Below are 72,089 nucleotides of genomic sequence, written 5' to 3' on the forward strand. Positions count from 1 at the left end.
ACACTGGGAGCGCTGTATTGCTGTGCCAGGGGGTTATTTTGAAGATGATAGTGTGTAAACATGAATAATTAAATATTACTGTAAACAGAGCTAGTCTCGAAACTTTTTGATACCACCTCGTAGACTTGCATGTATATATACTAACACACTGCAAGAGTAAAAGTGTCCTGAGTGCAGTAGGTCAGGTTTGGTCTGTTTTTGCTTTCCTCAGTCATATCATTTGCATGAGTGCCTACAGACAGAGGCTCATCATCACTTATCGAGTGGTACAAATCCATCCTGTTGAACGTTCTGGGCAACAAAGGGCAAACCCACTCCGTCTCGCATTAACCCTGGCTTAAGGGCCGGCGCTGGCTTTCATGGCGCGCCTCTGTTCTTTAGCGAGCCAAGGCCTCAAGGTTTAGAGGACAATAGAAAAATCGACAAGGGAATGTCTGACCTATTGAACCATAAAACGTTTTATAAACGTTTGCCTCTGCATGTATGGATAAAAATTCTTAGAGTTAGAGGTTTAAAGCATAAGCAGTCCAGAGCAAAATATAAAGTTAGTGCCTGTTTTCCACCCCCATAACCCAAAAACAGTTTTTTATTATTTTTATCCATATTATCCATTAGTGCACTGCTGGGGTTTGAGCACAAGGTCAGTCAGGGTTAAAGGCCTTGCTCTAAGAACCTAACAATGGCAGCCTGTTGGTACTGGTGCTTGAACCTCCAACCTTCTGATAAATAACCCAGAACCTTAACCAGTGTCTATTAAATATAGATTCCTCTATCCTAAAGAGTTGCATGTGTTGTGAAATGGCAAGAAATAATAATTAATTAAAAATGACCCATGTTTTGTTTTGATGAATCATACAGTATACAGTTAAGGTGTTAAATGTCTCACTTATTGTTAACTGAATATACTGATTATACTTAAAAAATAGGTTTTATTTAAACCTCAACTGGCATAATAGAGCTGAATAATATTTAAAAAGTTTTTCTTGACATGGCAAGGGCATAAAGTACAAGGCAAAGGGAGTGAGTGGGGGGCGAGTAGAGGCGGTTTCAAGTGTCCAAGGCGCAAAAAAGTGAAACAGGATTCCATAGTTTTGGAAATAAAAAAGAAAATAAAATGAAGCAACTTTGTATACTTAATAATTTATCCAGTACAGAGGTCAGGGAAAGTGTGAATCTCCACCCCATCTCCCACTGTGCTGGACAGAGGGAATCTCATCTACCACTGGCTCTGAGCCTGATCTCCTATAAGTTTTTTTTTTCCTTTTTCTTTTTAATACCACACACACACCTGCTGGAAACATGTACACTGTGAAATTCTGACCTGGGCCATGGGAATCTTACAATAATACACTAAATTAAATATACACCCAGGGGCTTTCTGAGTAATCCTTGTTGCATTTTAACATAATCCGTCTCTAAATTGTTTAATAAAATATTGGAAAAATCCTAGTCCTAGGAAGAGATGGGGGATAAAATTTGATGTATGAAATGATTCATATAAATAAATAAATAAATAAATAATTGAACAAGCAAACATACAAACCCATTTTCCATTTTTGATCCATGAAATTTTTCCAATTACTATTTCCTATGTCTATATTTCTGTTTCAATTTTTCGTTGTTTCATTGTGATGCATGCAAAAGAACAATATCCTGCATGACAAGATTTGTATCGCAGGAATTTCACTCTTACTCTGTCACAATAGTGCATTTTTTTCCCTTTTTTTATCTACAATATACATTAGTGCATATACATACGTATGTTTCAGAGTGATCAGCGTTTGTGTGTTTTCACGATCAGTAAATGGTGTCACTGTGAAATCCAGAAAACTACTATGACATTTATACAGTCTCAAATACACGCTTTATATCTTATACTGCATGCATAAGCATGTCTAAACCCAGGAAAGAGCCATAATGACTGATTATCTGTCATAAACGTTCTATCTAAAGGGCTAAACACAGAGCCGGTGGGAACAAGATTCGGCATGGGCGCATTTTAAAAGGAAGCTTTAAGGTCTAATCCACTTACTGGTGGGAAAGTAGTTTTAGTGCCACATTCCAGGAAACAGTGGACACATGAAGAGATCAGGGCGAGGGAGCTGAAGCCACTCCCACAGATCTTCTTCAAAATTTTCCAATAAGGTGATGTATCCTGAGCGGACGATTGAACCTGCTGACTTTCTGCTGGGTTCAGGGCAGAGGGGCATGGGAGTGAGGAGATACACTGCGAAGGGGATTAGTGTGGATCAGTTTAAGGTAGACAAATACACTAGAATCAGACCTCCCACACTGGAGAACACAGTGTACACTTAGACAAAATGCTCAAAACATCTGAATTCATCCTGAATTTAGAGTTTAGAAGGTTTATTTAAAGAGTATAAATAGACACTTTTTATGGTTCATACTGTATAATGGTGATTGAAACAAAATTCCAGTTAATTTCATTAATTGAAGTTGTTTTTTTAGCAAATTTAAATATCCGAATGTTAAAAATGATGCAGAAGTACAGACTGAGTTGAGCAATGTGAAGTTGGTCTTGCATGGCCTACACGCTTCTGGCCTTATGTTGATTTAGTGGCGCTAATAGCAATTTAATTTCCTGTAAAAGGAAATGATGTCGTTGCTGCTGCCAGACTCCGAGCTCAGGGAGGAAATTCTAACATTCCATCGGATCCCTTCAGATTCCCGGAATGTCGTTACATCATAAAGATGCTTTAATACTCCTGGGGGGTAAATATTTGAATCGCATATATATTTATCGGCTTGTTGTCTATGATAAGTAGATAAGTCCATAGTGTATGTAATTCTTTGTATTGATAACTTGAACGTCTGTATTCAGCCTGTTTCTATACAGAATCATATTTTCCTAACTTGAAAAACTCTGATTTAGACCAGAGATGAGGAAGTAAACAAAAGAATGACAAACAGAGACAGGCAGAGACAGGCAGGAAACTGTAGTCAAATGTTCAACACTCAAGGGGGTTGTATAAATACAAAATGGAAAAGCTTCAACAGAAAAGTTATGTAATAATAATATTAATATTAATAATAAATATACAGTGGAACCCCGATGTACAAGTGTTTTGTAGTATGTAAATATCAGTGTACTAGCCCTTTTATTAATAACTATCTTTGTGGGGGTAGAAGCATATTTCGGGAAGAGGAGCGTTTCTTTTGACGTGTAAGTTCCAGTCACATGTTCTACTCGTCGCCCGTCACCTCCGTCCCCACGCTTCATGCTCAGTCGTTTCATAGACATTGTTTGGAGTGCGTTCTCGTAGTTTTCCTGTGTGATTTTTGTTTGGTTTTTATAGTGTTTTTGTTTTATTTCACTATAAGTTTAGCATCAAGCATCTCAAGAAGTGTAGTCTGGCCCTGGAAATAGGGCTGTAAAAAAAAAAAACTATTATTAATTAATCTCTTTTACATCAATTCTTATTGGAAAATAAACACGCGAGTATGAGCATATGGGACTCAAGCGTTTTTCAGGAACGAATTAATCTCGTACACGGGGTTGAATCTTGAATATGGTCATATTTATAATTGGTATTAACTAATATTACAACCCAAATCTTTTTTAGACCTTTTTCTACACTTTTCTTCCCTATTTTGTTCTACTGCCATTCATTTCTACACATAAACAAAAGGTTTGCCAAACAATGTAAGATGATGAAGTGCAACAGCTCTGTGCACATAATGTCCCCATTCTTAACACATCATTTGCTTGTTGTTTTTTTTTGTAGTACATGGGATTCTATAATAACACACCACACCCTCATGAGGACCTTTTCTACAGTACACACGTCTACAGGTGATGTGTCCTCTTCTGCTCTGTTCTGTTCTGGAGTCTGTGAAATATGATCATGTGAAGTTGCTTCACTGTTACTTGGACAAAGTTTTCTGCGTAGAACGTGGAAGTTGAAACCGTTTGTCAATAGTCAGTCTGTTTTTTTTTTCTTTGCCTCATGTCACAGGTGCCTCATTGTGATGCTACTTCCTTCTGGAGGTTGTTGACCTGCAGAAGATCGATTCGAGGTTTGGTCACGATTGCATTTGTTCAGCTATTGAATTGTTAAGGGGACTGGTAATGCTCCCAAATAATCCAGATTCCATTGGCAGTGATTTCATTTGCAAAAAAAGAAAGTGAGGCTCCTGCTTTTTGTGAGACTAAGAATGAAAGCTACAAGTCAGAATGCATTTCAAGGTTGAACATAAGAAAGAACACATGACAAAGTCAACTGTACTGATGAGGATAAGTAATATCTTGAGACAAGTGGTTAATATATGGTTCCAGAACACTGTTCCAGCATGATAATGCACCTCAATATAGAGCAAGCTCCATGAAGACAAACATAGTGTGTTCAGGTTGGAGTGGAGGAACTGCAATGTGTGTGTCCTACACAAAGCCCTGATCTTCTCAACCCCACTGAATACCTTTGGGATGAACTAGAACTCTGACTGAACTCCGGACCTCCTCATGCTACATCAGTGTTTGATCTCACTAATGCTCTTGTGGCTGAATGATCACAAATCCACATAGTGACACCCTAAAATCTGAAGTGTGGAGATTGTATAACAGAAAAGGAGGAATTAATCAGTCAGACATGCTGGTCAGACATGCTTTTGGCCATGTAGAGTATCCATGGAGAACCATGGTGAGATTAAAGTTCAATGCTCTGGGTGATGTTCTGATGGGAAACATTGGCTTTTAGCATTAATGTGGGACAAACAAGTCCAGCACATTTTCAAAGGTCTTGTGGAGTCCAGATCTAAATGGATCATAGCTGTTTTGGTGGTACAAGAAGAAGTAGAGTGGCACTGCGATATATTCCTGAATGCAGCATTTGTAGAAGCTGACAAAGCCTAGGAGATGGTGTAACTCTGGTCAATTCAGAGACATTATTTTTACTGGATACTAAAAAATAGGGCCTTCTCTCTCTTTCTCTCTCTCTGTCACACACACACACACACACACACACACACACACATTAATAATCTCACCAATCAAACACATCCTACGGCATTAGACAAGTTGATAAAGTCCTACAGTGTCCAAACACATTCATGATCACTGAACCTTGGCCTGTCCTTCAATCCATCCTGTACATAGACTATACCAAATACCAAAGCACATTTTCAGTTCCGTCTTTTTTTTGGAGCAAATGAATAACTTCCATTGAGTCAGTAGCAGCATTAGTGTCTGCATGGTGTATGAGGGGTTATAAGGGATGCGACTGTGGTTCGGTCCGACATTGAGGTACGACTGTCATATTCCAGCACTGAAGCAAACCGTTATGTAACTGCATAACACTGATTCTGACACAACACACTGATACTGCTACTGACTCAAAGCAAGTTACTCATTTGCTCCAAAAAGACGGGACTGAAAATGTGCTTTGCTATTCTTGGATCCTGGACAGGAGGAAGGCATGTTGTGTAGCTTATTATTATATTAGTAAGATGGGCTTCAGAAATAGTTGGTTTTAGTTAAATGGGTCAAGTCAAAATGAATATTGATGTATGTATGTATGTATGTATGTATGTATGTATGTTTGTATGTAAGATTGTATGGTAGATAATCTGCACACCTCAACAACGATTGAACTGTAATGAATGAACATTCAGTGTTGAAGATGAGGATGCGTTCCCTTTTAAGTCTGTTTTCTCTGTAGGTTTCTTTTTTATGTCTTCTCAGAGAGTTTTTCCTTCACCACAGTCACTCCTGGCTCACTCATTAGCAATAAACTTACAATTATAAGGAACCAACTTATACATTCAAATTTATCTCTGTAAAGCTGTTTTAGAGAACAATATCAGCAATATCTGAAGCCTTAAACTATTTTATTATTTTATGAATTATGTTCTTATTGTTGTGGGGTTTTTTTGTTTCGAGATCAGAAAAACTTTTTACAATGTACATCGTCTCAAATGCGGTGAAAAACGTATTAACTTATGCAAATTCATAAACTTATTATACATAATACATTTATAAATTGTTATTATAAATGATTATTTTTAAATGTAAGCTAAAAATGTAAAAAATATAATTTTTAATGAGTATTGAAATATTGTGAGAAACCTGAGAAAAATCATTAAATCAATTGCACAATATGAAGCATGTATTTTACCCCAATTCTCTGAGGTACTTATGCCTAGTCAGTGTATGAGCTTCAGTAGCCAGCACTCAGCTCTCAGCACTCTCCCTGTTTAGAGGAGAGAAACACATAAACTTGTATAAAGTCTCTGAATTTCAATATATTTCAATATATTTAAATGACTTCCATTTTAATTAAACCAATCTAATTAACCGCAAGTGAAGTCTGCTATATATTTAATTATCATTCTGTGCGCTGTTTGAAGCAGGGTTACTCAGGGTGACTCAGCATGATGTGAATGTTCCAGACCTGATGAGTTAATTATTGGTAGCATGTGATACGCCTCGTCACTACACCGCTATTGTGAAACATGACTCCCTGGTTGATGTTTGAGCCAGAAAACAAAATCTATTCCTAATTTCTAATTCTTTGTACCTTAATAAACAAAACTGTAAGTGTCAGACTCTCGCATTCTTCTATCAGGTTCTGCTTTACAACCATCCTGACGGTTATTATCTTTACCTGCTTCCTGTTTCTCATTAGAACTGTTTGGCTCTTTGAAATACCTTGCATGACTGAGAATTCTTCCAGAGTTCATAATCTTTTTTTTTTTTTTTTTTTACAAATGGAGAGGGATTTTTATCATTTGGCAACCACTTTGAACATCCTTGACCTGTTACAAGCGACAACATTTGGCATGCCCGGTCAAATTGTTGCTGAAAGTTGAAATAAAGCCAGGAAAGCATGAATCAATAGATGTGTCATGGTAAAGGTATGAAATGTCTAATGTAGGGATCAAGAATGTGTTTTAAAAACATTCCCAGCCACTAGAAAGAACCAGGTGACTGCAAGTTTCTCATAGAAATCCTTCTAGAAAGTTTAAAACATGTTTTCAAATTGTGCTTTTTAGTGAGTTTTAGGTTTTTTTTTTTGTATTTCTTTAAAGCTGCAAGGTAAACACTACACTATGCATTGAAATACACTATGCATTAAAAATTCCTTACAACTCCAACCTAAAGCTTCCTTATGTGAATTACAATCCGTTCTTCTCTGTTCTGTCCATCTCAGAATTTGCTGGCAAATGAATCTGAATTGGTGTCATTGACATTTTTTTGGCTTCGAAATGTCTTTAAGTAAACAGTGATTTGTAAATACAATGAGTCCTGGTGTTTGAGTCAGCGACCTCACTGAAGCGCAGCAATAATGTAATGTGGATTCATGTTGTTCTGGATGAGTGCTTTAGTGAACACACACCTCCACAGTGTCGGGCACAGCCTCCACTTGACGTAATCGCTGACCTTCCTTCATCAGTTATCAGTGTCAACAGGATCCATTGCAAATACCGACTATACTGTGTGCTTCTGAGTACATACGATAATGATGAGGGTTAACCTTTCAAGTGTGGGAAGCAATTATTTTTAATGGTTTACAATCGTTCAAGCAGAACGACTCATACATGTGCAGTCATGTTTTTTGCATTTAAGAACACTTCTTATACATGAGATGGTTTCTGTGATTTGAATATGTATTTATTCCCTTAAGTTTTTTCACACTGCAGTTCTACATGGAATTGAAATGGATTCAATTTTGGATGCCATGTTACACCGAATATCTGAAATGTAATTATTTAAGGTACATATGATGCATATATTTATTAGAATAAGTATTCGCTCCTCAAGGTGGTGAACTTTCAAGTATCTTTCAGACAGAGAGAGAAAGTGTGTATGAGAGTGAGAATATTATGATATGACATAAAGTTTATATACACTACATTTCCAAACGTTTGTGGACACCTGCTTGTGTTCTTTGAGCATTCCATATTTAGTCCCGATTGGGAAGATGTTGCACTAGAATTTTTTAGTGTACTTGAGGAGATTCATTAATCTACAAGTGTGTTAGTAAAGTCAGGTACTGATGTAGGTGAGGTAAGGAGGCCTGGGGTGCAGTCAGCATTCCAAATCATTCCAGAGGTGTTCAATAGGGTTGAGGTCAGTAGCAGGAGATGTTTTACTCCTAGCCATGTCAAGCATATCTTTAGGACATTTGCTTTGTAATGCTGGAACAGGTTTGGGTCTCCTAGTTTGAAGTGAAGGGAAAATGTCATGCTCCTACATACAATGTCTGATACAATTATGTGCCTTTAGCTTTGTAATGACAGTTTGGGAAAGAAGCACATATGGTTGGGAAACTCAGGTGTCCCAATGCTTTTTTACATAAAATTTATGATATATAAAGTGTCAAGCCTGTGACACATCATTAATGAACCTGAGTGAAGGTCTGAGAGTGGGGATTGACACCATACATTCCAATTTCAATTCAATTTTTATGTGTAGAACGCTTTATTTTGTTCTTTATAAGTTTATCCATAATGAATGATAGCCAGTGGTGATTGTGTTGAAAAAAAAAACTCCCTGAGACTTCATGAGAAAGAAACCTTGAAAAGAACCAGACTCCAAAGGGAACCGATCCTCGTTCTCAACACCCAATGTCCATTCATTACAGTTAGATCATTGTTAATCATTCCAGTTCCACAAAACACTTGATAACCCTCCAGATCTGCCCAATTACCTAAGAAAAATGATTTACAAATGTGTTACTACATGTACTTCAAACCTACATTTACATTCACATTATTTAGCAGACATCCATACTTGGAGTGGCAATTATCCTATTTATACAACTGAGCAGGTGGGGGTTAAGAGCCTTGCTGAAGGGCATTAGCAATGGCAGCAAGGTGGTGCTGGGATTTCAACTCTTGACCTTCTGATCAAAAGACCAACATCTTATTCTACAGAGCTACATCCTGCTGTTAACCTTAACTTAAACACTGAGGTCTAAATCCCAAGCACTGGAATGTTGTTCCATATATTTGGGGATTTAAAAAAAAAAAAAAAAATCTGCCTCCTACTGCCTTTACTATTCAAGGTACCAACAAATAGCTTGAACCTTTTGGCATGTGTGATGTCATACAGTGGCATAATGACAAACACCTGAACCACGTTTATACACCATAACCAGTTTAAGTCATGTATTTTATCTAACATCCAAGTAGTAAGTAGTGTTGTTTATCATGTTTATATTGCTTCCATGTTTGTATATTTTGTGTTTTACCTAGCAATAGTTATTGTACGTGGGTGCTTCACAATTAGTGAAAGACTCAGTGGTTCAGTTTTCAAACCATTATTGACATGGATATCTTTCATGCTTCTTCATGATCATCATGTACAAGTTGCTGAATGGATTCCATATTGTTTAATGCGTGCCACTTAAACGACTCGTTGCAGCATCGCCAAATGTCAAACGTATATCATGCCTCTGTTGGAGATTTTTTGCTCAAGCAGAATTTCATGTTTGTTCTTTGTTCAACGCAATTGGTCTTGAAACGTTTTGATACCACCACGTACATGCCTATGCCACAACACTGCCTTCCATGTGAAAGATGATGTGGTATGCTTTGGATCACAATCCCTTCCTTTCCTTTTCTATAATCCACTCTATTTTTTTATAATTCTGTCACAAGTAACCCTGGTATTTATCTGCCAAAGAATCTTGTTTTAATACTGGGAATCTTTTAAAATCTTGTTTTACCACTCAGTGTGGTAAGACTTCATCTCTCCATCAGCAGGTGGACTTTGGAACTAGAGGACAGACACACTGGATCTTGTTGACACAAACATCCCTGGCACGTATCATGCAGAGCCCTGTCCCCCACCTCGGCTACTCTGTTATGCTAATTCCAGCATACAGACCACTTATCAGACGCTCTAAACCGGTTCTGAAACAGGTAAAAACCTGGCCAGCAGGAGCCACCTCTGCTCTTCAAGACTGTTTTGAATGCACTGACTGGGACATGTTTTGGGAGGCTGCCAACCAAAGGCGATTCCATCAACTTGGAGGAGTACACATAATCAGTGACCAGCTACATCAGCAAGTGCGTTGATCATGTGACCATCTCCAAGACTCCATTAGTACACACTCCAATCAGAAGCCGTTAATGACCACAAAAGTGCGTGCGCTCCTGAAAAAAGAGACTCCGCCTTCAGAGCAGGGGACAAGACGGCCTTAAAAACAACAAGGGCCAAACTGTTCCATTCCATCAGAGAGGCGAAGCATGCACATGCCAAGCGAATCCATAGCCACTTCCAGGACAGAGGAGACACCCGGTGCATGTGCCACGGCATCCAGACGTTTCACAAACTACAAGACCATGACGCCTCTCTCCTAGATGTGCAGAACGACTTCTACGCCCGGTTTGAGGTGCAGAACAACGTGGATTCAAGGAAAACCACCCCTCCTCTCAGTGACCAGGTGCTCTGTCTAGCCACAGCTGTAGTGAGGAAAATTCCATGCAAATTCAACCCACTGAAGGCTGCTGGACCAGACAACCTTCCTGGCAGAGTGCTCAGGGAATGTGCAGAACAGCTAACGGATGTTTTCGTTGACATCTTCAACATCTCCCTAAGCAGCAACCTTGTTCCTACGACCATCGTCCCTGTGCCGAAGAAGTCTACAGTCTTCTGCCTCAATGACTAGCGCCCCGTCGCACTCACACCCAACATGATTAAGTGCTTTGAGAGGCTCGTCATGAGGCACATCAAGACCTAGCTTCCACATTTACTGGACCCCATGCAGTTTAGTATTGTTTAAAACGTTCCATGGACAATGCCATCTTTGCGACCTTCCATCTGGCCCTCACCCACCTAGACAATAAGGACACTTACGTATGAATGCTGTTAATACACTTCAGTTCAGCATTCAACACAATCATCCCTCAGCACCTGATTGAGAAGCTAAGCCTACTGGGCCTAAACACCTCCCTCTGCAACTGGATCCTGGACTTGCTGACTGAGAGACCTCAGTCAGTCCGGATCCGACAACATCTCCAGCACCACCACACTGCTGTTTACTCCAATCACATAATCAAGTTCGCCGATGACACAACCGTGGTAGGAAGGACAGCATACAGAGAGGAGGTGAAACAGTAAACAGTTGGGTATGGAGCCAACAACCTGTCTCTGAACGTTGACAAAACCAAAGAGATGGTTGTTGACTTTAGGAGAGCACAAAGTGGCCATTCTTCACTGATCATTGATGGATCCTCCGTGGAGACGGTCAAGAGCACCAAATTTCTTGGTATACATCTGGCGGAGAACTTCACCTGGTCACTCAACACCAGCTCGATCACCAAGAAAGCCCAGCAGCGTCTCTACTTTCTGAGAAGGCTGAGGAAAGCTCATCTCCCTCCCCCCATTCCTAACCTTGTTCTACAGAGGGACCATTGAGAGCATCGGGAGCAGTTGCATCACTGCCTGTTTTGGGAACTGCACCATCTTGGTGCGCAAGATCCTTCAGAGGATATCTACAGAGGTCCCTCTATCACAGACATTTGCACCACACGCTGCATCTGCAAAGCCTTGTGGATGACCCCACACACTCTTTACCCTCCTGCCATCAGGAAAGAGGTTCCGAAGCATTCGGGCCTTACATCCAGACTGTGCAACAGTTTTTTGCCTTAGGCCATCAGGCTCCTTAACACATAGACCTGAACTGAAATTGAACACACATACACACACACACACACACACACACACACACACACATACACACACACACACACACACACACTCACTCAACTGTGTGTTACTGAACTGTACAACCTGAACTCAACACACACACTCATTACTCATCTCAATACATTCCACCACCATTTACTCATAATTTATATTTAATCATATTATACTGTTTAAATGCTCTTTTTGCACCTCTCGACTGCTGCTACTGCTATTTTTGTGCTGCATTGTGTTTGTTTACAAATACTCTCTTGTTTATAGTCCTTTATAGTCCTCTTTTGCACATTACTGTATATTCAGAGTATACAGTAGGTTTACTGGTCGGTGCTTTATTTGTGTTTTGTGTATCTGTCCCACCCTGTCATGTGTTGTCTGTCTGCACTGTTTTTTGTCTGCACTGTTTGCACTCGGTTGCACACGATGCACTTTATGTGGCAAGGACACACTTTAGTCCTTAGCTTTGTTTTCTGTTATGTAGCTTTATGTTGTTGTATGTAGCACCAGGGTTCTGGAGGAACGTTGTCTCATTTCACTGTGTACTGCGTCAGCTATATATGGTAGAAATGACAAAGCTTGACTTGACTTGGGCAGGATTTTTTTTTTTTTCCAGCAATCTGAATAAACATTCATGAATTGGGCTGGTTGCTGTAAAGAGGTTATTTCACAGAATTCTGCAGTGAGTTAGCCAATGTGAAATTATTTCTTTGTAAGAGGGTACGAAATTGTTGATTTGGCCCTAAAGTTCAATGCACTTTGGTGGTGTACAGAGGCAAAATAACTTAAAACATTTGTGATTTTGGACCCTCACTATAAAACCACTCCAATCTGTAACACTAAAGTTAATGAGGGGTGAATTCTGTACTGCAGATGATCCAAATTGGTGTGATATTTGTTATGGGATGAGCATTGCTTTACTTTGCCAGGGTTTGTATCAAATCAGACTGTTTTTTGAAGTCTGTATAAACAATCCTACGGTGATTGTCATGTGTTTCTGGTGATTCCAAGGTCTGAGGGACCATAATTCTGAAACCAGAACTGAGTGTAAACTGGGGAGCATTTGGCCCAGAAACATTCCCCTCCACCTTTTCCACATGTCCAGTGTTACAGAGGCACTGAGTTCAGAAATCCTCCAGAATGAAAGCTTCTTATTAACTGGCACAGTTGGGTTTTATTATTGGATTACACATGAAGTATACCATGAGAACTCTAAGCTGCCAGGATTTTTATTTTTATTTAGTTTATCCCAGGACTGATTGTTAAGAAATTCCATGTTCATAAAGGCATTGTTTCTGAATGGTGAGAAAAAACCCTTTGGAGCTACAATTAGTCCAATGTACTGTATGTAATGTTTTAAATTATGTGTATGTGATGTGTAGACAATTGTAATCGAATGCTTAATTGATTCTACTGAATATTTGATTCTTACTTATACTGTATTATACTGATTCTTACTGCAATACTGTCTAAGAACAAATAATACCATATGTTAGTATGTGTTTCCTCACATCTCTTCTCTGAACTGATAGTTGTTCCATGAAAGGAAAGCAGCATTAATATCATGTTACAATTCTGAGAATTACTTATGTAGAGGAAAAGTCACAGGTATAATATATATATTCAGATATAGATTTAGTTTCTGTGGTCTGTTTATGGAACATGAACAGTGAACCCCCTCACCTTCTCTCCGCAGGTTCCAGAGCAGCAGGCAGTGAGTGATGGGGTCAGTCTATCACACGGCACAGTCAGAGCTCCGGATCATAAAGTTCTCCCTCAACTCTAACAGTAAGCTGTTTTTTGCATGATGTCACATTTACTTTATTTGTGTGACCACTGTGGAGATGATACAAAAGAGCTGATCTGATCAGAATTTTATTAAAACCTGTAAACATTACAAAACTTTAAATTTGCCTACATTTCTTAGAAGGATGAGTGCATGCGATGCCAATGCGGCCACTCACACACTGTTCTTTTTGACATATCACTAGTGTGTCCTTTCTTTATAGCAACAAATGCAGAGCACTTTCTTATTATCTTGTTTTTGACGTCAGCGAAGCACACTAGGTAGAAACATTTCTGTCTCGTGAATGTAGAAAAGAAAAGTTTGGCTGAAAAAATACAGAAAGACGGTGTGACTGTAAGGATGGTTCTACATCTGCATCTTGTGTTTCACCTGCTCCAAGACAGGAGTAGAAGTAGAAATCTAGCGAACAAATCAAGTAATTCTGCTATCAAGAATATATATGTAAATATATGGTGAACCCTAAATGTTCCTGAAACTATCCCTGAACAATGTATGCAATATATAGTGAGAATTATCCTGGCATTAGTGAACACCATTACCATGAAGGGGTGCAACTTAGTTTTAAACAATATTTTGGTAGGTGGTACATGTCAAAGTAACATCAACATGAATCCTGAATGCAAAGTTTCCCATCAGAACAAGCCCTAGACCATCACACTGCCTTCGTCAGCCTGCAAAACACACGCACCTAACTGTAAAAAATAATGTAAAAAAAACCGTGATTCTTCATACCAGGTCGTCTTTTTCCATTGCTCCATTGTCTATTTCCCATGTGTCTATTGTAGGAGATTCGGGTTTTGTTTGGGTTTGTCCTTTCTTAAACCAGTGGTAGGTTCTCACCACAAGACTTGCTGTTTTGAAGATGCTCTGATCCAGTCATCCAGATAACACAATTTGTCCGGTGCCAAAATCACACAGGTCCTTACACTGCTTCAGCTTTACTATCAGCTTTGAGAACCGAAAGAGACACCAAATCGTGTCATTCCCTTCTGTAACTGCAACCTTCATAGTTATTAAGTGTTTACCATCAACAGTGATCTGACGTATCTTTAGACAGACAGACAGACAGACAGACAGACAGACAGACAGATAGACAGATAGATAGATAGATAGATAGATAGATAGATATCCTTCCAGATCTGTTCCTTTAAAAAAGGGTTAATCAGAAGACTTAATTAAACTAATATTCTTTCAGACACTGACACTGTGTCTGAGCCCTGAACAATAAATAGTAAGTTTTTCAGTATATTTCTTTGAAAGAGAAAGCTCTGCCGTCCTTCAACAGCTTTCATGAGTCAAGGTACCAACAAAGAGCCTGTACCTATTAAGTGAATTATGTGTAACAAATCATAAAAGTCAGTCAGGTATAAAAAGGTCAAAACTGTATGTCAGTAGTAGTTATTTTACAATAAAATAAGATAAATATAAGAATATAAAATAAGAACTTCATTAGTCCTATAGGAAATTCTGATACAATAGAAGATACAATAAAGATGGTAGGGAACTAAGAAAATATTGCACATAATTTGATCAGAGGTGGAAAGAGTATTGATGTATTCTACTTAAGTAAAAGAACTGTTACTTCAATTAAATTTTTACTTAAGTACAAGTGAAGTTACCGGCCTAGAAATCATAGAAATCTAAATCTCAAACTAGTTGTATTCAATTGAACGAATACCTTTACAAATTTAACTACAGTAACAAATACAAACAAACAAACAAATAAAAAAAACCCACAGCAGTCCTGAGTCTAAAGGAAGTTATACAGTTTTGCAGCAAAAATAAATAAATCTTTTGTTATAATGTCATTAATGAAAATGAGAAAAATCACAAATGCAGATTCAGAATTTAGAAAGTAAGCTCACACACGATTGAATGACCTTTGATTCTGTCTCGTCCATCCCCCTTTCTTTTTTGTGACTTTTGTGAGTTTGTTTTCTGCCCATTGTTCAATCAGTGCAGTAGTTTTTCCCTCTTTTAATATATATATAAATTATTTTGTTATGTATAATGCTTCTAACCAAACACACTTAATAAAAAGTAAAATTTGATTATAAATACACAAAATTAAAACTATAACTATAAAAAAAACTATAAAAGTACACACAAAAAAATCTATTACAGTAAATTGTTACTTTCCATCTCTAAATATGATATTGCACATGGTATTATATTGATGTACATTGTAATTATTGTGACATGTGAAAGTTAATTGGGGCCATTGAAATATAGAGGAAAGATCCTATCTTCTGGTTTTAGTAAGGGATCCTGCTGTGTGCATTCTGGATTAACTTTAGCTTGTTTATGCACTTACTGGAACACAAAGGATAGTAAGACATTACAGTCCATCCCAGACAAAACAAACTTATGAACTATTTTTTTTCTGCATTATTTTAGTAAAAATGCAGATGATCTATTTTAGCTATATTTCAAGGGTTTAACTTCTGTTTAAAGACTGAAGGCACAGCAAGGTATTAAACTGCCTCAGATTATGAAACAGAAATACTATACAGCGTTACTGTGTAATCAGAAGGCTAACTTCTAGCTGCATGTGCTTCTAGTGCAAATACTTCTGTGTGGTCAGGATTAAGTAGAAGAGAGTTAATAAGCATCCACTGTTTAATAAAACTGTGTTCCATGAACATAGCAGTGGAAGCCAATACAATGTTTTTAAAGGCGCTAGCATATATAAAGAAAAAAACATCGGGCCTAAAACAGAACCTTGTGGAACTTCAAAGTGTAGAGAAGTCATTATTTTTAGATCTGCAGATTGAATATTTACATGAGACCTGAGCCAGGAGAGCACTATTTACTGAACCTCTTACTGGTTGTTCCTTCTATATTCTTCAGTGTCCACATATAGTGGAATTGCCTTCAGGTGTGTGCATGATGTTCCTTAGCTTCTTGGTAAGCATGTCTGTGTATTGTATGTAATCGGTCGTGTCATCATGCCGCACAGTGAGTAAGGTCACACACATCTACTGTACTAACCTGTCCCAGTGGCAGCTCACACTAGTAGGGGGGGTGTATGTGTTGAGGGTGAAAGAGTGTGTATACAGGAAGTCAAAGTGAGAACAGCAAAGACAGAAGCCTGGTTAGATTTTGTTTCAGGGTAAAGGTCTGTGTGTGAGATCAGTTTTCTCAGTTTACCAGAAGATCATTGTGACTAACACCGTTTATTAGTCAGACTAGGACACAAAGTACCTGGGAGCTATGAAGCGTAGTGTTACACCATATACACCCGTAAGGCAAATAGCTTAAATAAATAAGTATATTTATAAAAATGAATAAAGCAACACTTATTTTAATGCTGTTTTTTTGTTACATGAAAGCATCTAAATACTATGGAAGTCCTAAGAGGCCATGCATTACAATATTTATTTTCTTTCTTGTTTTCTTGTGATCTCGACATAGCAAACTTTTTTTTTGGTTATCACGACCTAATTTTCTTGTGATCTCAACATCATGGATAATAACCATAACTATTCAAGATCACAAGGAAACAAGAAAGAAAAAACATATCATTCATGCCCTCTTAGGACTTCTGTACAATACTGTAATAGTTCAAGTTGATTACATCATGTGCAGGATCACGTCTCACATCAGAGTTGCAAAGGGGTGTAAAATTTCGAGTACATTTTCAAAAACTTTTTACGGGAACTTTCATTTGAGTTGGAGACTTACCAGGAATTTATGGGAATTTGCAGATGATGTTGTGATTTGTGGTGAGAGTAGGGAGCAGGTGGAGAAGCGCCTGGAGAGGTGGAGGTACACGCTGGAGAGAAGGGGAATGAAAGTCAGTAGGAGTAAGACAGAGTACGTGTGTGAATGAGAGGGAGGGAAGTGGATTTTGTGGTTGCAGGGAGAAGAGGTGGAGAAGGTGGAGGAGTCCAGGTACCTGGGGTCAACAGTGCAAAGTAATTGAGAGTGTGTTAGAGAAGTGAAGAAAAGAGTGCGGACAGGGTGGAGTGGGTGGAGAAGAGTGATAGCAGGAGTGATTTGTGATAGAAGAGTGTCTGCAAGAGTGAAAGGGAAAGTTTATAGGACTGTGGTGAGACCTGCGATGTTGTATGTATTAGAGACAGTGGTGGAGCTGGAGGTAGCAGAGCTGAAGATGTTGAGGTTTTCGTTGGGAGTGATGAGGATGGACAGGATTAGAAACAAGTTTATTAGAGGGACAACACATGTAGGATGTTTTGGAGACAAGGTGAGGGAGGCGAGATTGAGATGGTTTGGGCATGTGCAGAGGAGGGACATGGGGTATATCGGTAAGAGAATGCTGAGGATGGAGCCACCAGGAAGGAGGAAAAGAGGAAGGCCAAAGAGGAGGTTTATGGATGTGGTGAAGGAAGACATGCAGGTAGTTGGGTTGAAGGAGGCAGATGTAGAGGACAGGGGGGTCTGGAGACAGATGATCTGCTGTGGTGACCCCTAATGGGAGCAGCCGAAAGAAGAAGATGGGAATTAATTAAAATTTAGGGAGATGTATATAACCTGTACCATATACAAATAAATATAAAGATTTTGTTTGGTAATAAGATGACATGCATGCAAACTAATACAGATTTTAAAAACAACATTTTTGATTCTTGTTAGTATAATTTTGTTGCACAGTAGCAGTTTTAAACAAATGTATTCAATATTTATGTAATTTATTTGGCTACTTACCAAGATGGACATTATTTGACATTATTGTGTGTGCAGGATTAAAAAAATTGTGTGTGTTATGTGAGGAAAACAAAGTGCATGTAGGGGGCGTGGCCTCAGTAACCCTGCAGTAAGTTTGCTGTGGGCATGTGATTGATGAATGTGCATTAAATCTGGTTGTTTTATCCAAAACTATGCTGCAAGATTATTTGTTCAATACATTTAGGTTCCCTGTTATAGGCTCACCTGCAATTTTGTAATTCCCAGTTTATTCCCACTAATTCCTATGAAAACTCAGAATTCCCAGAATTTTGCAAGCCTACCCATCAGCCACTGCACCTCGCCACATCATGTTACTGTTTGCGCACTTGGAGACTGGGAATTAGCCCATATGTTTACATATATGCCATTTGGCAGACACCCTTATCCAAAGGGGTTAATGGCCTTGCTCAGTGGTAGTTTGGTAGTGCTGGGATTTAAACATATGACCATCCGATTCAAGGTCCAGTACCTTAACCTCTGAGCGATCACCCCTTTACTTGGTATCGAGCCCCACCTTTGAACCGTACAATATTTTCATGGACGGTGCAACACAAAGGTTACCAAGACAAATCCTTGCTACAGACATCATCGTTGTTCCGCCATGTAAGCTACTCGACTTTGAAGGTTTCTCCACCATTCTACTCGACTGAGGACATCAGCACTACGCCAAGACTGCACCTCTTTATGTCACCATGTACTGTAAATGTTTGTTCTCCCATCTCACCTTTAGTCAAATTTGCACTCGTATCTAGCCACACCTTTCCAGGTTGTCAGTCTTGGTCTTCATTGTTAAGTTTTTTTTCCTTCATCCATGGTATTTGCATTTTGTATTTTTAAGTGTGTCGCTGCACCATTACGTCACACCAACACCAAGACAGCACAAGAAAGATGTCAGTTTCTAGGTTTTTTTTTTTTGAATATTACATATTATTGAAACACCTTCGATGATACAAAAAACCCCATTTGACACAGTAAATACGCAAATCACGTACGTTTGATCCACAGGAAGCAGAGCCGGCTGGACTGCTCCTCGTGGGTTTGGATGGCACTCAGGTAGAACAATTAAAGAGATGAAAGCTCTAGCTGTGGGTTCAAGTTTCATCTGTGGAAGAGATTCTTCTGGATTTTGAACTTTCTGGATAATGAACTTTCAGCACTTTCAGCAATAAATATGCAAAAAAAAAAAAAGTCATTGAGGTATTCAGGGGGAAAAAATCAGTATGGAACCCCTCCACAGATGAAGCCAGACTCCTCTTTAAAATACCTGAGGGAACGTCAAGGCACAGAGCTAAAGCCCTTCCAGCATGACACTGCCATCAGACACTGAATACACAAACACACAAACGTGCAACAGCCTGATTTACAGTGAGCAATAAGAATCAGTGTTAACCTGCAATTGTTGCAGGTGGATGGACCCTGCCCCACCATACACCAAGGCATTATAGGGCATAAAATAGTGTCCAAAAAATGAGAAGGAAGAGCAAGAGATGATCTTCAGCCATATGTAATACAGCCATACCCATGCTTCAGTTATGTACCATCAGGAACTGACAAATGAGTAGCAAAAAAAAAAAAAAAAAACACTTCAGGTTTTTTTTGTTTTGTTCATTCATAAAAATTGCTAAGCAGAACACGAAATAATAGAAATACATTGTTTTCCCCTCACAAAATTTACAAAGCAAGCTCAGAAAGATCGAAGGAAAGAAAGTTAGTCAACTAACAAATAGAACTAAAATACATACAACTATCAGTGAACACTTGAGATGATCTCAGCCAGATATCTTCACCCAGAAGAAAATCATAAATGAAGTGTACCGTATAGCAAGATTATTTACAAAGAATATACAACTGTCAAAAAAGACCATGATCCAAAACATGCACAAAATATACCATTTCATTCGAAATATCTGTCTATGTCTAGGTAGATCAACAAACGATCTATAAATACTGTCCACTTTGGCCGGATAGGAACAATAACAAAAAATATATAGATAATAATAATAATAATAATTCAGCACAAAAGAGAGTCACATCAGCAGTGTTTGTTTTGTCTAATGGTCTCTGCACCCAATGAGGACACGACTTCACTCGGACACGATTAACAAACCTGTACGGCGTGACGATAACAGCCACAGCGGAAACTTTCCAGTTTCACCGGATATATTAATAGTCAAGTTAGTATATTTCAAATGTTTTGGAGGACATGAGGGTTCGGTGTAAAGACGCGCCCGATTCACAGCATCGCAGTGCCAAATATACGAGGTGGTATCAAAAGTTGCAAGACTAGTTTGACTGGATGGCTGCACGCAGTCATAGGGAGCACCGACCTTCAGAAGTCAGTGTGTGTACATTGGGAGTTATGTGACTGGTGCTATTCTGACCACGTGCGCACCCTGTCTCTGAGCCCTCTTCACACGTGAAACAACATGATCTCACCCTTGTTTTGCTGTCGTCCAGAAGATGAAGATCCGGCTCAAAGGTCACCGCTTTGACACCGTTGAGGAGATCGAGTGCGATTCTCTTTGCTGTTCAAGAGGACTATTTTGAAGGTGTGTAAACGTAGATAAATTAAGCACTTTTTTTGTACACAGAGGTAGTCGTGAAACTTTTTGATACCACCTCGTACCACCAATTCAGGACCAATGAGTTTTAATGAGTGTTTACTCTCACTGGGTGTATCAGTATTTAACAGGTGCTTGGTAGTGTTCATAACGCGGCTGATGACGATTACCATGAAGCCCATTCTGGCTTTGAGCTCTTTGATTCACCCAAAGCCATAAAAGGTCAGAGCCAGCTGTCCTATTTTCGTGTCGTGTTCGTCTTGTACGATGAATTTGGAGTTGGAATGAAGCCGGATTTTTAGGATTCACACTCAGCGCTCAGGGATGAGATCCCCGAGGCTCACGCTTACGCTTAGAGTAGATCAAATCATTGCATAGAGATCGCCGCCGAGGGTTTTTTGTTCGTACGCTAATGAGGGTAAAATTGAGACATGCGACCCTGCCGCGTTCATCAACGGATAACGTTGTAGTAGCAAAACTGCGTTTTTCCGAATTCTTTCCGAGAGTAGAAAATGATCAAATGAAAGATTTCCCTTAAAACACATCGAAACCCCAAAAAAACACTAATTAATGCTATATAAAGGAAACAAATAAAATGCACTTTTTTTTTTAAAGAAAGAAACCCAAGACTAAAACACTAAAATGCTCTCTGGTGTGTACAATCATCAATTGGTGCCAGTGGAAAAAATGCCAGTGTTTGTTATTGTCGTTTTTTTGTTTTGCGCCCATCTGTGAACATACATAAAAATCTTAAAAACGCGAAAAAATCAAGTGCTTTTTATCCATCACAAGAACGACCTCCTGAAGCACCATTCTTCTGCAGTGTTCAAAAGCAGCTGGTTCAGACTCTTTCCTCTTTCTCTTTTCTTTCCCTCCCCGAAGCTGTACACTGACACAATGAGGATGAGGATGAAGATGCGGGATGATGAGAGAATGTAAAAGACAGAGAGGGTGAAAGAGGTCATGTTGACTGAATGTTGTAACGCTGTAATGCAGAGAGGGAGGGCGTCTCCTGCAACGTGTCTCGCACTGTATATCGTATGACATAATAACCCTCAGTCTGCGATTTTTGCAGAGTTTAGTGGCCACCTCCAGTTCCAGGAGGATTGTGGATCCAGTCGAGTATGATAAGAGACAAGCTGCCAATCATGAAGATGATGCCCACTATCAGGAAAACGAAAGCCTGGGGGACACAAAGCAATGTTTAGATATATGTGCTATCCATGACCATTGAACTTATTGTATATAAAAAATCATTTACCATGAACTGTTTATTTATATTCATATTATTTGTTTTATATTATCCATTATTCTGTCATTGCTTATTAATATCCATCATATATCATATCCTTACCAACCTGTACACATCTTAATATTTGACACTGATCCCAATGCACTTCTGGTTAGATGCTAACTGTATTTTGCGCAAAGTTGAATCTAATCTAAACCATACTAAAAGTTTAAAATTAAATACACAGCTACATTATATGAACCCAAACATATTTCACATATGTGCATCCAATTCTATATGGAGTCTGCATTTGCTCTTATAATAAGCTCCAATCTTCTGGGAAGATGTTCCACTAGATTTGGTGGAGATTTGTGGAGATTCATTCAACCACAAGGGTGTTAGTAAAAATCAGGTACTAATGAAGGGGAGGTCTGAAGAGCTCTATAGCAGAAGATCTTCCATATTTTCCAAAAGCATATCTAAAGCTGGCCTTGAAAGAGGTTTGGGTCTCCTGGTTCGAGTGAAGGGAAAATGTAATGTCACCACTTCCTATACAATCCAATACAATTGTGTGCCTCCAATTTTAAACAGTTTGTAGAGGAACCACATAAGGCTGGAAAAGTCTGAATACTTTTGGCCACACAATCGTAGAGGCGAAATCCTACGATAAACAAACTCTATATATTGTTGCATCAAGGCAAACTTACTGATATCTTCTGAGTGGATCTGAACGGTATACTCTTTACGAGTCGCAGGTAGAAGGCAGCAGGCAGGATGAAGATCAGCATGGTGGCAGCAGACGAGCCTTTAGCAGGAGGAAAACAGGAAAGTGGCGTGTTTTATTTCCAGTTTTATAATACAGTCCATTTTTACACACACATACTTATCAAATGAGTTAAAACACCAGGTATCAGATCAGCCTTTTGTTTTTTTTTATTGCTTCTGCAATACTTTCTACATATCCGCCATGTTTCGAAAATTTCACCCCTGTGATGCACTTCTATGGCGTAATCAGGGACTACCCTAAACAAAATGGCTGCGTCCTGCTTGAGGTCAGGTTTGTGTACGAAATTTTTTGCAGCAAAGCCAGTGCACAAGATGGCTATGTGCTTCTTTTTGAACATCCCATTCCACACTTTGTCCCCATTTGCTGTTATAATAAGCTCCACTCTACTGGGAAGATGTCCGATTATATTGTGTGGGGATTTGCACTCATTCAGACGAATGTGTTAGTAAAGTTAGGTGAGGAGGCCTGGGGTGCAGTCACAATAGAGTTGGAGCTCTATAACAGGAGATCTTTCACATCTTCCCCAAACATATCCTCATGGATCTCCTGCTTCAAATAAAGAGAAAATGTCATGCCAAGAATCACATATGAGTGGAAAAAGCTGGTGTTCCAATACTTTTGGCCACACAATGTACCAAAACACCCAGATGATGTGTGGTAAATCTCTACGTACTTGAAACAATATGTACAATCTAAACGTAAATAAGAATAGCAGTGCCTGGATGAGCAAGTCTAGCTTGTGCATTAATAGCTGTGTATCATGCTAGTTAGCTGCCAATATTAGTATCACACACATTTTAGCGAAATAGCTAGCTGCAGCTATTTCGCTAAAGCTACAGACTATGAACTTCAGACACACCAAACATCACTTACCTATAAAGCCGAAAATATCTCTAATCGTTGGAACAAAGATGACGAGAAGGTTGTTGAAAAACAAGATGGCCGCGGCAATGAGGATGTGTCGGATCCAGCTGAACTCTCGCCCAGCAAACAGCAGCGTAGTGATAGAAGAGCGAATCTAAAAATACATACAGACAAAATGTGAACATTTCAGCTCGTTACAGGAGCGAGTCAATGACCTTAGAAATGGTTCACTGTTAAAAAAAATAAAAATAAAATTATTTGGCGTCACGGGAGTTAAAGATTTATCCCGTTATAAAGACAGGATATTGTGGGTCTTGTGGTAAATTGAAAAGAAATTGAAAGCAGACATTGAAGGAAATCTGACCATTTTCATTGCGATCAAACGTAAAGCGTGAGAACGTTGAAGTAATCCGTACGATGCGCTTTTTATTACATTTTTCATTTTGAAAAAGAATCCTATGCAATGAACAACAAGCTGTTCTATAGAAGCAGCCGTCTACCATGTGAAGTGTAAACCACCCAACAGCTTTCTAGATGATTTCTAGAACATTCCGCACCAGCACTGTATGTTTTCAATTTCAATTTCACCAAAATAAGAAGTTGGGAAAACAAGATGGATGAGGCCATTTCGCCACGGCTTTCCCAGCTTTCACCTTGCTCGTTTTTTTTTTTTTTTTTAACTAAACTTGCTAACTTTGTTTAGAAAACAGGGTGCGTTTCAAGCGAAGTCGAGTGGCTGTAATGTCATTTCCATACGCCATTAACACCTGGTACAAGTGACAGGAAGCCTCCAGGACCACGCTGAATCCATACCCAAGTCCCATGATATTATTAGCGCAAAGATATTACAGTATAGTCATAATATTCAGAAGATGACACCATTTTGTTTTCAAAAGAAGTTTATAAAGAAACGGTGTTCAATCGAGTATGAAATTTTATTCACACATCACTAGATTTAAGTTCAATTGAAACCCATTGTGTCCCAAAGCTAGCAGCAGGTAGCTAACAGACTGTAGCATAGATGCTAAGTTGCAGGACTAGCAGCTCCACACACACACACACACACACACACACACACACACACACACACACACACACAAGCCTGGGAGAGCAAATGCACTGGGGGAAGGTTCACACACACACACACACACACACACACACACACACACACACACACACAGTGCAGAAGTAGTGAAATGTCCTCAGAGTGTTGCATCAGCCAGCTCAGGAGGAGTGTCATGGCTTCTGATGTGTGCCGTCAGTTTATTGTCCACGACAGACTGTTTGAATGACATTATATTTCAGTGACACGCTGATCTGAACAAAAACAAAGCATTTGGTGACCTCAAACATTAAAAAAGCGAGTGGTGTATTTAAAATAAACAAAACACCTACAGCCTTCACATGTACTTTACTTCAGATACCAATAAAGCTTTTGTTTGCTATTTGCCTCCACAAATTAAAGCTTCATAAAGCGGTGACTCAGTCGGCCAAATATGAAGAATGGAAACCTTTAGACTCTCATTGTGTAGTTTTTTCACCACAGTATGGCAAGTTTGGCAAGAACTACGAGTAACAGCGTTGAAGATATGCAGAAAGGCGTGTAAACGAGGATGAACAAGTATGGAAACATAAACAAAACAACAGGGAACAAACTAATGAATATGCAAGCTGTTATAAAATATAAAAGTCTTAAAGGTCGTTAAAAATGAAATATTCTACATAACACAATGAGGGGTTTCTTTATGAGGGTAGGTTTCAGAGTATAAAAACAAACCAGAAAAATACTTTTACAATAAATACATTACAGCTTACAATAAGAACCAAAAAACCTAAACAAAACAAAACAAAAAACAACCCCCACTATAATCTATTGCATTACTCATTTTAAAACTCTCTCGTTTCTCTTCCTCCGTCTCACAGCTCGATGTCTAGCCGCTATTTTTAGCAGCCTGATGCCAGCACTTTGCTCTTTTGCATCAGATTTGTTCAGTAAAGGACTCGTTGGCACCTGGTTGTGACATTTCGTTTTCTCGAGCGCCCTGGACTGAAAAATTCGCCGTCCACTGGTGTACACCAAAAGAGCTTTCAGATACATGTGTGATCTTCATCCAGTCTTTCTATCTCTCTTTTACTCTCTGTAATGCCAGTTACCCAGGAGGTAAAACATGTGGCAGTGTGCCACTACAATATATCATGGAACACCAGTGGGAACATATTCGGCTTTATTGTTTCATTCTTAAATAAAAAAAAAAAAAAACACAAAACAAGCAACTATTTTGGACTACGATTTGTAGAATCAGCGGCTGCATTGTTGGAATTAGCGGCATTAATCCTGTGCTAAAGCCGGTTTCATTGCTTCACTGCTCAGCTGGGAGGTTAATCCATCTGCTGCATCGGGAAGGCTGACATTTCAAAATTCCAAAGGCAGATTATACTGTATATTCAGTATCGCTAAAATGACATCGTCATCTGTCAGCGATGTTCTGAATCGAATCCAAAAAACGAGCCAGTGGCTGATATGGGGAGATGTTCTCACATTTAGGAGAACTCGTGCGTTTCTCATTGGCTAGGAGTGACGTTCTTCTCGAGTTCTCACTAATACATTACAGTTATATGGCGTCCAGTGCGGCGATTACGATCTCCTTTAAAGGTTTTTTGAGGTGAATAAGCTCTTTGCGATATCATTAAATAAATGGAACTTCAGCTATGCATCGTTTTCGTTTATTTCTTTTGCGGCTTTTTTAAACATCTTGGCAATGATTGAAATCATTGCGTATTCATTTTTCTGGAAATGCGGCTTTCAAATTTATCTACTTTGGAGAGTTTTCAAAAAAGCTAATTTTTCATTGACTGAGTGTGGACGGAAGGCGACAACGGAGAGAAAAATATGCGTTTTCAAACTAAAACATATCAATGTGGACATGGCCAAACATATCAATTCCAAATAAGTGAAATATTACTAGTCTGCAGTCGAGTGTCCAATCATAGAATCAGAGTTTTTTTACACTGATGGAGGAAAACAGGCCCAGTAGGTAAACACGTGTGCCGTCGGTGTTCATGAGAAACAGTTTATCATCCTTCTTTATCACCGTTACCAAGCCAAGGACTCTGCAGCCTGGAGACACAGCAAATGTAATCTCTTTTTGTCTCTTGCTGACCTTTCAGCAACGCAAAGGACACCGATTGCCAAGAAACGCACAATGTGCCTCGTTTATATCCAGCCCTTAATATCGAAATGGCCTCTTTTACCCTCGTCTTGAAAAAAGAAAAAAAAAAGGTTACAAAGTCGTTTCGAGGCAAAAGCACGCAAGCTGAATGATAATACCAGCGAGTGGAGCTGGGGGATGCGCCTCACTTCTACATCAGTGTAAACATTCAGACGATAAAGGGAATAAATTCTTCAGGCAATGTTTTTACACGAGTAGAGAGAAATCTGAAGGGGGTTCATGGTCACTTGTCATATGCACAACGATAAGTGCAAGAACATCTCGAATAATCCTTGATCGGCTTTAATCAGTCAACCTCAAGGTTTTAATTTCTAAAAACAAACAAACAAAAATAAATAAAATCACATTATAGAGATTTCTCCAATTTCTCTTTTCAGCAAGTTTAAGAAGACACACTGTGAACATGGGATTACAGTGTACAGATTAATTGTTGATCTAATGTGCTTGTAGCACTCCAAGTGGCAGCCGAGTGCTATTGCATTATCTGATGCTCAGCAAGGTCACACACACACCGAGCGCCTCATGGCTACAGTGGAATATTCCACTCGCTCTCACTCCCCCCCTCCCACTTCCCAAGAAGCCACACTGATCGAGCCAAAGAACCGAGCCACTCGAGAAACACAAAAACGTTGACGATTATTGGGTTCTTCATTCACACAAGTGCTTGCTGAAATCCTCCTCCCAAAATGAGTTTTGTGCTGTAGGGCTACATCTGCTGCTCTAAACACCAAACAATGTTATACTCAGTATGGTTTTAGTTCTATTCCCTCATGCCGGACCGTCGTATAAAAGCATTTCCCTGCATGTCTTACTCTGTATGTATGTGACAAATAAAATTTGATCGGATTTGATCTATTTACACGTCATACACAATGGTGTCCTGGGACAAACTGGGGTCCCATACAGAATGTAATACTGCCTCCTTTTGTACAAAGACTCTGACCAGGATAAAGCTACCCCGCCGCTCACCCCCACCAAACACACAATAGCACCATCTAGTGAGCATTTGCATTTTTTTCCCATGGCAAACAAACGTTTAAACGTTGAAATCTAAGCACCACCTAATCAAGCTGTTAGGCCCTTGAGCAATGCCCTTAACAACTTAACTGCTCAGGTGTAATTGTACGTTGCTCTGTATAAAGGCGTTTGCAGAATGGCATAAAGAAGTGAAAAGAAAACGCATGAAAAAAAAAAAGAACAGGGCTGATTGCACAAGTGCACCCCCTAGTGGACGTTAAATGTAACTAATCATTACTTGATCAATTATTTATTAAAAACATCTATTTAAACATCTGATGTCATTTGGATTGTTATTCTTATGATCTTATTTAATGTTGAAAGAAAGCTCATTACATTATGTTAATGGTATTTGGTGGATTAATTAGATCTAGAATCTAATCTCTAATCTAGAATAGATTAGATCTATTCATTACTAGAGCCTCAAAGCACTTTTGTACGTTGCTCTGGACAAAGGCGTCTACTAAATGCTGCAAATGCAAATGAATAATAAAAATCTATGTTTTTGTGTGTGTGAGTGTAAGAATGTGTGAGATTATCTAGGAAAACCCAACAGGGCCCCCTAGTGCTGACAGATCTCGCCCTCTCGAGAAGCAGAAACGTCGACTATGTATAACACGAGTACAGACACACGTCTGGTGTAAAAGGGCACACACATGGCCAATCCGACACGTCCAACTGCTGCTGTTCTGTGGCCTCATGGGGGAACAGTGTGCGCTTTTAGGCAGCACAGCAGTCACAATATGCGTGACACTCATCTCACGTGAACGAGCGCTTTCTAATATTTTAATGTACTCATATAATCTGCAGTTATACAACAGCAAATGTACAGAAATTTGTATAGTTTCAATTTCTTACATAAACCACTAAATTTTTTGTTTTTTAAACTTATTTCTAAACAATTCCACCGACGTCAAGTTTTAAATTTCACTACCAATGGAACCAGATTAGGATAAATATTATTTCTGGTTGTAAATATTAAATAAAGACAACTAAACTATACAAGCAAAAGTATTGGGACACCTGATATTTCCACTCATATGCGGTTCCTCCCCAAACTGTTAGCACAAAGTTGTAAGCACTGAGTTGTACAGGACGTCCTTGTCTCATTTACCCCAACTAGGAGACCCAAATCCAAAAGGTACCTCCATAAAGATCTGCTTTCCACAGGTTGGAAGCTGTGGAAGAACCCCAGGCCCTTTTACCTCACCTACATCAGTTCCTGACTTGTAGCTAAACGAATCTCCACAAAAATGTAGTGGAACATCTTCCCAGAAGAGTGGAGCTTGTTATAATGGCAAATTGAGACCCAATGTCGCGTGCGGGATGTTTAAAAAGCACATACTTTAATATTTGATGGTCGGATGTCCAAAAACTTTTGAGCATACAACGCATATTTACGAGATTTGTTTTTCTGTTGCTGCTGCTCAGAAACGTCGAGGTAACGAGGAGGCCGAAAGGTCGCGAGTTCAAATCGCAGCACCACCAAGCTGCCAGTCATGGGCCCTTCGAGCAAGGCCCTTAACCCTCAACTGCTCAAGTTTAAGTCGCTCTGAATAATTGCGTCTGCCAAATGGCATTAAATGATCAAAACAAGGAGAAACGTCTACGATCATTTCATTGTTGAATTTAATGACGTGCGATTTGACGTTATCGAGTATAAAGCGAAACACACCTACAGCGTGCACTGCATGATTCAGTCAAATATGCATTTAATATGATCATAAAATTCAAGATATGAGGCAAGAAAATGTGTATGTTGAAATAATTCCATATTGTTAATCAATTATCACACAAAACGTGCCTGATTTCATCACGTGCTCATTAACGAGCGCTCGAAATAGAGTCATACACAAAAATTACACAAATTAGATAAAAACAGAGGACAATCCTAGCAGCCATTAATCAGACAATGCTGTATCAAGGGCTTTTTTATAAAATAAAATCATTGACCCATGTGACTGTAAATAGTGTGTGTGTGTATGTGTGTATACAAATGTTGCTTGGGTACTCACTGGGAAGAGGACGATTGGAACGGTGAGCGTTACAGCCGTGAGCACGGCGACGCGCACGCACAGAAGCATCGTGTCAAACTTATAAACCTTGGTGAAGGTGTGCAGCAACTCTGCCTCCACGTTACCTGTTTGTGTGTGTGTGTGTGTGTGTGTGTGTGTGTGTGTGTGTGTGTGTGTGTGTGTGAGAGAGAGAAGAGTGAAGAAAAAATTTCATTAAACTGAGAACAAGCACATCTGATAATGCAATACATGTCTTGGATGTGAGAGTGTGTGTGTGTGTGTGTGTGTGTGTGTGTGTGTGTGTGTGTGAACGTACCATAGAATGTGAGGTAGCCAAACAGCGCTGACAGCATGTACATGATCAGCATGGCCAGAATCGACAAGTTCGAAACGTTTTGCATTTTCTTCCGAGAGCGACTGGAAAACAAAACAAAATAAATAAATAAATAAAAAATTTTTTTGGTTTGTTTATTTATCAATTTATTCATTTTACAGTTTTGCAGCAGCGAGGTGCAAAACGCTACTCACTCTTTGAGTTCGCTGTAAATAGGAAGGACCTCTGGGTGACACACAAAGGCGAATGCAAGTATAGGAACAGTGTACACAGTCTGGAGGACAAAAAAGACCGTTTCCTTATTAGGCTTGTAACACAGTCAACAACAAACAAACAAACAAAAAAACGCCTCTGTCCTAAAGACTCTGAGGCTGAAAAATATCCAAAAAATTGGATACAAATACGATTGTACACCTTTTAACATAAGAACCAAATCGTACCCATGTAGTTTGTATAATTTAAAGATACACACACTATCTGGACCAAAGTTTGTGGACACCTGAGCATAAGATTGCTATGAACATCCCGTTCCACATTTAATCTCCATTCACATTTATAATAAGCTCCACTCTTCTGGAAAGATGTTCAACTAGCTTTTGTGGAGATTTGTGCTCATTTAAAGATAAGGGTGTTAGAAAAGTCAGGTACTGAAGTAGGTGAGGTGAGGAGGCTGGGAAACCTCAATATAGCAGGAGGTCTTCCATTCCAAACTTATGAAAAGCATATCCTCATGGAGCTAGAAATGTTGTGCACTTGTGTATCATGCTCAAAAACGTCTTATACAAGTGTGTGTGTCTTTAGGTTTTGGAGCCTGGCTGAAAAGGTCAGGTGTCCAAATACTTTTGCCCATATAATGCATATAACTGAAGAAACTGAACCCTTATGCAACCTTTGTCTGAGGATGAAAAAAGGTAAACATATGGATTTGAGAGCTGGAATAACAATTTGTACCCATAATTAACCCTTGATGGTCACTATCATCGATTTCGTATAACTCCGACCCAGGTTTCATTATAATACTGTATTCAAAACAATAAAATTGCACAATTATATTACACACACGCTACCCTGACCACCTCAGCGTGAAAATCCCCCAAAATAGAGATATCATTTTCTGTCAATATCACCCCCCCCAAGCGTGAACTGTCCGCTGTAAACGGTTCTGAAATGATCTTATTGTGCGTTTTCTCTATAAATATTTATTCTGATAATAATTAAGATGATCGTTTACGGTTATATTGCTGTAAAACTCCTCACCTGCGAGTTGAACACAAAGTATTTTGGCGTGCACATGTCCTCGTAGTCATCTGGGTGATGCGTCAAGTGGACTCCAGAGACGGGTTGAGCGGTGGAATGGGGATCCGGGTGAACGCTGCTCACGTCTGCTCGAGAAAACCCCATCAGAGCTGAGCCGTTATGCAACGCGTACGGATTCATCAGCTCTGAACTGTTTAGACTCGTATTAGATGAATGGTGGAAGAAGAACGGCAAAGGACAAGGAAGCTGGGTCTTCTTATAAATCAACTGTAACACACAAACATTAACAATTTTTATGTATTTTTTTTATGTGATGCTGAAGGTGATGAAGTCAAAATCAGGGGTTCCTGAACATGGCCCCTACGCCCCCACAATTGGAACAAATCTCTGAACAATACCAGAGACATATTTAGAAAGTTGAATTTATAATATGTTTTGCTCATATCATATCTGTGTTTGATAATAAAGGTGGATTTACAAACTAAAATGTCCCCTAGTTATTAATAATAGGTCGAGACACCAATAGTTGATCCCTGGAACTATCGGCTATAAACAAAAATCCATACCAATAGTTTTTCCGGCTTCCGCTGTCATTACGAGAGCACCCTCTAGAGGCGATTCACTGCATGGAGCGCTATATTATATTTATGATGTACCTTTTTTGTTTGTTTTTTATTAAGCACATTTTCATGATTAAGGACAGTTTATTTTTTTTTGTAAAAAAGTTAAGTACTATTTAACATGGAGTGGACGGTTTGTTTTTTTATCCAGTATCCGTTTTAAAAACTATCGGTTGATTAATCGATTATTAGGAAGTGCGATCCAATCGGTATCACAAAAATCCACTCGGTCGACCTCTAGTTATTAACATGATTATTTTACCCACCAACTGTATGCGTAAGTAAATCTTTTTATTTCAAACACAATGAATATGAAAAATTTCATTATGATGGTAATAATGCTCTTTTAAAAGGCGATATACATCTTGAAGAGCAACATTAGTAGAAAAAAATTATAATTAAACAAAACTACTCACCACACCCACGAAGAAGACCATACATGAGAGAGAGAAGCCACTGGTGTATCCCAGGTAGCCTGCACAAGAGCACACACACATTCCAATTATCAATTCTGTGCTGATTCATTGTACAGAACCACAGGTTTAAGACTGTACTATCAACCTGTATGATTAGCAGTTGGGTAGTGTGAGTGTAGAAATATGTAGAAGTAAAAAAAAAACCCCTAAAACACAAATCAGATTACAGTAGGAAACAGATGTAGATTTTGGAGAACACAGTGAGGAACAGGGCTTACCCAGGTTCTTGAGCAAGGCCAAGGGCAGGATGATTCCGACAGACACGAATACCACCAGGTAGTTCCCGTTCAGGTACCACTCACTACAGCGGGGGAGGAAGCACACAAGCACTTAAACCCATGTGAAGCACACACACACACACACACACACACACACACACACACACACACACACACACACACACACACACTACAGCACTCTTACAGTAATGTTAGCATAAAAACATACTTAAAGCAAGAAAAATGAACTACAGAGATCATGTGAAAATGTTTTCCCCCTGAATATCAATACATATGTACAAATATTAATACTTCTAATTTTAATAATGCAAATAATTCAATAAAAAAAACTAATTCCCATTCAAATTCACAAGAGGGTCAAAATAAAACTGCCTCCATCATACATTGAAATGACATTTTCCAACCTCAATGCATTTTGAGCCACATAAACGAGGAGAAAAAAACAAAACATGGACGCATGTTAGCCATCTAATTAACTAACGTACGTATATTTTTTCTCAGAACGCTGAACTCTAGGTACAAGCTGTAGCAATTATGTCTTTATATTAATTATAAACTTTCGATTATTCAGTTCAAGTTTAAAAGTGCTACTGTATTCGTTGCTGTGGACGGCCATGTTGATTTTCCATCACAATGCGCCCGAGCAGTAATCAATTCACAAATCAATCGTTTTAATTGCGCTTTCAGAATCAGAATACTTTATAGAGCCCACAGGGAAATTGCTGGGTTGAAGTTATAATAAAATAAAAATGTCAGTGAAATAATACTAATAAAAAATAATAAAAAAACACTTAAATATGTATACGTAAATGAAGTTTTAAATTAAGTGTAATAAATTGTGTAAAACAGATGGCAGAAAAGTCAGACTACAACGATTGAAATACAATTGCTCACGATATTAACATTATATAAAAATGGCATAGACGATATAAATAATATTAAAAGAAATATATATTTTAACTTTTTTAAGGGGAATTGCACATTTACTGTGGTGTAAACTCAACAAAAATTGCAAATTACTTGTCATAAATGTTTGATTTACTACTTTAAATGAATAATACAATAATAAAATATTTCATACACTTTTATTTAATTTATTAGTACAAACTTTGTTTTGAAATGTCACGCCGAACAGTCGAGCTACTCGTGGCAAGGTCGCGAGTATCGAGGTTCCACTGTATATTCTATATAAATAACTATGTCTATTCTATATATAATGTCTATTCAAAATATATTATGTATCTTTATCGTTTATATCTATATATAACTATATCTATATTGTCTATATCTACACATACTGTACATATATAACTATCTATATGATCTATATATGAAACTATATAACTATCTATATAGTGGAGCAGCTGTGTAACACCCAGAGGAAGGAGAAATATCATTTGATGGTCACAGGTTGAAATCTCCTGTGGTGCTCTGTGGTCATGGTTGTATGAGTCAGTCACTGAAGGTACTTCTCAGACTCCTCAGTAGTGGGTGGGAGGAGTTATCCAAAATGGAATGCACTTTGGACAATATTTCCCTTAACATTTCTTTTTTTAATGCATGCATCTACTCTGACCTGTTCTCATTCTGGATTCAAAATACTTCAACCTGCCACCACTCACCCTGAGTTTTCCTCCAGTCCCAGGAAGGCCCGGATGACCTCCGGCAGCTCGTATTTCACGATGAACAGGTAGCTGGACATGGCTGCGCAAAGACAACTCGATCACAATGTGCTCACACTGGACAAGTCCATATGGACTCCGGTATTACCACTGCAATAATGATGAAATGAAGACATGTGCGGCTGTACTCCGACACTCACCACCGATATTCTGCATGATTATAGAGCCGAAGGCTGCCATTTTCCCGGCCAGCCGAACGCCCTTTCACCCAGCTTCTCATAGATAAGAGAACCTGAAAATATTGATACATGATATGCTCAGGGGAAGAGAAAAATAGCACATGACACCCATACAATGCCATTTAATCTAGAAATAGAAAAGGAGACGCCTACGATATCAATTATATTCTCACGTGTGTGTGTGTGTGTGTGTGTGTGTGTGTGTGTGTGTGTGTGAGAGTTAATGATTACCTCCTTCTTTAGCCGTAACAAGCAGCAGGTGAATTGAGTAGAGTGACAGTATGGCAACAGCAAAGAGGAGAATGCTGCAGGAGGACAAACAAAAACAAAACAAAAACTTGTTTCCACCTTGAGACATAGGATTGTGTTTCAACACTGTAAAATCAATCTCATTTTTTAAAATACATGGTACACAGCGCACTTTTTTGACCTGCTCAAGCGAGTGCGTGTGTGTGTGGAGGAACACATCACGACTGTGCTATGGAGGTTATTTTTAACTACGCGGTACACGCTCAGTAGAGGCCATCAATCCTCCCTTACATTCCAACGTCAACCTGCGTATTCCTGTCAACCGACACTACTTGATATCTGTCAAGAGAAAATGACAGAATGAAAGACAGCAAGGGGGGGAAGGAAAAAAAAAAAATAAGAGAAAAGAGCTAAAGGGAAGCCTGGGTATCTGTGTCTGATAGAGTTACCAGGCACAAGAAGCCTGTACGGAGAACCGAAATAGCCACCTGACGCAGGAGGGAGTCGAAGAGTGATGGAGACGAGGCCAAAACACTGACCCGCTAGTCAGGTGAGAACCGGATCTAGCGCTGAGGAAGGTGTTCTCTTCATCCTTATGTTATGAGGGGAATGCAAGGTCAGTAGAAACGAGTGAACCAGCTGACCGCCGTCAGTCAGTCTGAACACGCTCAATAATACAGACATGCTAACGCGGCTCTCGCTAAGACTCGATCTCTCAATCTGTGTGCTTCTGTGTCAGGTTCAGTCTGTACCACCGTCTGGCTCAAGAGTTTAAAGAGCAAAGCCAAAGACTGGAAGTTCCTCAGCCAGAAATAGTACAAGTGTGTGTTACATTAACGAGAGCACGTTCAGACTGGTGTGGTGCAGTGTTTACAGCTGATATCGAACAGGGAGAGATTTACGGCTTATATAAAATATATAAATATATAATCGGGTTGTACGAGATAATAAGCCCCACTCTTCTGGGAAGATGTTCCTCTAGATTTTGAAGTGTGCTTGTAAAATCAGGTACTGATGTAAGTGAGAAAGTGAGGAGGGCTTAGGGTGCTCTATAGGAGCTCTATAGCAGGAGATCTTCCACATCTTCCAACCCATGGAAAGATGATCATCTTCATAGAGATGGCTTTGGAGCTCCACAGGGGCATTGTCATGCTGGAACAGGTTTGGGTCTCCTACTTTAAGTGAAGGAAGATTTTCATGCTGTGTCCAAAGACGTCCGAAACGATTGTGTGTACAACTTTGTAGTAACGGTTCGGTGAAGAACCACGTATGAGTGGAAAAGTAGGGCGTCCCAATACTTTTGACCAAATAGTGAATATATCCAGATTTCACTTTATTAGAGAGAAAAAGAGCATCCTGATAATAACCAAGTCATACTTACAAAAACAGGATGATTCCAGTGTTTGCCATGGCAAAGGAGAGACCCAGGATCCCACTTCCCATGATGGCATTACTGAGATTAAACACAGACATCCCCATAGATGCATGACCTGGGTGCTGTAACAAAGAGAGAGAGAGAAAGAGAGAAAGAAAGTGAGAAAGAGAGAGTGTTGCCTAGACCTTTTTACCTAAATAATAGATTTTTCTTATTATTTTAAAGCAAAACTGTACAGAGATAAATTACATGCAATAATAATAACTAGAATTATAATGATCTTACATATTCTTCATGATACTCCTCAAACTTCTTCTTTTTCATTATTCCATTTGTGAGAAACTTCTGACTCTCAGCATCCTCTTCATCAAGATACTGACTGTAAAACATTCAATCGAGAGCCAGTTATTATAGACGTCAATAAATATATATATACACACACATATATGCTTAATCTAAACTTCCTGATCTTCTATATTTTACTCTAGTGAGGTCTTCCCTTGATAGTTCACTTCGACACAGATATGCCTGTCGCCCTGGAGGATGTTCCTCTGGCTGACTGTTCTGAAGGGGGCTTTTGGTGTCTTTGAGCTCACCGTGTGTATCAAAAAGGCTAAAAGACCACACCTAACGCTCATGATGCTCATGGGCCTCATGATGGCTCGCTTCACTGGCACTGGCACCTCTTCGGACTTCATTCCAGACCTTACTTACTCGAGTGAAACACACCTGGCTGTGGAACAGCTGACCCATCAACAATCAAGTTACTTTTGATCCTTTAAAAAAGGGAACTCTGTATAAAAAGTACTGCAATTCCAACACTGTCCACCAAATTCAATATGTATACACATCCTCAAATTAAAATGCTTTTGAGATCAAATCCATCCATCCATCCATCCATCCATCCATCATACTTCTGATCCCATCTCATGGAGCCTGAAGCCTATTCTAGGAAACTTAGGGCTCAAAAGTAGGGGACACCCTGAACTGGGCCAATGCATCACAAGGCATAATCACTCACACACACACACACACACACACACACACACACACACACACACACGGTAATCAACCTAAAATGCATAACTTGCCCAGGTTCACGCCAAATTTCACGTTTGCTCTTTGTCCTAACTTGCTGTCCACGATGAAATCGAAGACGTGGCAGCGCACATGTTCAGAATAGCAACGTGTAGAGAGGACAATGTCTTTAGGCACACTGACTTATAAAGATTGGTGCTCCCTGTGACCGTGTGTGCACCCTTGTCTGTGGGTGGGTTACAAAACTAGTTTTAAAAACCACCTCGTAGACTGTGGTAGGAAACTTTGTCAGTGTCCAAATATTTATGCACCTAATGGTAGTGTGTGCTCTCGCATTATAGTGATACATTAGTGTAGTTCTAGTGGTGCTGATAAAACCAGAACATTTGTGTAGACATAATAGAATTAAAACCAGAAGTAAAAGTATTGAGGACTGGGAAGAACATGGATCTGGAAGGCTTTTCAAACGTCTGACCTGTTCATGGTGGCCTTCTCGGAGTCGACGGGGACGGAGAATCGCCCGTCCAGGCTGTCGTTGCTGTCGTCATCCGCCTCAGTGCTCACTTTCTTCAGCTCCATGCGCTCCATGGTCTGTAAGTGTGGAGAAGATTGCAGGCAAAACGATGAGGTATTTTAAACCTGGTGGGAAAATCCGTACCTGCAAAAACAAGAGCATGAGGAAACTGGTCAGGAATGTCGAATAATGATACTAAACACAATTCTGTTTTGCACATGCGCAAAATCGCTGCAACTTCCGGTCATCGCCAATGTTTTTCTGTCCAAGAAATACGTGACAATTCCGCATATCGAGGAAGTGAACGAATAGAAGGAATAAAGACATTTTTTAAAGTATGCTGAAATAAGCAGAAAATATCTTTGGAAAACTAAATGCAGTCTAACAAATGTAAACTTTTTTTTTTCATTTATTTTAATAAATCAATTTAATTTGTGCCAATTTAAACAATTACTCGATTTATTGCGGTGTATTGGATTAATTAGATTTATTCCATTATATTTGTATATATTTTATTAAAACCAAGCAGGCATTTGATTTTAAATTGTATTAAAAATGTTCGTTATTGTTAATAATAATGAAATGCGTAAAAAAAAAAAACGACCTTGGTACGTACCGAAACGTGAATTTTGTGTACCGTTACACCCCTAACTAATCTTAATTAAGAAAATAATCAAATGTTCCAGTAAATTTCCGTAATTTTCTGTCGCTGGATGGTTGGATCACGATTGCTGTACACGTTCTATTCATTTGCAGCACTTTATATTGACGCAAGACGTTCACACGCTTGGCCAGGAGCCCAGGGTAGCGGGTTTAAACAGGACAACGTACAACTCACAAGCTTTGGTTACAAGTCTCAGCACATCTCAAGCCACGATTCAATATGTTCTTTTTTTTTTTTTACCAGATCGCCGGTATAATGAGGTGTCATGCAACAGGCTTCTCCTCAGAGCCAGAAGGAGTCTTGAGTTACGCAACACTTCAGCAGGCTGTGAATTGGTCTGCACAGCAAAACGTTTCATACCTCAACATCTCCTTTCGCTCGCACAATGCTCTTTTGATAGAACGTGACGTACTGCAGTTCGGATTGTTTCAGACCCTGAGGACTTCGTTTATGGAAAGCTACAAATTTTCCAGAAGCACTGGCACTCAAAGGGAGCAGCCCGGTGCGTTAGGGAGAAAGTTCTGAGCGCTGAACGAGGTGTGGTGTATTTGCTTATGAATAAACTGATCCGTACGGTTTATTGTACTAATAATCTGATTTTTTTTTTTTCTACTATGCGGGAATTTGAGTAAAAAATTCTTGCAGCAACTACTTTTATCTGCATAGTATCCAAACATGCACACTTTTCATTTTGCATTCATGATCGGTGAGAAATAAAGAGCGGTTTGCCACGTAAAAAAATCCCCCCCCCATTCATACGAATGATACAGGTGGTTAATTTAAAGTGCGTAAATGTTTGGCTGGAAAAACAGAGTCCAGTTTAACGTTCTACTTTTTTATTGTCAACGGTTTAACAGTCATAGATCTCATTATGGTTCATTAATGATGCATGCCGTCCGACTCGAACACGTTTATTTGACTTGGCATGCAGCGAAGCGAAGCGGTGCTCACTGGGCTTTAAAACAAATGTTCGAGCATTTACAAAGCCTAATTTCTCCCCCCTGGCCATGTGACATTTCATGCTTGCAAGAATGTAAAAAAAAAAAAAACCCCAACAAAATCCAGTTTGATGTGATACTGTGATTAAAAGTTCTGCAAATTAGAAGTCATTGTAATTTTTCCAGCTGTTGTTCTAGAAGGTAAATACATTTCCCCCTTGCCCCGCCCCACAACACAAATAAACCTAGTGAAAGATCTGCACAGCAGGTTTGCTCCTGTAAGGAATGCACTTCAGCTTCGAACCGTGTCTACTTTTACAGCAGTAAAACTTTTTCACACCTAGTTCCATTGACAAAGGCATTTCCAAAACCCCCACACAACCCACCCTCTGGGCAAAAAGACAACGATAAGCAAGTCAGAAGTACCTTAATGGTATTCCACATAAGCAAATCGCAGAAGTGAATCGGCTCGATTTAAACCACTAGAGATTTCAGCGTTAAAATAACGCGGGCAGTTGAATTATGGGTACTCACTGGCAGGGCAGGGCAGGGCTCCCAGCTGAAAAGAGATGTTTGAGCGTGCTGCTTTTACTCCTGCAGGTGAGTGGTAGCTATAAAGAGCAGAGGGAGGGCCTCAGACAGCCAATCACGTGTCCCCTTTGCCGCTAGCTTTAGTCCTGACACACGCACAAACTCACCCCACCTCTCAGAAACCTGCGTCATCCGACACACAGAGCACACAGGAGTCGAGTGTGGACAAGATAACACACACATTGCATCAACTGCTCTTTGCTCTGTCCTTCTGTGGACACTACAGAGGGGCGAATTCTTTTTTTTTGTAAGACATTCTATTCAGAATCATACAAACTGACCACACACACAGACACACGTGCACACAGGTGTGCACACACACACACACACACACACACACACACACACACACACACACACACACACACACAGGGCAGTGACAATAACTACCAATCAAATGCTTCGTGCTATCTTGCGCGCACACACACACACACACACACACACACACACACACACACACACACACACAGTAAAGCAGAAATCCACCCACCCAGTGATGGACTGAAATTCCCGTATAAGAGACAGGATTAAAAAAACTTTAAGATAAACACATTCCCATAAAAGATTTCACATTTGCGTAGAGTTTAGCGTAGATCTCACCATTAGAATTTAAATATATATTTATGACTAACTCCTAAATCAGTTTTAGGGAAATCAGCAAAAAAACAGCAAAAAAACAGGAATCCATATAGCAAAAGTTGAGCTGCATTATAACTATACATTTTAGCTCCAATATTCAGTGTGATATTATTGTAAAGACCCCCAATGCCCCCTTCTCCAAAGCCAAAACAATGATCATAAATATAAAAAAAAAAAAAAGTCGCTCTTACTGTGTTTGTCCATTTTTTTTATCTCAAGGAGAAAGCGCTTTCCTTCGCTGATGCTCATTCCTTATATGGCGTCCAACATCTATAAAGTCCATGGCTCAACCCCTTCAGACCAATCACAAGCTTTGGCTCAACGGTCAAAACAAAGCACAGGTTTCCCACTAGCCCCCTGGTGACACCCCTGCTAAACTCACACCAAGTTCAAAACGCCACGGATGGCTGCGAAGACCGGTTTATCTTCAAACTCTCCTTTGACCCCCAACACGAGATGCTGAACTGCTGAATCAAGACTCCAAACCTCTCTCCTCTATAAAAATATGCAAATTAGCCTTAATTAGTGCTGCAGTATGAAACTATGAAACAATAACTTAGACAAGGCCGAATGCAGTACCATGAACAAACCAGCAATTTCCTCATCAAAATGAAAAGGTGGAAAAGAAAACCTCAAAAACCACGTCTGCAACTGTCGAGACGTGCGGGTGCAGATGTTGCGGATGTACAGCAATGAATCATGTATAGGGTTTCTTTTAAAACTGGAAAATTTCCATTACAATTGACAAGAATATACTGGAATAAATTTAACAAAATTGCAGGTGAGCCTATAACAGGGAACTTAAATGTAATCTTGCATGATCGTTTTAAAACTAACCAGATTAAATGCGATTTCAGGTCAATTTCTACCCTGCACGTTCTTCAATCACGTGCACACAGCGCATTTACTGCATGGTTACTGAGGCCACACCCCCTACATGCACTGCGTTTTCCTCCATAACACACCGTTTTTTAATCCTGCACACAAAATAATGCTGGAAAATGTTGGCTATTTGTCGAGTAAATTACATGAATATTACACAAATTTATGCTTTGTGTAAGTGATTGTGCATTAAAATTATACTAACAATAAAAAATAAAAATGCCATTTTTATGGCATTAGTTTGCATACATATCAGCTTAAAACCAAACAAAAGTTTAGGTTTGTATCATACAGTTTATATTCATTTCCTCAAATTACTAATTCGAATTAATTACCATTAGTTCACGGAAAGTTTTCAACTTGGAAGTTTTTGGAAATATACTGGAAACACCGTTCCATCCCTAAACATATAAAAACTTTAATACAGATGATTATATCAGGATTTTGAAGGACACTGATGTATACCTGCACCAACGCAGAAAAAAAAAAAAAATTATATATATATATATATATATATATATATATATATATATATATATATGACACAGGATCACATGATTTGCATATGATTGTATCGACAATTCAAGGCCAGCCACAGACCATCTGTTAGAGTAAATCATATGCATAATCATTTAGTGTCACCAGGAATGAAAATAAACTGCACTAATGTCTACACAATAACACAAAGTTAAGAATGTGTATAAGAGAGAGCAAATTCTGCAATTTATATATATTATAAATATATTAGTGTTGGTATCTGAAGTGCAGTGTACTCAGTAATCATACACTATTTCATACACAGTGTGAAGACTTGGACATCAGCAAAGCCAGGTGGCTGATGCAAGAGATTTACCTGCAACGCTATTTATACAGCGTTATCAGTGTAAAGTTACACCATCCAAGTTGACCCTATTCCCTTTTTGAACTCCAGGCCAAGTGGGGAAAAACGACATTGCAGCAAGCGCGACTATCTCGAAACGCATCCCTGATTAGCAGATAACGATCCAAGTAGTGCTGAGCGATATGGCAAAAAAAATACAAATCTAATTTTTGTTTGACCGATTAACGATTGCGATTTTTTTTTAGGCGTAACTGGTCAACATAAAACCCAAGTACAACAACATGACTAAAGTAACATTCTCTCGATTAGTAATTTGAAAAAACATCTGGATCTGTAACGTTGTCTTTTTAGCGGACACGCCATAAATAAAGTGGTTAACATGGTGTAAATAAATGTTAAACACTCTAGTTAAATATATTTGCAGAAGCTATTCTTGGCATTAGAAATAAAAAAAAAAAAGACACCGGTAATGACATGCCATTTTTGTAATTTGAGGTGGACCTGCTGAACTTGGACAGCAGACTGTTGGCTTGTTTTCATTTTATAACTTTGACCATTCGTCCCGTTCAGGTGTCTTTGTCGCAAATGACGGAATAAATGAATGGTGCCGCAACGGACTTTCAGAATATTTTGAATTTGACAAAAGTTTTTCAACGTCTAAACTCTCAAATCCGAACCATTGCTAAACCGCAGAGGAAAAGTTAATAATAATAATAATAATAAAATCAAATAATAATAAATTGTAAAACGTTAATTAGAATTAAATCGAAAAACAAAAATTTGCCTAGCCCTAAATCCAAGTATATAAAACTTTATTTTATTAATACTTGATATAAATCAACCTTCACCTTCTGATTACTACATTTTAGATCTGTTCCACTTCTGCAATAAACGATGTCCGAGTAGAAATATTTTTAAATATCTATAATTGTTCAGAAGATTACAAATAAATCAAATACAAAGATAATATTATACCAATTGCAAGCTTTTGAAATGCTCTTAATTCAGCAAATAAAATAAATAATAGCTGCTTTTGTCTGCCAAAAAAACATGACTGTCTCAAGGTTGTGTCTAGAAATACACGTCTATAGCATCTGATATTTTTAAATATAAGCTATTGTATTATTTCTGAACAATACCACACAATTTACACTGTATGGACAGAAGTATTGGGACACCTGACACACAATTCTTCATTGAAATGTGCACAAACAGTTCCATGAAGATCTACCAGAGTGGAAAATCTCCTGCTATAGAGTTTCAACTCTACTGAAAGTGATTGAATGTGAACGCTGACTGCACCTCAGGCCTCCTCACCTCACCTACATCAGTACCTGACTTTACCAACACCCTTGTAGCTAAATAAATCTTCACAAATCTCCACAAAAATCTAGTCCAAAATCTTCCCAAAAGAGTAGAGCTTATTAAAACAGCAAATGGATATGTTCAAAAGGAATGAGATGTTCAAAAGGAAGCACATACCAATCTTATCAGATGTCCACAAGTTTTGTCCGTATAGTGTAGTTGTAATATTTGTAATAATCCGGTCAGGAACAGGACGTATTATGAAACTTGGTTTGTATCACATCCATTGCCCTTTTGTTCTGTTTGAGTTACAATGTTAAAAGCTAAGGAGTGATAATAATATAATACGGCTTAATGTCTAAACTTTATTTAGATGTTAAAAAAATATTTAGTACACTTCGTTCAAGCACCTAAAAGCATTGAGTGGTCATGAACTCCTGAGAGTCCACATTTTTCTCATTGTTCACACAAACACACCCGCAATACTGAGGTGAAAATGTTGAGGAAAACGCATTTTTAGTATATGAAAGTGTTTTTCTGCCGCACCCTTGAAAGACAAGGTGTCTGTCACCTCGTTCTTGTTTATTTGCTCAACCTGAAGATCAGTGGCACTGCTGAACTTTAACTAACGTGCGTGTGTGGTAAAATACTATAATGGCCTTGAGACAGAAAGTGTTCGGTGCGGTCCTTCTCAAAACCTGCGTCATGTTCTCTATATTACACGCTGCTAATCATTAAGTCACAAACAGCAGTGCTAATCTAAACACTAATGCTAACAAATCCAAAGCTGTTTTATTGAATTTTTGTATTTTTTACTTTATAACTGTATATTTATTATAAAAAATAGAAATACTCACACACACACACACACACACACACATATATACACTATATATAAAATGATCAGTGGCGTTTTCCATGTTCAAGTCCGTTTGATAAACGTTTGTGGACACCTGACCGTACGATTGCTATGTGTTTAATCTTGAACCTCCCATTCCACATTCAGACCCTATTTGCTGTTAGAATTAAGCTCCAGGACTCTTCTGGAAAGATGTTCCACTAGATCTTTGTGGAGATTCATTCATCCACAAGGGTGTTAGTAAAGTCAGGTACTGATATAGGTAAGACAAGAAGCCCTGGGGTGCAGTCAGCGTTCACATTCATCTCAGTAGGTTTGGAGCTCTATAACCATCCAACTTATGTAAAGCAGATCTTCATGGAGCTGGTTTTATGCACAGGAGCACGGTCATATGCAGGATCGCTAATGTACAAGCAAGAAGGGATGGTGTTATGACAACACTCACAAAAACCTTTACAGGAACTTATCAGCTTAAAAAAATGTGCTAAATGTGCCAACAGGAACTTGAGTATGAGTATTAACATTTCAGAAGTTGCAGGAACACTGGGAACGCCATAGTGATGTGCAAGGAGACTATTTTGAAAGTGATGGTGTGTAAACAAAGCACTTTCTTGTAAACAGAACTAGTCTCGAATCTTTTTGATACCACCTTGTATCATGTTTAATACACACACAGTAAATGTTAATATACAGCTCTCGTTCTTATCACAGGAATGTCACCGATATCTGTGTTCAACACCAGTTTATCTACAAATACTGTTGGATCAGTTCTCTCATCTACAAACACGGCCGATACTTTAAATCTAAACCGAAGAGAGTTAGGAACGGAGACGATATTTGCTAGCATTGTAACAACAGGATGCACGTTAAACAGATCTGAACATTCGTTGAAGCATTTTGACGTCAGCTATTATGAGGTTGCAATGTGGATCTGGAGATTAGCTTCTCCAGAAATCCCAGTTTGATCCTGGGATCAAGTTACTGTCTCTGTGGAGCGTTGTAACGTTCTCCCTATGTGCACGTTGGTTTGCTCCAGGATCTCCAGTTTCCTCCCACCTCTAAAAAAAAACAGGCCAACCGATGGTTTGGCTACTCGGAACTGCCTCTAGGTGTAAATGAATGTGCAAGTTTGTACATGTGTGTATGTCTATATTTAATGAAAATCTACAATAAATCCAGTTTTCATTTTATTTGGTAGGACAATATTTTTTCAAACAAAAGGAATTTTGTCAAATATTTGTATATAATTAAGAACTTTCATATCAAATACCCAAACACACTCATGTATATACTGAATGCACTTGTTTCTGATTCATAAGATTGATGTATTATATTTATGCATAATTTGTTGATATAATTTATCATTAACTATTAGCAATGAGTGACTAGTAAACAATGTTTTTAATTAAATACATTAGAAGTCCTTCCCCAGAAAACCTCTAATTGTTTATTCACTCACTGACTGCTTTCATAGGAACATCTACTCATTAATGTTCACACCAAAATCTCACTGATGGACTGTTTTGAGTATTTCAAAAACTGCTGATTTTCTGGGATCTTTTTAAATCCCTCAAAATTGAAGAAATAAAAAACCCAGGCAACATAAAATACACTGACAAAAGTATTGGGACACCTGATTTCCAGCGATATCTGCTTCTTCCCCAAACTGTCACCACAATGTCAGAGGCACACCTTCACTTAAACTAGGAGTGCCAAACCTGTTCCAAGATGCACAAAGCTCCTTGTAGATATGCTTAACATGGGATAGAAGATGTGGATGATTTCCTGCTATAGAGCTCCAACCCTATTGAACATGAATGAATGAGAACACTGGCAGCACACCAGGCCTCCTCACCTCACCTCACCTCAGGACCTGACTTTACTAACACACAGTAAATAGGGATTACATGTGGAATGGATGTTCAAAAAGCTTATAGCAAACTAATCAGATGTCCACATTCTTTTAACTGTAGTGTATTAAAGTAGTCTTGTTCTTCACAAAAGCGTTTCCAGAGAAAAATCTCCTGCGCAATGGATTTTTTTCTTCAAAGTTGTGTTCAAAGAGGTTTTGTGTGAAATTCCCAGAACATCAACAGTTTCTGAAATACTCAATCCAGTCTGATCTGGCACCAGCACCCAATGCCAAATCAGTGAGCTCACATCTTGTGAACATTAACTTTGAGCTCTTGACCTGTATTTGCACAAGCACATGCTCTCCCACGTGATTGGCTGATTGGATAACATGCAGATGTTCTGTGTAATTAACAAAAGTAGCAGGTGAGTGTAATTAACGAACTACGGGCCATTTGACAGTCATGAACCTCACACTGAATGAAGTTCTTGAGATCTGGTGTGTACCAATCTGAGCCAGATTGTATAAAAAGGATAAAAAGCTGGAGCTCGATATTTCAGTCTGGTAATTAGCGAGAAAATCTCTGCGGAAAGATGAAGAATGCGATGATGCGTCCGGATGATTCTGTGTCGAGAGGATAAAGTTCACATTCTGATTTGGATTGGTGATTTAGTCAAAGATTTGTGACTGTTGTCAGTGAGTGATCACAAACAGAACTGTTGACTGTTAAACTACAGGAAATCTGCTAGGTCAAACAATAACAGGGTGATCTAACCCAAAAAGCAATATGCTCTGGAAATGCCAGTATTGCAGAGGTTCGACTGTGGCAAGGAAAAATTCCCTGAGATGGCATAAAACAGGAACTTTGAGAGGAACCAGACTCAAGAGAGAATCCATCCTCAACTGGGTTGCACCGAATGTCCATTTATTACAGATATACGATGTCCCGTTCTTACTCTGGAATTTCATGGAACCACCCAAGGCGTTGATGAGAAACCGTCCCAAGCTGCACAGAGTGGCCTCCAGTCGAAAAGAACACTACCTAGAGGCAGACCTGGACGAAGTTTAAAGATCCACGGAGCGAAGAGGGGCAGGAACAGTGGTCACTGGAACCTCAGGAGCATGTTTAACTCGACCGAGTTAAAAGTACTGTTCTAGCCAATAGTTGTTCTTTCCAAAACAAAGCTGAAATCTTATTTCCCTTTCATGTGGCCCAGGAGACCCAAACCTTTTCTGGCCAGCTCTATGGAGATATGCTGCGTTGGATTGCAAAATCTCCTGCTATAGAACCCTACCGAACATAAATGTGAATGCTGACTGCACTCTAGGCCTCCTCACCCCATGAAATCTCATAAACCCAGAAAAACTCTAGTGAAACATCTTCCCAGAAGAGTGGAGCTTATCAGAACAGGAAAAGGGTACTAAATGTGGAATGGGAGGTTCAGAAAACACACGCAAAAAAACATGAAGTAGATTTGAAGCATTAGAGTGAAATATTCAAGACCAAATCTTTACTACTGGACACGCAGTTTCTTTTAAGCCATTTCTTCTGTTTCAAAAGACAGGATGAAATCCTTCTACAGTCATATAGAACGAAGACATCGTTTACAAACATTATCATTAGAGATTAGCACAAATACGCCGTTTTTCTGTTCTGATGTGGCTTTCCATCAAATCGTACTTTTGTTAAGAACTAATAAACTTCAACTTGTATCCCGTTTCGTAATTGACGTTTTCACACTTCAAAAATATTGATATACACGTGCTATATGGCACAGACTAACGACCTCAGAAAGGGTTTTTTTGTCCTGTCGATATAGCTTTTTAAGAAAGTCCACACAGCAGTCATGTGTTCCCGTGAACGGGACATGTTATTCGGGCGACAACAATGTCTAGCGGAGGAGCGAAACTCGAAAAGCCTCCCAAAAATCATTCAAATCACATGTATGGTAGCATTTCGTTGGAAATGATATGTCTCCTCACCCTCAGAACCCTAATAGATCCGATCCGTGACTCAAAAAACGTAACGTGTTCTAAATTGCAAGTTTTGTGAACTGTTGAGGATTCATACCCTTAAGATGGAGATGCACTGCAACCTGGAGATCACCATCAACCTGCGGCTCCTTTGTTATTAAAATGGCAGTGTAACAGGGCAATTCATCCAGAAATAACTCTTAGATTCATAAAACACTATATCGCAACCCTGCACTTTAGACTTTATTCAGGAAATAACATTTGCACCGCCTCACTTTTACATTATTATCTGCACTGATTCACTTTACATCCCCTGCACAAACTGTATAGTTAACGTCCTTATCTTTATTTATAATTTTACTTTCCACAAGGTTTTTTGTCCCCAGTCATAGTTTTCATAAATCTTTTATAGCAAAAGCACACAATGACAAATTCTTTTCTACATACAACCCATAATACTTGACAATAAAGAAGATTCTCATTCTGAGAAGCAGGTGTCTTCCTAAATAAATAAATAAATAAATAGCATACTATTAACATAATACTTAATATTAATAATAAAATACTTTATTCTATTCTAATATTTAATATTGTTAAATTATATTTACATTGTATTAAATTATTTGAGGAACAGAAGAGTTGAAGAACTCCAAAAACCTCGAGCCCTTTTCACACGCATTCATATTCTCGTATCATTCTCGACAACCTACAATTATCGTACTAGAACCGCACTCTTTGCCCGAAAGTAAGGGGACACACCTCAACGTCGTAATGAAACAGCACACGAATGTAACGAATCCGAAAATTTTCCTTCGCCGGATCTGAGGAAGCCGAACGGTGTTCCGGTGTTCCTGTACGCAAAGAAAAGCACCGTGACAGGACATGAAACGGTGTGGAAAAGTTTGGAGTGGAAGAACTGGAGCTCTGTGACCTCCTTAACCCCAGTGGACCCCTGAGCACACACACACACACACACACACACACACACACACACACACACACACACACACACACACACACACACACATATATATATATATATATATATATATATATATATATATGAAATTGTTTCCTTCACATATCCCAGCTTGTTAGGAAGTTAAGGCCAGAATATGGCATCCCTGGAGCATGCAAGGTTAAGGCTGTTGATAAGGGCCCAGCCGGGCAGTGCTGGGGCTCGAAACTTCTTGAATTAAGCTTTGGCTTTAAATATCTACTTCTGATCAGATTCCGATATATTTCAGAAATCGATTTAATTTATATTGCATTTTGCATATCTCATAAATACAGTTCTCTCAGTTATACAGCTGAGCAATTAAGGGTTATGATCCTTGCTCAAAGGCCCTATAGTTTTAGCCTGGTGGTGGGATTTGAACCCATGATCATCTGATCCACTCGGAAGCCCCTGCACTAGACAGAATTAAATTGCGCTGGTGTTTACAGGAGTGCACAAGGATAGTTTGCTCTGGATTAGGAGCCGAGGAGCCTGTAATTCAGAGAAGCATGCCGTTTTATTCCTCTTGTAAGTGACATGAAGCCCATGCTGGAAATAGTAATAAGCCAAATGTTTTAAAGTGGTTTAGCCACTGGGATAATAAATCAGTAACTTGAACACGTTCGAAATAAAATCCCAGCTGGAGGCTAGAAAAGAGGCTGTATTTTATTTATAGATCCAGACACCTAGGCAGTGTAAATGATATTATAAATATTAACTTATAAACATATAAATAGAACTTGACATGCATAAAGGTAACTTTCCACTACAATGATAAGAAGCCAAGTGTATACAGGTCTATTCGCGGTCTTTTATCCACACACACACACACACACACACACACAGAGTCATGTCTGCATTAACAAATAAATAAACAAATCATGAAATAAACTCCGTATATAAATCCTGCATCCTCATCATGCATGCAGTATTAATAAATACACACTGTACCCTGGTGCACGAGCTCTTTACACAATGCAGCCTATAACCTGGAGCTCCATACCATATATACCCCCCATGCATGCAGCAAAACACACACACACACACACACACACACACTCTCTCTCTCTCTCTGCACTCCTGCTACAAATATGTTACCCCTTCATCTACCTGTGGAAGCATTATTATGCATTGCGTTTTTGCACTACTATACATTGTCTCCCTTAAGAAGGATTCAATAAGCTGTGCGGAGGAGCCACGCGCTCGTGCTTTCTCACACTCGCGCGCGCGCGCACACACACACACACACAATGCGCCGAAGCGTGCGCGCGCCATTTCAATCAACCTAAAATACATTTGCTTTGCAAAAAACAAAAACGTGGTTTCAACCATGCACGAAACTGTAACTCAAACCCTTGATGTTTTCTTCTTTTCATTTTTGTTTTCACAAACCTTCCGCGCGCACACACACACATGTACATACATACATACATACATACATACACACGCCCCTGCTTCCTTCTGCAGATACGCTTATCTAAGTCAAACCAGACCGTTCACAAGAAACACAAATAAACCCTTTTATGCAATGAATATCTTGTTTTGGTTTTATTCCCAAAGTAAAAAAAAAAAAATACTTTGCATGGAATCTTTCTCTCACACACACACACACCTCACATGCACCAAATATCGTCTATTTATGACTATGATCATCTACCGTGTTAATGTTCACGCATGCATTGGATATAAACACACTCAAAAAATACCCCTGACATCTCAATAAACTTAACTCACCTGATATGGTCAGGGGAGAGAAAAAAATACAAACACACACACGTTCTTCAGATCTCTGAGATGAGGCGGGCGACTGATCCGATCTTCTAGTCCAAACCCATTTAAACCAGGAGAAGAGCATGGAAATTTCCACCATGTGATGATGGCAGCATCAGATTACAGCGACACACTGCGATGGTGGTGGTCTGCACCCAGCCTGTCACTGGAGACACAACAGGACAGGACAGCAGAAGCTTCAGAGGTCTGCTCAGGACTTTCCCCCTTCAGCTTTTCTTCTCACCAGTGTTCTACTTTTGCAATCAGATAGAAGATAGAGACAATACTATTTAGTTCAGAAAAGGGAGGGGGCTTGTTACACTTTCCATACGTTGCACTGCCTTGATTGCAAAAAAATTCAAATGTGTAGAGTACATTTAACAATTATTCATATTTATTATAATAAATACAAACTTTACCAAAAAGGTTAAGATCCCAAATCTCCAGACTTGCAGTGCCAAAGGAGGACTTTATTCAACAGAAACAATGGAAGTCCCCAAAATCCCAATCTAAAAATGGGTTTTTATACGCTTTGTAATCTCAGTAACTCCCACCGGTCTATTTTTACTTTGCAAACTTAAAAAAAAAAAAGTATTTGCCCCCCCCTATGAACTACCTGCACCTTATTTTTTTATGTACCTTGACCTGACCTTGACAGAAATGACCATAAACACATGTACAGACCAACCTTGAAACTAGCGCTGTACATAAACATGGGAATAAAAGAATAAATAAAATAGATAGATGTAATTAGCATGAATTGGGTTTTATCGTTTTTGTTCCAGACACACGTTTTTGTTCCTTTTGTTTACATGCGGCAAGTATGATGAAACAAATGTATAAATGTCCAAATTTTTTAATTGGAAAAATCCCCCTTTAGAATGAACAATGGATTTACACACTGTCGGCATGTGGAAAGTTTATTTCTCCGAATGTTTAGCTGAAATTCTTTGCCGTACCTCAAAGATGTTCTTCACTAGTTGATTTCTTGTTCATCCAAGTGCAGTTCAATAGGCTCTAGGTGTGGTGACTGGGCAGGCTGTTTGTGATAGATATCACTCCACACGACTGTTTTGCTCTCTAAATAACACTTGAAGAGCTTGGACAGTCTTGCTTCATCGTCTTGTTGGTGAAGTCGATTCCAATGAGCTGCAGTCCAGATGGAATTGCATGGTGTTGAAGTATGAAATGGGATCCATGTTGGTTCAGGATTCATTTCACTTTCCGGAACCTTCCCTGCTTCAAAATAGCCCCAAACCATTAAGCATCCACCTCCATGTGTGATTGTGGGGGGAAGGCAGTCTGATCACATCTTCTCTCCTGTTCTCTGTCTTACAAAAGTTCTTCTGTTAGAGACAAAAAATCTCCCTTTTAGACTTAATATATATTTCTTCCAGTCATTTACTGTCAACATTTTCTGTTTTTTTTGCAAAACAAAGGAGCATGTGTCTCAAAATCTGTAGAACACTGTTGATGTTTTCACACTGTTATTCTTTCCTCTGAGGCTTCTAAAGCCTCACACCTAAATTGAAGTACTTTTAATGAGAGCAATGAAGATCGCTGGTTTCTATATACACATCTATAGGGTTAATTGACCCCTTTTCTAGTCTTATCTATAACCAACCCTCTATCCTGGTCTACTCCAGGACCAAACATCTCCTCCTACACATTACTAGGAAGGAATCAATCCTTCATCCTTCCAATTTATACCTGTTACACGTGTGCGAAGACCAGCTTTCCCCCACAATCCCTTGTCTACTAAAACAAATCAGTATCTAATGTTTATAATATCAAAATAATGCTGCAAGACCCAACTTCATACCATAGCAAGCAAGCGCTAATTTCTTTCTGTAATGTCTCTTCCATAATGTCTCAGTACACATGCAAATCCAAAAACGTGGGATTTTTACAATTTGCATTGTCTTTTTTTAAAACGTCCACTCCTGGGAGGATTGACAGCTGTCTTAAACCTTTCCTACTTGTAAATAATGTTCCTCACTGTTGAATGTTTGAGTTTAAATGGCCTTATGAACCGGATTAATGAGGCAGCAACAATTACTTCAGATCATTACTTCAGTCTTTTTTTTTTCTATGGCAGTGTGTTTACATACGCCTGAAATTTCCAGACCAGCAAACTGCTAAAACACAATTAATTATCAGCACCTGGCTGCTGCTTAAACTCTTCATACGGAAGCCGTAAATGTGTGTTTAGATCATCTTAACTGTATATGAGGAGGTATCAACAAGATTTGAAACTAGCTCTGTTTACAAGAAAGTACTTTATTTATCTACGTTTACACACTAACACCTTCAAAATAGTCCCCTTGCACAACAATATACTGCCACTTCTGGAATTTGTCCTGGAAATCCTTCTGCTATTTGCACTGGATTTCCGCAATGGTGTCAAAACGGCAACATTTGAGGTGCATCTTAATTTTCGGGAAAAGGGCGAAGTCTGCAGGAGCCAAATCTGACGAGTAGGATGGGTGCGGAGGTTGAACTCGCTGGTGAGAATAGCTCAGTGACGGTGCTCACGTGGTCAGAACAGCAGACGTGGTAACGCACGTGGTCAGAATAGCACCAGTTGCGCAGCTCCCGATGTACACAGGGCGATGTCTTTTGGCAATACTGACTTATGAAGGTTGGTGCTCCCTGTGACTGTGCGTTCAGCCTTGTGCTGCCCTCTGTTGGTGTGTTACAAAACTAGTCTTAAAACTAGTCTAGAATCTTTTAATAGATTTTAACCTAGCATTAGGTTTAATCAAATTTAAGATTTCTTTTTCCTAATCCCACTTTAAAATAAATTATTTGAAAAGACATGAAAAGGTGTGTAGAAGTTTGGAGTGGAAGAGTTTGGAGTGGAAGAACTGGAGCTCTGTAACCTCTTTAAGCCCAGTGAACCCCTGGGCGTCACATATACACATATAGAATACAAATAGAAGTCCAAATAGAATACAAAATCAAGCTCTAGATTTTTTTCTTTTTTATTATCTTGCTTTCCCGACCCTGGTTATTATCTAGTTGCTGTCTAATAATCCTAAAATCACAAGGTCTTGAGTTATAGAACTAATGTTTGCTTCTTCTGCTTGTTTACGCATCTAGAAAATCTCTATCATACACAACTTTTTTGTCTTCACCCTGATTCATAAAGCTGAAGGACCTTTGTCCCAGTCCCCTCTATCTCACTCACACAAGTACTTAACCTTGCACTTGCTCTGCTGCACAAATATGGCATCCCTACTCACTAAATCATCACAATTACTTCTGCTGCTTTCACATGCACCACTGCGTAGCCCATGGCACTTTTTCAGTACTTACCCTCACACACACACACACACACACACACACACACACAAACTATCTTGTCCCGGTATTAAAACAAGGTCATGCATACTATCCAAAGGGTCACCTCAAATTCATGCACATTGCAACGAAGCCATGAACTCAAGAAAGTAATATGATTAAGACAACAACACAAATATTAACAGTACAGCCCTTCCTGGGCGACCTGGAAACGACAACCCCTTATCCGAATTTGAGCAAAGTGGTTCAAAAGTAGATGAAAAATGTAAAACAAAGAATCTCATTAAGACAATAAGACAAACATTAAACATATGTCCCTTCTGGGTGACCTGTCAAGGTCAGTCCTTTTTTTCTGAGAGGTAATGCACAGGAATTTCACTGCATTGAGACAACAATACATATGACCTTCTTGAACGACATGTCAAGTTCGCATTCTAGGGAAAAGCACTACCTGCGGGATTTTCACCGGATGCTCTTTCTTCTTCATAAAAAAAGGCAGTGTCTACGTGATTTAATGTGCATCACATTATTCATATATATGATACTTGTATTGCCTTCCATTAAAGATTGCTTTGATGAATTCAAACAGCATACAGATGTGCATATGTGCAAAACTTTTTAGGATCAAAACCCAGTTATTTGGTCGAGTCCAATTTAGAGAAGTCTTTGTAAGTGTCCTTATCAACGCATTCAACTTTAATTTAGTCCTACAAACAAATGGTGGATATTATAGGGTCGGTTCACTTCAATTAAATATTCAGTGAGTGTAGATACAAAATATTTTTATTGATAAGGCTTCATCCAGTCCTGCCTCTGGATAGTGTTCTCTTCGATTGGAGGCCACTCTGTGCAGCTGGGGACGGTTCTCGTCAACGCCCTGAGGTTCCATTAGGAATTACGGAGTAAGAACGGGAGCTTTGAGGATTTGGATTTGGACTGTAGTTAATGTCAACAGTCTGCTACACTGACTCAGGACTACAGTTGGCTTCTGATCACCATCACTGCACCCCGCAACATCGTATATCTGCAATAAATGGACATTGGGTGCAACCCAGATGAGGACGATTCCCCTCGAGTCTGGTTCCTCTCAAGGTTTCTTCCTTATGCCGTCTCGGGGAGTTTTTCCTCGCCACAGTCACCACCAGCTCGCTCATCAGGGACAAACTTACACTTATAAAGAACATATTCACTTTTAATCACCACATTATCTGTGTAAAGCTGCTTTGCGACAATGTTCATTGTTAAAAGCGCTATACAAATAAACATCAATTTTTACAGGGTGTAAACTACATGTATATTACGACCAAAGGTTTGTGCACATGTGACCTTCACACCCATTTGTGGTTCTTCCTTAAACTGTTGTCACATCGTTTGAAGCACACAATGAGCATTCTATTTTCTCTCCACTGGAACTAAGACCCAAATCTTTCTGACCAAGATGGTGCAAGCTCAGCGACAAAGCACACAGTAAGCTCTGGGTGCGTCTGTGCACTAAATACACTCTTTAATAGCAGGAATGACTTCTTTTATTCTTATACTATTGTCCTGATGTATGTGTGAAGAGAGGTTTTGTTACATTATCTCATTACATCTTTTCGGTTGGCGGTACAGCTTTAGAGCAAAACAGCTGATGTTGCATTTCTTGCCGTAGAGTCAGCATACAGTACGCAAATAATGTCATAATGTCAAACTAACGTAATGTGCAGGTGAGCAGTATACTGTATTAATAATAATGCCATTATTCATCAACATTAGTCATTCAGACAAATTTTATTTATTAATAATTCTATGTGGTTCTTTTATACACTTGGATATAAAAACTAGGCTGCAATAAGGAGTGTTTAGTGTTTCACAGTCCATTGTATTGTTTTAGCTTCACTGCCATACACTTGTGTCTTTATCGTAAATTCACACCGCTCTCATAAACATCAAGTGCAAACACATTATTGGCACCGCTATGAATTTATATGCGTAACATATTTTTGAAGTATATTTTCAATGATATTTTATATTTTTTAACTACATCCCAGTGACTAGGAACTGGAGAATTTGTCAACCATGACTATAAATATGAGGTTACACAGACTGCATTCAAAACAGATTTCCCTAATCATTTATAACAATGGGAAATATAGTTGTAAAACCTGTAGAGCTTGACAAAATGGGAAGTGGTTATAAGATTATGGCAAAAGCATTTTTGTTCCAGGATGACGATGCCCCTGTGGGGGGGAAAGAAATGCAAAACATTAAACTGCTTGTCATTTTTTATTAACGGAGTTTATTATTACAGTATTAACATTTGTGATCATCAACATTTGAACGGTGTACAGTTTTAAAACAATTTTAAATAAAATGCCTGCTTGGTTAAATAATTTATAAAATATTATTTAAGAAAATAGAATTTAATAGAATAAATCAAATGAATGCAATACACTTCTTTTTTATTATATTGATTAAATTGAGTACAAATTGGCACAAATTAAATGGATTAAATAAAATCTATTAAATAGTTTTCAATTGTTAAACCCTATTTGGGTAATACAGGTGTGTGTGTGTGTGTGTGGGTTTGGTCACGGCTGTGTTTATTCTAAAAATGCGCCATACTACTGTACTTTCAGCAATGATGCCACTGAAATACACTCTTGTATCCAGTTCTCTTTTGCACACTGTACTGTATAAGATACAGTAGGTTTACTGGCGGTGCTATTTTGTGTTTTGTGTATTTGTCCTGTGTATTTGTTGTCTTGTCTTGCACTATTTGCATCAGGTTGCACACTAATGCACTTTATGTGGCAAGGACAACTTACTTTAGTCCTTAGCTCTGTGTTATGTTATGTAGCTCTATGTTGTTTTTTGTTATTGTGTAGCACCAGGGTTCTGGATGAATGTTGTCTCGTTTCACTTTGTACTGCGACACAGCTGAAATGACAATTAGAGCTTCTTGACTTGACTTAAATTAATCAGGTTATTGTGACTATTTGTGTTTCATAATAATCTATAGTTCAAGACCATGTTGATGAGGATGATTAAATATTAAACAGAGAAAAATTATATTTAATCTCCTTGATAGAATCTGGGGGAGAAATTACAGAAAAATTAGAAAAAAAAGCAGAGAAACTTATACAGTATACATATATAGGGATGTGCATCTCCATCACTGAGACTGATACGATTTACATCTTGATGCAGTGCGACTTGATTTCGTTTCGATTTATCACAATGCGATTCAATGGAAAAAAGATGATACTCTGCAATTCAATATAATACAGATAGTTCACTTTTATTTCTTCAGTTCAGACAGACAGGAAATTATAAATGTCCTTAAATGCTCTCTGACTTCTAGCGCCCTTTTACAAACACTGCCTTTGTAGTGCAAAAAAGAATAAAGAAACCAGACGTTCTTTTCTTGTTGTGTCTGCAGGAAGTTACAGCTCTACCTCTGCCATGTTAATCTGTATTCTATGTGAAGAGAGAATTCACTCGAAAAACTTGGTCACTTTTTAAAAGTATAGGGCATCTACTAATAATTATATATATATAAATAAATCACTTTTTACAGACGCAAAATGTTTAAAACAATGCATTGTGATACAAACGCCAACTTTAATCCGATACACACTTTTTTTAAAATGGATGCATCACATTGTTAACTTTTTATGCACTGATGCAAATGTGAATCTTACTATCCTTAATGGAGATGCATATCTCATATGCATATATTATTTCACTCTTCTGAATCCCAAAGTTTCGTCTTTGTGTTTAAAATTCAAATCGTCACTTTTTCTGTATGAATGCACCTTTTGTAGAGACCTTGCACTAATTTCTTGCATTTATTGTCCTATCCTGCATTATTTTGTTTGTTGCTGACAGTTGAACTGTGTCAAACTCGATTATCACCAAAAAAAGAGTCTTGTATCTTTTTGGTGTTATGTAAGTGATATTATATAATATTTTGGAAAGGCAGTTATTTTTCTGTGGCATGCTGTTTGACAGGCAGTGGAGGCAGGGGGTTGATTGCAAGGGTACAGGGTTGTTTTGCTTGAGATTCCTATTCTATTCACACAGGCTTTGTTGTCCAAAGACTTTAGAGGAAATCTGGATAACCTTAACAAAAGACAGAAGTATAATTAAACAAAACCGAGAAGTGGACAGGTCAAACAACGCAGATCATGCGAGACGTGGCATTTTACTGTCCTTGTGCTTACACTCGCTGACACTTTGTTTTTTTACGAATTTAGTTCATTCTTTAGCACATTAAAAAAGGGTTTATAATTGTTACGTGTAATGTGAGGAAGAGGGTGACGGATGCAGATGTGAGTTCTGGGCAGTTTAATGAAATCGCAGTACACAAATCCAAATTCAAACACAGGCAAAGCTGCAGTCGAACAGGATTAACTGGAGAAGGCAAGAAAAACTGTGCAACAGGTTAAAACAGTAAAACCAACTCTAAATGAATAAAGTCCTTTTAAACTGTGATTGAGTGAGTGAATGGATGAGTGAACGAGTAAAAGAGTACATTTATGAGTAAATGAGTGAATGAATGAATAAGTGAGTAAGTGTGAGAAAGTGAATGAGTGAGTTAATGTGTGAGGGTGTTTGTGAGTAAATAAGTAAGTAAATAAATGAGCATGTGAGCGAGTGAGATTAAGTGAATGAGTGTGTGTGAATGAGTGAGTTAATGAGAGAGTGAATGGGTGAAAGAATGAGCAATGAATGAGTGAGTTAAGTAATCAAAAGTAAGTGAGCAAATGAATAAGTGAATTAATGTGCGTGTAAATGAGTTAATGAGCGAGTTAGTAAATGGGTGAGTAAGTGAATGAGTGAATGATGAGACATTTGAAACTGGTTTGTTCTTAGAGAACAAGGTGTGAAAAATAAGTGTGTTGTGGAAAATTAGAGCCTGTGGCGGCCATGTTTGAAAGCTGTGGTGTTTGCCATCTGGGTGATGGGGTGGCCTGCTTTATGTGGCACAAGGTGGATTGATTACACTTAATAACTATATGTGGAAATGTGTGTGTGTGTCTGTGTAAATGTGTGTGCCGATGTGTGTGAGTGCATGCATAAATGTGTCTATAAATGCATGGTGTCTTGTGATAGACTGGTTTCCCATTGAGGCTGTAATCTTGTTTAAAGCATCCATTAATTACTGACCGTGATTAAATCATTTTGACTGTATTGCTCTATATCAGGGGAGTCCAAACTTTTCCACAGAGAGCTGGTGTGGGTGTAGGTTTTCATTCAAGGGCCATCAGGTGTGGCCCTTAGAATGGTTGGAGTGAAACCCACCAGCCCTGCTGTATACAATTGTAATTGCTTGTTCCTCTTGTATGCCACATAACTGTAGAGTAGTCTAAGCATTTTATTTAAAAAATCACCTAATTAAAATATAAATGAATAAAAAGAAAACAAATATATTTTCAATCCAAAAAACATTAATAATTGCAAAAATTACTTCTTCTTCTTCTTCTTCTTCCGGCTGCTCCCATTAGGGGTCGCCACAGCGGATCATCCGTCTCCATACCACCCTGTCCTCTACATCTGCCTCTTTCACACCAACTACCTGCATGTCTTCCCTCACCCCATCCATAAACCTCCTCCTTGGCCTTCCTCTTTTCCTCCTACCTGGTGGCTCCATCCTCAGCATTCCTCTACCAATATAACTCATGTCCCTCCTCTGCACATGACCAAACCATCTCAATCTCGCCTCCCTCACCTTGTCACCAAAACATCCTACATGGGCTGTCCCTCTAATAAACTCATTTCTAATCTTGTCCATCCTCGTCACTCCCAACAAAAACCTTAACATCTTCAGCTCTGCTACCTCCAGCTCCACCTCCTGTCTTTTACTCAATGCCACTGTCTCTAATCCATACAACATCGCAGGTCTCACCACAGTCCTATAAACTTTCCCTTTCATTCTTGCAGATACCCTACTATTACAAATCACTCCTGTCACTCTTCTCCACCCACTCCACCCTGCCTGCACTCTTTTCTTTACTTCTCTAACACACTCTCCATTACTTTGCACTGTTGACCCCAGGTACCTGAACTCCTCCACCTTCTCCACCTCTTCTCCCTGCAACCGCACCACTCCACTGCGCTCCCTCTCATTCGCACACATGTACTCTGTCTTACTCCTACTGACTTTTATTCCCCTTCTCTCCAGACTCTTCTCAACCTGCTCACTACTCTCACCACAAATCACAATATCATCCGCAAACATCATAGTCCAGGGAGACTCCTGTCTGACCTCGTCCGTCAACCTGTCCATCACTACTGCAAACAGGAAAGGGTTTAGGGCCGATCCTTGATGCAGTCCAACCTTCACCCTGAACCAGTCTGTGGTTCCTACTGCACACTTCACTGCTGTCACACTGTCCTCATACATCCTTCTCTATACTTCTCCATCAACATCCTCAAAGCAAATAAGGCATCTGTGGTGCTCTTCCTTGGCATGAAACCATACTGTTGTTCACAGATGTTCACCTCTTCTTTTAGCCTGGCTTCCACTACTCTTTCCCATAACTTCATGGTGTGACTGATCAACTTAATTCCCCTGTAGTTACTGCAGGTCTGCACATCTCCCTTATGCTTGAAGATTGGTACCAGCACACTCCTTCTCCATTCCTCAGGCATTCTTCCACCTTCCAGAAACTTGTTAAACAACATGGTTAAAAACTCCACTGCCATCTCTCCTAAACATCTCCATGCTTCTACCGGTATGTCATCTGGTCCAAACGACTTTCCACTCTTCATCCTCTTAATCGCTGCTCTCACTTTCTCCTTATTAATCCTATCTACATCCTGCTTCACCAACTCCACATCATCCAACCTTCTCTCTCTCCGATTTTCCTCATTCATCAGCTGCTCAAAATACTCCCTCCACCTTCTCAACACACTTTCCTCACTAGTCAACACATTTTCCTCTCCATCCTTTATTGCTCTAACTTGCAGTACATCCTTCCCAGCTCAGTCCCTCTGCCTGGCCAATCGGTACAAATCCTTTTCTCCCTCCTTAGTGTCCAACCTCTCATACAGCTCCTCATATGCCTTTTCCTTGGCTTTCGCCACATCCCTCTTTACCTGCTGCCGCATCTCCTTGTACTCCTGCCCACTTTTCTCATCACTCTGTCTATCCCACTTCTGTTTTGCCAACCTCTTTCTCCTTATGCTCTCCTGCACTTCCTTATTCCACCACAATGTCTCCATGTCTTCCTTTCCATTTCCAGATGTTACACCAAGTACTTTTCTAGCTGCCTCCCTCATCACTCCTGCAGTAGTTTCCCAATCACCCAACACCTCTTCACTACCACCGAGCCCTTGTCTGACCTCTTCCCTGAACCTCACACTACACTCTTTCTCCTTCAGTTTCCACCATCTTATTCTTTGTTCAGTCCTCACTCTCCACCTCTTCTTCTTCGCCTCTAAAACCATCCTACAGACCACCATCCAATGCTGTCTAGATACACTGTCCCCTGCCAACACCTTACAGTCTCCAATCTCCTTCAGGTTGCATCTCCTGCATAGAACATAGTCCACCTGTGTGCACCTTCTTCTACTCTTATACGTCACCCTATGATCCTCCTTCTTCTTAAAATAAGTGTTCACCACTGCAATTTCCATCTTTTTAGCAAAATCTACCACCATCTTCCCTTCCACATTCCTCTCCTTAAAACCATACCTACCCATCACCTCCTCATCACCTCTGTTCCCTTCACCTACATGCCCATTAAAGTCTGCCCCAATCACCAATCGTTCTTTCCTAGGTACACCATCTACCACTTCATCTAATTCACTCCAGAATCTTTCCTTCTCCTCCATCTCACAGCCAACTTGTGGAGCATAGGCACTGATGACATTTATCATCATCCTTCAACTTCCACCTTCACGATCATCACCCTATCAGAAACTCTCTTCACCTCCACTACACTCTTATTGTACTCTTCCTTCAGAATCACCCCTACACCATTTCTCTTTCCATCCACACCATGATAGAACAGTTTAAACCCACCTCCAATGTTCCTGGCCTTACTCCCTTTCCACTTGGTCTCCTGAACACACAACATATCTACCTTTCTCCTCTCCATCATATTAGCTATCTCTCTCCCTTTACCCGTCATAGTACCAACATTTAACGTATCAACCCGAACCTCCACTCTCCTACACTGCTCCTTTCCCTGCCGTCTCTGTAGACGTCTTCCTCCTCTCCTTCTCCTCCTTGACCAACAGTAGCCCAATTTCCACGGTACCCTGTCGGCTAACGATACCTGTGGCGGTCGTTGTTAACCTGGGCCTCGACGATCCGGTATGAAATTCTCATTTGTGATCCGCATATTTGATTTGGCACATGTTTTACGCTGGATGCCCTTCCTAACGCAACCCTCCCCATTTACCCGGGCTTGGGACTGGCACTAAGAGTGCACTGGCTTGTGCATCCATAATGGCTGGGTTAATTGCAATAATTACTAAGTAGAATTATTGCTGAAATCTGCCACAATGTGCTCAGGACCACAGTTTGCATTAACAGTTCTGCATAAAAGTGTCCATTATAGAACAGTACACCTCAACAATGATGAAACTGTAATGAATCGTCATTCAATGGATATTCTTCTGGTTGTGGAGGTTTGTGCACATTTCTAAAGCAAGCCTTAAACTGAACTTCAACCCACTCACACCGCTTTTTTTTGACATGCACTGCAAATCGGTCCAAAGTTTTTCTGACCATCTTTATCCAATAGAGGCACGATACTAAAATTGGCTAGAAACTCACTTTGCGCTCACAGTAATCTCAATGCTTCATAGCATGGATTCCACAAGATTTTAGAAACATTCTTTTGAGATTCTGATCCACGTTGACATTGTTGCATCACAGAATTCCTGCTGATTCTTCAGGTGCACTTTTATGATGTGAACCTTTTGTATTACCACATGCCGAAGGTGTTCAATTAGATTCAGATGCGGAAGAAAAACCCTGAACTCATAGTCATTTTCATGAAGCCAGACTAATGTAAATTTTGCTTGTTCATGCAGAAAGTCGCCAGCAGACTATGGGGATAGTGTGGCTATGAACATTAGCAACAATACCCAAAGTGTGCCTAGAAACCATTCCCCACATCGTTACACCACCCCCACCAGGCTGGCTGGCTGACAATGCATGCTGGCTTCATGTACTTATGCTTTTGGTGCCAAATTCTAACTACATCATCTGGTCTCCTCAGCAGAAATTCACATTTATCCGAGCAGGCTAAGTTTTTTCCAGTCTCTAGCAATCCAGATTTGGTGAGCCATATTCTTGCTCCCTTATGAGCGGTATTCTGTGGATACACACTAGTACTTTGTTTGTGGCTGCCTACTCTTTTGCCTAATTGAATCCCAAACAAAACTGATGTGCTCTCTAAGGGCCTACAAGTGGTGCAAAGTGTTCACCCAGTACTTTTCCATCAAGCACTGAAGCCAACACTTGTGGCGTCATTCCAAACAGATCATGTAAAGAAACAGACCACTGCGTTTTCCTGTGCCAGCTTTATAATAGCAGAACCAACGACACAGAGTCTGCGGGTTACGTCATAGTTTATGTCCAGAACTGTGCTTGTTTAGTTTGGCTTACACATTTGGTGAGTTCAATGTCAGATATTACAGCATGTTGGGTTTTTTAATATGCTAGTTCTTAAAAAAAGGTCCATTGAGGCCGGTGATTTGAACATTTCTTTCTTTTCTACTAAATCAACTTAAGATAAGTTCAGGTTTTTATACTCAACTTGGCATTCATACGATCTCTGTTAGAAGACTACTGGAGGTTGCATGATAAGAGATACATTTTGGTTTGGAAGTTTACTGTGCTGTGTTTTCATTAAATTCATCAAAACATCATTAGGAAATCCACAAACATGTTAGCACTGTGTTTTTAGCATTACCAATGCTTCAATGTACGAAAAAAGCCTGCAAAAATAAACACCAGAGTGAATGTAGTTAGCCGTTGGGGCATATGTAGCATCTGTGTTTATGTGTTTGAAGCAGAACCCATCTAACTTTCCCCCACTTCCTTTCACTGCTCTAAATATGCACTCAACCTAATGACCCTCATGTCTTTCAGACAGAAGATTGGAAAGGAATGGCTTCATGCAGGCCTTAGAAGGAGATCCCTGGAGCGCCACTGTTTGACTGTTAGACTCCAAAAGCGTGTACACAGGTGCTGTTACACTCCGGGGTTTATCACAGCAAGGCTGTTTTTTAAAAACATTTTTGTTAAAAAATGCAGCTGCAAAGTGTAGGGTCATTACAGCACAAAAAAGCCGTCAGTGGCTTTACATCAAACATCAAACAGCAGCCGTCGAACTGTTCTGTACATTCAGCAATCTCAGATAATGACCCAAATGTTACAGCTGTTTATTTGTAATTACTAATAAAAAATAGTTTATGCAATACAATAATCCCTCGTCTCGGGTTTTTAGTTTTGCGGATTTTTCGCTGTATCGCCGGATTTTGCTTGGCTCAGCTTTTGATTGGCTCAGTGATCGTCTCTCTCCCGCGTACTGGCTGCACTGCAGTACACGTTGTTCAGTTTAAATCCACGTCTTATTCCTGCGTGTGGTGTTTGTCTGCGGGGTTGTGGCTTTGTGAAATTTTCTTAAAAAGTTTAATTCCAAGCCCTACAATGCCGTGTAAACGTTCTTCTAAGGCTTCTGATACCGAACACGATTGCAGGAGGGGGATGTTTACTATCTCTGAAATTCTTAGACATGCTTAAGAAAGGTAAAAGCTATGCTGCTGTAGGATGCAATTACGGAATCAAAGAGTGTCGGGACGGTTTATAAAGCCTTAAGATATACAGGTATTTTGTATACTGTACTGTATACATATTGGGTTGCCACTACACGGATTTTCGCCTATCACAAGGGTTACGTTCCAAACCCCCCCATCTTACGATACCCGAAAATCCTAAGGATTACTGTAAATGTATTATACCTTATCTAACATTGTTAAATTTCCGGTTCCAGTTCCAGTGATGGATAAAGTACACAAACCATGTTCTTTTGTTAAAGTAGAGACACTGTAAAATATTACTCAAGGAAGAGTAAATAAAAAAAATCTAAACTCTAATGTTATTCTTAGCACACCAATCTATTAATATAATTATATTAATGAGGCAATATGAAAATTAAAATTGCAATTATCATGAGCCTGAAACCCTTTCAACTAATAAAAAAAAAAAAATAAATCACACAAATAAGGCCACAGGTGTTCAGTTCGAATCTGGAGTTTCTTCCATCATTTATCCCTCTCTAAATGTTCTGCTTGCTGTTGAACCGACTCTGTACTGTATGTTCGTGCCAAGTAGATACCACCAAGCGCCAATCAAAACAAGTTCAAAACGAAGCGAGCGCTCGATACTTGACCAGTTAAGTTTTTATTCACTGATAAATATACTGATTTCGCAAAATGTAGTTCAGTAAAACATAAGATATTTGACTTTGAATTGTAGTTTAGTTGAAGTGAAATTTCCTCTAATTGGAAATACTTAAATAAAGTACAGGTATTTGATAAAGCTACTTAAGTACAGTAATGAATTACATTTACTTCCTTACTGTTCGCCACTGAAAAAGCGTACACTTTCCTCATAGCTTGTTTAAACCATCAGACACAGGTGTAGCATCACATCAACCCTTATATACAAAATACAGTGGTGTGAATTTCCAATTTCTTATTTTTTTGCATGTTTGTCACACTTTAATGTTTCAGATCATCAAACTAATTTAAATATTAGTAAAAGATAACACAAGTGAACACAACCTGCAGTTTGTAAATGAAGTTTTTAATTATTAAGGGACAACAAAATCCAAATCTACATGGGCCTGTGTGAAAAAGTGTTTGCCCTCTAAACCTAATAACTGGTTGGGCCGCCCTTAGCAGCAACAACTGCAATTCTGTAATAGTCTGTTACAGCACTGTGGAGAATTCATCTATGCAGAATTGTTGTAATTCAGCCACATTGAAAGGTTTTCGAGCAGGAACTGCCTTTTTAAGGTCATGCCACAGCATCTTAATAAGATTTAGGTCAGGATTTTGACTAGGCCACTCCAAAGTCTTCATTTTGTTTCAATTTCATTTCTTTAGCCATTCAGACATGGACGTTCTGGTGTGTTTTGGATCATTGTCCTGCTGCAGAACCCAAGTTCGCTTCAGCTTGAGGTCACGAACAGATGGCCGGACATTCTCCTTAAGGATTTTTGGTAAACAGCAGAATTCATGGTTCCATTTATCACAGCAAGTCTTCCAGGTCCTGAAGCAGCAAAACAGCCCCAGACCATCACACTACCACCTCCATATTTTACTGTTGGTATGATGTTATTTTTCTGAAATGCGGTGTTACTTTTACGCCAGACATAATGGTGTACAAAAAAAAACACAACTTCCAAAAAGTTTAACTTCTGTCTCGTCAGTCCACAGAGTATTTTCCCAAAAGTTCTGAGGATCATCAAGATGTTTTCTGGCAAAACTAAAACGAGCGTTCATGTTCTTTTTGCTTAGCAGCGGTTTTCGTCTTGGAACTCTGCCATAAGACCATTTTTACCAGGTCTCTTTCTTATGGTGAAGTCATGAACACTGACCTCAACTGAGGCAATTGAGCCCTGCAGTTCTTTGGATGTTGTTGTGGGGTCTTTTGTGACCTCTTGAAGGAGTCTTCGCTGAGCTCTTGGGTAATTTTGGTCGGCTGGCCACTCCTGGGAAGATTCTCCACTGTTCCATGTTTTTACCATTTGTAAATAATAGCTCTCACTGTGGTTCACTGGAGTCCCAAAGCTTTAGAAATGACTTTATAACCTTCTCCAGACTGATAGATCTCAATTACTTTCTTTCTCATTTGTTTCTGAATTTCTTTGGATCTCAGCATGATGTCTAGCTTTTGAGGATCTTTTGATCTACTTCACTTTGTCAGGCAGGTCCTATTTAAGAGATTTCTTGATTGCGAACAGGTGTGGCAGTAATCAGGCCTGGGTGTGGCGAGAGAAAATAAACTAAGGTGTGATAAACCACAGTTGTAACAGGGGCAAACACTTTTCCCCACAGGGTCATGTAGTTTGGGATTTTGTTTTCCCTCAGTAATAAAAACCTTAATTTAAAAACTGCATGTTGTGTCCACTTGTGTTATCTTTTACTAATATTTAAATTAGTTTGATGATCTGAAATATTAAAGTGTGACAAACATGCAAAGAAATCTGGAAGGGGGCAAACACTTTTTCACACCACTGTATATAAAAAAAGTATTGGGACACTTTCAGCCATATTTGGTTCTTCCCCAAACTGCTAGCACAAAGTTAAAAGCACACAACTGTATGTCTTTTGGATGCAGGAGAAACAAAACTAATTTCCATGGATTGGATTTGAAGATCTCCTGCTATAGAGCTTCAACACTTTTTGGGATGAATACGAACGCCTGACCTCACCTTGTACCTGAATGAATCTCCACAAATCTTCACAAAATCTAGTGAAACATCCCCCCAGAAGAGTGAAGCTTATGCTAAATGGGACCAAATGTAGAATGTTCAAAAAGCACACACCAATCTAATACTCAGGTGTCCACAATTTGTGTTCTGATCAGAGCCTCAGCATTGGTAAAGCAACACGCTCCATCCTGCTCTCTGCTGGAGCTTGAGGAAATGATCTCCTTGCATCTGTTCAGTCCTGTCAGTCTCGAACCAGAACATGTAAGGCGACATTGCAGCTTGAGGGGAAACACACATGCTGTGTAATGAGATATTCATACATTAGGGCATGAGGTAGCCAACTTAAAACCTGTAATTAACTGTAAACATCATAGAATTGCTTGGATTCATTTTACAAAGTACAAAATCTATAATTATATCATGAAAAATAAGCAAATATTAATAAATTTCTATACTGAATATCAAAATACATGCAGGAAAATTCAATTTAGACCTTGACCATACGGTCAATGTGCGTATGTGTGTTTTAACATAAATATTATCTTACTAGAGTTTTACAAATACAGAACACAACACAGTACTTGGCACCATTATTCTTATTTTTTGATAATTCTTTTGAAGATTATCTTTTGTGATACTTGGACATTTATTTTAACTCTGAAAACATTCATGATGCCAATCATCACCATTCAGTTTATATTTATATCATATTCAGTCAATAGCTTTTCAGTGCACTTTGCACTATAAAATTAAGGTGAGGAGGATTGTTGGGTGCTATCACTGATCCTGTGATCTTTGTTTCTCTTAGTGACACAATCTTGAGCCTCACAAGACTTTTAGCTACATTATATTCACCAAAGATTGACCATAAATTGATGTATTTTTGATCGTCTTATTTTACATTTACTTCCCTTTTACTCTCACAATAAGCTCTATTCTTTTGGGAAAATGTTCCATGAGACACAAGGGTGTTGGTAAAATCAGGTTCTGATGTAGGTGAGAAAGTGAGGAGGCCTGGAGTGGAGTCAGCATTCATACAAAGGTGTTTAATAGGGTTGGAGATCTATAACAGGTGATCTTCCTCATCTTCCAACCCATGTAAAGCCTGGGGTGCTTAACGAAGCTGGCTTGGTGCACTGGGGTATCATGCTGGAACAGGTTTGGGTCTCCCAGTTTAAATGAAGGAACGTTTTCATTCTACTGCATCCAAAGACGTCCGATACAATTGTGTGAGTCCAACCACATATGGCTGGAAAAGTCCGGTGTCCCAGTACTTTTGTCCATATAGTTTTATTCCACTGCCAAAGCCTTCCTAAATATACATTTCCAGAAGAAACTATCTAGGTTGTTTCCCACGCTAGACAGGATTTGTTGTTTTATTGATACAGCTGCAAATAAGTATTTGAACACCTGTCTATCAGCTAGAATTCTGACCCTCAAAGACCTGTTAGTCTGCCTTTAAATGTCCACCTCCACTACATTTATTATCCTAAATTAGATGCACCTGTTTGAGGTCGTTAGCTGCATAAAGACACCTGTCCACCCCATACAATCAGTAAGAATCCAACTACTAACATGGCCAAGACCAAAGAGCTGTCCAAAGACACTAGAGACAAAATTGTACACCTCCACAAGGCTGGAAAGGGCTACGGGGAAATTGCCAAGCAGCTTGGTGAAAAAAGTTCCACTGTTGGAGCAATTATTAGAAAATGGAAGAAGCTAAACATGATTGTCAATCTCCCTCGGACTGGATCTCCATGCAAGATCTCACCGTGGGGTCTCAATGATCCTAAGGAAGGTGAGAAATCAGCCCAGAACTACACGGGAGGAGCTGGTCAATGACCTGAAAAGAGCTGGGACCACCGTTTCCAAGGTTACTGTTGGTAATACACTAAGACGTCATGGTTTGAAATCATGCATGGCACGGAAGATTCCCCTGCTTAAACCAGCACATGTCCAGGCACGTCTTAAGTTTGCCAATGACCATTTGGATGATCCAGAGGAGTCATGGGAGAAAGTCATGTGGTCAGATGAGACCAAAATAGAACTTTTGGGTCATAATTCCACTAAACGTGTTTGGAGGAAGAAGAATGATGAGTACCATCCCAAGAACACCATCCCTACTGTGAAGCATGGGGGTGGTAGCATCATGCTTTGGGGGTGTTTTTCTGCACATGGGACAGGGCGACTGCACTGTATTAAGGAGAGGATGACCGGGGCCATGTAACAACCTCCTTCCCTCAGTTAGATCACTGAAGATGGGTCGAGGCTGGGTCTTCCAACATGACAATGACCCGAAGCACACAGCCAGGATAACCAAGGAGTGGCTCTGTAAGAAGCATATCAAGGTTCTGGCGTGGCCTAGCCAGTCTCCAGACCTAAACCCAATAGAGAATCTTTGGAGAGCGCTCAAACTCTGTGTTTCTCAGCGACAGGCCAGAAACCTGACTGATCTAGAGAAGATCTGTGTGGAGGAGTGGGCCAAAATCCCTCCTGCAGTGTGTGCAAACCTGGTGAAAAACTACAGGAAATGTTTGACCTCTGTAATTGCAAACAACGGCTACTGTACCAAATATTAACATGGACTTTCTCAGGTGTTCAAATACTTATTTGCAGCTGTATCATACAAATAAATAGTTAAAAAATAATACATTGTGATTTCTGGATTTTTTTTTTTTAGATTATGTCTCGCACAGTGGACATGCACCTACGATGACAATTTCAGACCCCTCCATGATTTCTAAGGGGGAGAACTTGCAAAATAGCAGGGTGTTCAAATACTTATTTTCCTCACTGTATGTATGCATTCATGCTGCATCCAAAGATGTTCAATACAATTGTGTGTACAACTTTGTGCTTGAAGTTTGGCTGGAAAAGTGCGGTGTCTCAATACTTGTCTCTCTTTTTCTCCTTCTTTTGGGTTTTCCCATTAGGGGTCACCAAAGTGGATCATCCGTCTCCATACCCCTTGTCTGCTACATCTGCCTCTTTCAAATTAACTACCTGCATGTCTTCCCTCACCACATCCATAAACCTCCTCCTTGGCCTTCCTCTTTTCCTCCTTCCTGGTGGCTCCATCCTCAGCATTCTCCTACCCTATGTACCTCCTCTGCACATTTCCAAACCATCTCAATCTCACCTCTCTCACCTTGTCTCCAAAACGTCCTACATGCCCTGTCCCTCTAATCAACTCATTTCTAATCCTGTCCATCCTCATCATTTCCAACAAAAACCTCAACATCTTCAGCTCTGCTACCTCCAGCTCCACCTCCTGCCTTTTATCAATGCCACTGTCTCTAAACCATACAACATCGCAGGTCTCACCACAGTCCTATAAACTTTATATATATAGTTTGACAGACTTTTGACCAGATGAGCAGCTGTTTGTGTTCAGGGAGAATAGCAGAGGAGAAAGAACAAAGCCTTGGGGGGATCCATTGCTGATGGTCCAAGAGTCAGAAACATGCATTGCCAGCTTCATGAATTGCCGTCTGTCTGTCGAGAAGTCCGTGATCCAACTGCACTTGGAGTCAGGCACATTCAGCTGGGAGAGCTTGTCGCTGAGCAGAGCTGGGATGGTCGTGTTGAAGTCAGAGCTGAAGTCTACAAACAGTATCCTAGTGTAGGATCCTGGGGAGTCTAGATGTTGGAGAATGAAGTGGAGGGCCATGTTTAGATATGTAGGTGACAGAGTCCCAGCCTGTAGACTTGTGGGTGTTCAAACGTTTAAACAGTCTATTCGAATCTTCCTCTTTGATGGTGAGAGGTGTGAGGGGTGGTGGTGGTGGTGGTGGGGTGTCACTGAGGTTACAGAGCTGCGTGGGTAATCCAGGTATGGAAATGTAGGTGGGGGGATACTGTTTATCAATGGCTGGGGGGGGATTTCAGGGCAGGTCCCTTTGTCTTTCAAAGTGCCCGTAGTACTCATTCAGGCTATTAGCCACTTGCAGGTTGTTCACAGAGTGGGGGCTCTAGACTTTGAATTGGTGATCGCCTTAAGCCCTTTCCAGACAGAGGCAGAGCCGTTGGTTTGGAATTGCTGTTTCATTCTCTCATTCTCTCTGTTTTAGCTCTTCTCACCTCCTCGCTAAATCTGTACTTAGTCTTTTTGTCTTTTCCTTTGTCCTCACTTCTGAATGTGGCTCCTTTCTCTGACCTAAGCTGTCTGAGTTTAGCTGTGAACCAGGGTTTGTCATTGTTATA

At 39.4% G+C, this 72,089-nt stretch overlaps 1 protein-coding gene and 1 long non-coding RNA gene across 2 annotated transcripts; one reads left to right on the top strand and one right to left on the bottom strand.

Moving 5' to 3' along the window:
* Nucleotides 1-2,155: 2,155 nt before the first annotated feature.
* On the top strand, nt 2,156-13,608 carry LOC124392645. Its single transcript, XR_006927186.1, has 4 exons — nt 2,156-2,259; nt 3,747-3,814; nt 3,978-4,038; nt 13,359-13,608. It is a non-coding gene; the product is annotated as an uncharacterized LOC124392645 (long non-coding RNA).
* A 5,441-nt stretch (nt 13,609-19,049) lies between these two features.
* slc38a4 (solute carrier family 38 member 4) lies at nt 19,050-51,369 on the bottom strand. The gene is given in 18 exon segments (XM_046859252.1): nt 19,050-21,902; nt 22,658-22,755; nt 23,611-23,755; nt 29,864-29,988; nt 30,180-30,280; nt 30,392-30,471; nt 31,455-31,721; nt 32,491-32,549; nt 32,769-32,851; nt 34,412-34,493; nt 34,612-34,662; nt 34,665-34,703; nt 34,882-34,955; nt 36,281-36,396; nt 36,560-36,653; nt 37,788-37,903; nt 39,963-40,142; nt 51,103-51,369. Coding segments are annotated over 16 exon segments (1,632 nt in total). The 5' UTR covers nt 37,901-37,903; nt 39,963-40,142; nt 51,103-51,369; the 3' UTR covers nt 19,050-21,797.
* Between the last annotated feature and the right edge of the window lie 20,720 nt (nt 51,370-72,089).

This window comes from Silurus meridionalis, chromosome 10 (assembly GCF_014805685.1).
Source record: "Silurus meridionalis isolate SWU-2019-XX chromosome 10, ASM1480568v1, whole genome shotgun sequence".
Taxonomy (NCBI): domain Eukaryota; kingdom Metazoa; phylum Chordata; class Actinopteri; order Siluriformes; family Siluridae; genus Silurus; species Silurus meridionalis.